This window comes from Cynoglossus semilaevis, chromosome 19 (assembly GCF_000523025.1).
Source record: "Cynoglossus semilaevis isolate Cse_v1.0 chromosome 19, Cse_v1.0, whole genome shotgun sequence".
NCBI classification, from domain to species: Eukaryota; Metazoa; Chordata; class Actinopteri; order Pleuronectiformes; family Cynoglossidae; genus Cynoglossus; species Cynoglossus semilaevis.
Genome location: NC_024325.1, coordinates 15,602,944 through 15,672,850, shown reverse-complemented (window position 1 = coordinate 15,672,850; position 69,907 = coordinate 15,602,944). Strand labels below are relative to the sequence as shown.

General features: G+C 41.3%; 5 protein-coding genes and 1 long non-coding RNA gene across 11 annotated transcripts in view; 2 read left to right on the top strand and 4 right to left on the bottom strand.

The window, feature by feature from the left end:
* Positions 1 to 8,080, top strand: part of LOC103395571 (transmembrane protein 47-like) — a 10,274-nt gene extending 2,194 nt beyond the window's left edge. The window contains exons 2-3 of the mRNA XM_025065867.1: positions 3,400 to 3,574; positions 6,775 to 8,080. Of these exons, the coding sequence (XP_024921635.1) occupies positions 3,400 to 3,574; positions 6,775 to 6,956 (357 nt within the window). The 3' untranslated portion in view covers positions 6,957 to 8,080. The remainder of the gene's footprint in view (positions 1 to 3,399; positions 3,575 to 6,774) is intronic.
* A 2,702-nt stretch (positions 8,081 to 10,782) lies between these two features.
* Positions 10,783 to 11,811, bottom strand: LOC112488643 (uncharacterized). 3 transcript variants are annotated; one of them, XR_003052951.1, is made up of 2 exons: positions 11,522 to 11,811; positions 10,783 to 11,383 (listed from the first exon to the last, which is right to left on the bottom strand). It is a non-coding gene; the product is annotated as an uncharacterized LOC112488643 (long non-coding RNA). The 3 variants fall into 3 exon arrangements; XR_003052952.1 differs by having other exon boundaries at positions 10,783 to 11,440; positions 11,529 to 11,811; XR_003052950.1 differs by having other exon boundaries at positions 11,529 to 11,811.
* A 2,182-nt stretch (positions 11,812 to 13,993) lies between these two features.
* On the bottom strand, positions 13,994 to 18,610 carry il13ra2 (interleukin 13 receptor, alpha 2). 2 transcript variants are annotated; one of them, XR_523278.3, is made up of 9 exons: positions 18,238 to 18,610; positions 17,627 to 17,778; positions 16,281 to 16,437; positions 16,064 to 16,184; positions 15,598 to 15,782; positions 15,235 to 15,389; positions 15,019 to 15,163; positions 14,230 to 14,316; positions 13,994 to 14,199 (listed from the first exon to the last, which is right to left on the bottom strand). XR_523278.3 is itself a non-coding variant. In XM_008333306.3 (8 exons), exons 1-8 carry the CDS (start codon positions 18,494 to 18,496, stop codon positions 14,285 to 14,287), a joined length of 1,206 nt encoding a protein of 401 aa, XP_008331528.2. In that variant the 5' UTR covers positions 18,497 to 18,610; the 3' UTR covers positions 13,994 to 14,284. The 2 variants fall into 2 exon arrangements, 1 of the variants encoding a protein (XP_008331528.2); XM_008333306.3 differs by having other exon boundaries at positions 13,994 to 14,316.
* A 3,002-nt stretch (positions 18,611 to 21,612) lies between these two features.
* lrch2 (leucine-rich repeats and calponin homology (CH) domain containing 2) lies at positions 21,613 to 42,927 on the bottom strand. 2 transcript variants are annotated; one of them, XM_017041682.2, is made up of 21 exons: positions 42,037 to 42,927; positions 34,381 to 34,525; positions 33,775 to 33,901; positions 33,590 to 33,695; positions 33,038 to 33,174; positions 32,779 to 32,909; positions 32,522 to 32,609; positions 32,169 to 32,265; positions 31,939 to 32,036; positions 31,778 to 31,845; positions 30,889 to 30,993; positions 30,446 to 30,514; positions 30,050 to 30,112; positions 28,934 to 28,982; positions 28,708 to 28,848; positions 28,353 to 28,403; positions 28,196 to 28,259; positions 26,973 to 27,085; positions 26,012 to 26,149; positions 25,835 to 25,912; positions 21,613 to 24,818 (listed from the first exon to the last, which is right to left on the bottom strand). In XM_017041682.2, the coding sequence occupies exons 2-21, from the start codon at positions 34,401 to 34,403 to the stop codon at positions 24,699 to 24,701; spliced, it is 1,866 nt and encodes a 621-aa protein (XP_016897171.1). In that variant the 5' UTR covers positions 34,404 to 34,525; positions 42,037 to 42,927; the 3' UTR covers positions 21,613 to 24,698. The 2 variants fall into 2 exon arrangements, with proteins under 2 accessions (XP_016897171.1, XP_016897173.1); XM_017041684.2 differs by lacking the exon at positions 30,446 to 30,514.
* Positions 33,780 to 54,499, top strand: LOC103395556 (U2 snRNP-associated SURP motif-containing protein). 2 transcript variants are annotated; one of them, XM_008333305.3, is made up of 25 exons: positions 33,780 to 33,870; positions 37,333 to 37,524; positions 44,512 to 44,596; positions 44,867 to 44,978; positions 45,920 to 46,029; positions 46,138 to 46,205; positions 46,295 to 46,422; positions 46,504 to 46,568; positions 46,651 to 46,816; positions 46,926 to 47,125; positions 47,326 to 47,369; positions 48,704 to 48,808; positions 48,908 to 48,974; positions 49,252 to 49,424; positions 49,814 to 49,976; positions 50,067 to 50,146; positions 50,235 to 50,322; positions 50,456 to 50,584; positions 51,355 to 51,544; positions 52,216 to 52,284; positions 52,474 to 52,534; positions 52,720 to 52,861; positions 52,955 to 53,065; positions 53,265 to 53,443; positions 53,532 to 54,499. In XM_008333305.3, the coding sequence occupies exons 3-25, from the start codon at positions 44,519 to 44,521 to the stop codon at positions 53,650 to 53,652; spliced, it is 2,649 nt and encodes an 882-aa protein (XP_008331527.1). In that variant the 5' UTR covers positions 33,780 to 33,870; positions 37,333 to 37,524; positions 44,512 to 44,518; the 3' UTR covers positions 53,653 to 54,499. The 2 variants fall into 2 exon arrangements, with proteins under 2 accessions (XP_008331527.1, XP_024921268.1); XM_025065500.1 differs by lacking the exons at positions 33,780 to 33,870; positions 37,333 to 37,524 and adding an exon at positions 43,278 to 43,519.
* On the bottom strand, positions 53,988 to 62,521 carry wdr44 (WD repeat domain 44). Its single transcript, XM_008333300.3, is given in 21 exon segments — positions 53,988 to 54,790; positions 54,874 to 55,008; positions 55,471 to 55,598; positions 55,796 to 55,911; positions 56,016 to 56,117; positions 56,209 to 56,400; positions 56,925 to 57,047; positions 57,149 to 57,265; positions 57,361 to 57,425; positions 57,592 to 57,730; positions 57,815 to 57,966; positions 58,197 to 58,303; positions 58,389 to 58,472; positions 58,638 to 58,774; positions 58,861 to 58,956; positions 59,045 to 59,193; positions 59,380 to 59,498; positions 59,500 to 59,969; positions 60,140 to 60,214; positions 60,836 to 60,869; positions 61,999 to 62,521. Coding segments are annotated over 21 exon segments (2,706 nt in total). The 5' UTR covers positions 62,076 to 62,521; the 3' UTR covers positions 53,988 to 54,701.
* Between the last annotated feature and the right edge of the window lie 7,386 nt (positions 62,522 to 69,907).

Genomic DNA, 69,907 nt, shown 5'->3' with positions numbered 1-69,907 from the left:
CATTGTAGAAGGAAAAACAAAGAGGGGTGTTTGTGGACGGGCAGCTCCGTCCATCGTTTGCTTTGGTCTGAGTCCAGCAGCTGGGTTGTCCACGGTTTCTTCTGCCGCAGAAACATTTCCCTCTCGCTCATACCAGAGCGGTGACGTGGTGTCACAGCACGACCAGAACACTGTTGCTCTGCTCGGCTTACAACACACACACACACACACACACACACACAGTTATTATTTCTCAACCCTCGGTGAACAGTACCAGTGAACAGTACCAGTGAACAGTACCAGGGAACAGTACAAACACTGACTCTTCTTCTCCCTCCGTCAGCGTCTCTCTTTCTAAATACAATGTCAGAGACGGGGAGGTGAGGAGGTAACAGCAGAAGGCTTTTGGATCTCCCCTTCTCCCCTCCTCCCCCTTCTCTCCCCCCATCCCTCATCCAAATCCCCAGCTTTGGACCCACCAGGTTGTCTATTGTCAAGCTGAGAAACCACATGACAGGAGTGTGTCCACACCCCACGCCATCCCACACCCACCGCAGCAACAAAGTCTGAATTAAAGAAAGCAGAATGTGACTGGTGACTGGTGCAGTACGTGGGATCTCCCTCAGCAGTACAAAAAAAAAAACAAAAAAAAACTAAAAAACTTTAAAGCTGAAAAACTGCAGAGAAATTCAAGCACTTGAAAAAAAAAAATATATAGTCAATTCTAACTCAAGCACTTGAAAAAAAAAAATATATATATATAGTCAATTCTAATGCTACAAGAAAAAACGATGCATAATATGCGATTCCCAAAACAAGACAGGAGTAGATTTGGTTTTTAATGCATTCATTTGGAGTATTTAAATTAGACACAAAATAAAGTGTTGAAAAAATAACATCAGTATTGAAGTAAATAAATAACAAAGCCCATAATGATAATGATGAGGATGTTTTTTTAAATATATCCCAACGCTAGTTTTAAGTTCAACATTTATGGGGAAAACATTAAAGATGAATCATTTTATGAACAAGAACAAACTCTTCTGACAACAACAACAACAACAAAAAAAAAACAATTTCAAATTATCAGCCGGTGAGATTTATGTTCGACATAAAATTCAAGCTTAAGAAAAAACCTTAAGAAACAAACGACGATAAAGTGCAGGTTTGTAGCTCACTGTTAGCTAACCTGCTAACTTCTAACAACGTTTTGGAGGGAAATCAAAGTTCACACAAAACAGGGGTTTAGTTCTGTGTGTTACGTGAGTTTCTCGAACCCCCCAACACACACACAAAGACACACACACACACGCACAGACACAAAGAGGTGAACAGGATTATACTGTGACTGAGTGCACTCTGATACTGTGGAATGTGTTGGGCTGAATAGGAGGCGGGTTTGAAGCTTTGACTGTCAGTGGAGCTCATTAAAAACAGCAGCAGCAGCAGCATCTATAGACGGCTGTGTTGGTGTACAAGGGTTAAAGGTGCAGTTCACCGAAAAGGCAGAAGGGGTTTATATTTAAATAGGGTTTAAGCCTGTACTTAGACGTTACAGTAATAATGGATTGTAAGGTCGGACTTTTGTTACAGCCATGATTGTTTTTCTTATTCATGGACGTCACGTACAATGACATTAGAACTTCTACTTCTACTTCTTTTTTTGGCTATGTGCTAAAATTAACCAGCACTCTGGTGGAGCTGTGAACCAGCCTCAGGAAAGGATGCGAACGTTCGATGGAAACACTGTTGTACAAGAAGTGACACGAGAAAATAATGTATATTATATATATATATATATTTTTTTTTTGTAGGGTTGTCACAGTTCAAAATCTATATTCTCTGCTGTCAGATTTCCTGCTGCTGGGCAGAATTTTTCTGAATAATAATAATAGAGTCAGAGTAAAATTTTGAGTTTTACAAAAGCAATTTTTTCTTCTTTAAGCCAGTAATCACCCAGACAACAGTGGGTGGTTACTGGTCTGTGAAATTGGTGAAGCTCTTTTTAATCCCATCTGTTTAAATATGAATTCTGCGCCAAAAAAGTCAAAACAACTGGGGAAAAGAGGATAATTGTATTTAAAGTGGACATAAAAACTGGAAGTTATTTGGTGTTTTTTGTTATTTTAACGTATTAACAACACTTTGTTCAATCATCATCACAAAACACTGGATCCCATCTGATCACAGCTTCTTTGAATTTGATGTATCTTTTATTAACGTTAGCATTTAGCCCTGCAGTGAAAAAAACCCCATTGAAGCTGAGCATCAACAGGGTTTAATACGCTCTGCCGATATAGGAACATGTGAGAATGTGGAGATCTCACCTGAAGATCTGAACGGTCATTTAGTTTATTGTGATTAAACTAAAAAATAAAAGTAAATAAAAGTTAAAAATGCTAACCTGGAACGATGGTCATAAATCCCTGTAGAACCCTATATTGGACCAAAGATGGAGGCAGTAAAACGCCTCACCCCTCCAACCTCACCCCACTTCCCTCAGATTCTTCACTGACCTTGTTTTGCTTCATCAAATGCAAATGTTCTTTTCGCGTCGAGTCTTTTGAGGTTTCACTCACACGGCGACAAGTGGGGGACATCAAAGAGGAATATTCACTGCAGGGAGAGAAAAAAAAAAAAGAAAGCATTTTATCCTGAATACATTTCTGTCTGGAAGGAGACTTTTCTGAATAAAACATTAAGCTGAGTTTTTTTTTTTTTTGAAGGATTTAAAAAACACGACATTCTAACAACACACTTCTGTGCAGGAGGTCTTCGTTTCCTGGGAACAGTTCTGTGACGCACTGGAAGAGATGAGTTTGACTTTTCCAGTGGCGACGACTGTTTGTAATAAATAGAATAAAAGTGTTCTGTTAAAATCCACCAACTGAATCCACATGAGAGACGTTGGCAGCAGCGGCAGAAGTCGCTAACGTCACACTCTCCGGCTCTAAGAAAAACACCTTTTACGGCCTAACCGTCGACGGCAATTATTGGCAATTAGCTGAACTAACCAGCAGTTTGTTCAATAAGGAATGGAGTGATGGAAAAGGCTGAGCAGGACAAAGGGGGAGAGTTTGATTTGGACTGTTGTTAAATTTCTTTGGCTAGAAATGGATAAATGAATGGATGGATGGATTTTATTCATCAGTCAAATAGTTTTCTTCGCTCATGTCTAAGGAGTGAAAAAATAATTTATAATTAATGAAGGCTTTGTGCCAGTTTGGGGCTGCATTCCTGTTGATAATTGTGGTTCTATCAACATTCCCGTTGTCCTCAGTTCAGGCAGATGTTCACGTTATCACCTTATTCACTGTTCCACAGTTCTGTCTGAGTCGACCTCGCGTGTCAACGCTGACCTTCTGCTTCACTCACTTCATTCTTTAGGATCAGCTCTTGTTTTGATATTTTTCAGCACAGTGGTTCAACGGCTCACTCTCCCCCCTCCTCCCTCCTGTGAATGGAGGTTCTGTTGCCCGCGTAGTGCCCGGCGCCGTGGCCACTCTGGCGGCCTTCATGGCGGCCCTGGTCTCCCTGTGCCAGGGGACGCAGAGACAGCACTACCGCACGGTGGCTGTGTTTCTCTTCACTGCAGGTGAGCTGGCATCGAACTCTACGACCTCATGTCAGAGTCCTAATGTGAAATGATCTAAAATTATCTGTCATGTCATTCTAAATACAGTTCTTTTATTTACAAACGTAGCTGACTTCCTTTTAGCTACTTCTGCCATGTAGTTGTTTAATTGAACTTTCATTTAACCATCAAAAATGTACATTACTTACTTAGCTTTTTCTGAGCTAATTTAGCTAATTAGCTTTTGGTTGGCATATTTGTAGCTAACTTTATCTAACTTTAAAGGAAGTACCCTAAACTTTTGGTCCACTTTTCCTGTTTCACTTCCAGTAAACCACAGTGTACTCTCTGTTCTTTCGAGGCATTTTAAAACACCCATCGATAGAATTCCAAGGCCGCCATGCGCTAGGCCTTGGCTAGCTTGATATGAATATTTATCCAAGGACGTAGCACATGGTACTCGCACAGACTGGGAAGAAGAAATAAACAGCACATACTGCATAAACGTTCAGCGCGGCCTCAACGATTTCCATATCGACAGTGGTTTCTTATGTTTAATAAAAGAGCCGCTGAATAACGTTTGCTGGTTGAGCTCATATTTTCTGCGGCGTGTGGAGTCTGGGGAGCTGAAGACTCACGTGCCAAGAAAAAAAAAAAAAACACACACACAGCCACAGAGTTTAGCAGAACTACGAGCTCACTGAAGTCAGCAAAGTTAGGAGTGGGGGGAAAAAAAAAACCATGGAAGCAAAGAGTTCTTACTCTCCACACGGCTCCCAGTCGGATCAGGACTCTCCTGCAGCCTCTGTGAGACCAGCCCAGGGCTGAACCCACACTCTGACACCCGGCTGATGGAGCACCTACGTGTGAAACATGCAATTAAAACGTAAAAGGATTCACAGTCAAGTCAGGAGACGGGGACGCTGCGTTCACTGTGGAGACGGATCTATCTGAGTCCAACAATGGAGCGGGAAAAACGAACCGCTCACAACTCTGTCAACTTCCAAAATAAAACATCACGTCAGTGTAAAAAAAAACAAAAAAAAAAACGACAGGGGTGTGGTAGTAGTACTGCAGTAATTACAGCGTTCCTTTTTCAAAAACACTTTAATTTGTCCAGTTGAAACTATTTGATGTCTTGTTAAACTGTCTTTTTTTAACAGCCAATAGAAAGTTATCACTCGGTTGTGGTTGCAGAACATCGGACACTAAGAAAAGAAAATCCCATAAAGAACGAGTGAGGTTTCATTCGTTCTTTGTTGAAGACTGAGAGAACTTTTCCCTGAAGCATTTATCTATGATTAATATTCAGGAGTGAAAACTGTTTTTGGCTCCACTTTTCTTCTCGCTGCTGTTATATGTACCGGACGAAGACGGCAGATATTAAAACATACTTTATTGCTAAGCTGTGCGTCGTAGCTCTGAAGAACATTTGAGGCCGACATAAAGGAGATTTTGTTCTGGCCTGTTCCCGGAAACGTAATTCATTGAGGACCAGTTGGTTCTGTCAGTGGAATGGTTATTGCTTTGACTGTTGGCCCCTTTTACCCAGGAGCGTGGGCAGGCGGTGTTATCCTTTCCTGTGCGTAATTGCTTTAAGAGCCTTGCAGTGAACAAGGTCTCCATACAGGAACACGCCACGCTCCTCGGAGCAGCAGCAGCAGAAGGAGCAGCAGCAGGAGGTGGAGCGGCAGAAGGAGCCGCTTGTTAAATGCCTGTTGGCCAGGAGTCAGTGGTTGTGTGCCGTTTCCTTTCTGTTCTGTTCAGAAATATGACCTCAGTGCGGCTCAACCGTCAGTCTGGGCTCAGTCAACGCCGACACATTCCTCGACCGCCTCGAGTGTCACCGACAGTCGAGGGTTAGGGACGAGGCGGTGCCACGGACGCTGTAACAGTCGTGTCATTACTGAGAGCCGACTGAAAACTCGGAAACTGTCCACTGATCCGTGGAAAACTGTCCCGCATTTTCAAGGACTCAACGTGTCTGCGCGGCCTTCGCTTCTGAATGTGGTTAACGTGCAGTTCGAGTCAGTCAAAAATGAGGGGGGAAAGACTGGCCACATTAAAGGCTCCTAACTTCCCTCCGAACATGAAATCCACGGGGAGACGTGCGTGTCGTGGAAAGATTTGTTTTCTCAAAGCCCCGTCTTTTTATGGAAGCCTCGCATTTGAAGGATGTCTTCAAACTGAAAAAGAAAACTTTGGGTCGAGCACATTATGTTCCTCAGGAAAGAATGTTTTTAAAAATGTTGAGACTTCCAGTCCACACACACTCGTGTCTACACCGAGTGTTTTATGTCACATTGTTCAAAATAAACTTTGTTAGAAATGATTACATTTGGATGAGGACATAATAAAAATGGTCGTGTTAGAAGTATTTTACCCAGTTGTTATTGCTGGAAACATTACGGTGTCGTCTGCAAACATGATGACCACTTCTTTAAGATGTGGATGGATGGATGTCTTATTTATTGCAGATTATTTTCTGCTACCTAAAACATATTGCTACCTGGGGATAATGAGGTTGAACATTCTAACTACCTCAAACTGATTTGCACCACCCTCACGTACTTCTCTGCCACTTCTTCTGATCATCTTTTTGCTTTTTATCAAAACATCTCACAAAACTCACCGACAGAAACTTCCTTCACGAATCTTCTTTCCCTGGCTGCAGATTTTTTTTTTCCTTTTCAAAATGTGCAGCACATCCTCCACACCTTCTCAGCGATAGCTTCAGAGCTTCAGAGGATATCAACGTTCTCCGTGCTTAATCTTCATGGAGACGGCCTTTCCTTTTCCCTCACTCTCCACTTCTTGATTCACTCTCTTTTTTTATTTCCCTCCACTCGTCCTTCCCTCGCTGCATATTTTACGTGTTTGTTATTAAACAATTCTGCATTAAATATTTATTTAAGTAATTTATTTTCAATCCTTTCATCCAGAGGTGCAGCAGACTCATAAATCCACCAGAGAGAAGTCGTCGTATAAATAGCACCTGTCTGGTCAGAGCAGTTACTTTAAACACACTGTTTGACACCCGTTCCGTTTTTACTACGCCCTCACTGATGGTGTTTTATCTTTGCTGGGTTTGTGGGAAGATTTGTTCTGACACCTCGTCTCAGGTCCTATTTTTAATGCACTAAAAACCACTTTGTTCCTGCAGAGTCATTTGCATCAGGAAATTTGATTTCATTTATTTGTTTTTGTTTGTTCTGTTCCAGTGGTTCTTCAGGCCTGCGCTCTGGTCCTCTTCCCCATCAAGTTCATCGATGGAACGGTTCTCCAGACGTACCACGAGTTCAACTGGGGCTACGGTCTGGGCTGGGGGGCCACCATCTTCATGCTGGGAGCAGGAATCCTCTTCTGCCTACGGACGGACATATACGAGGACGCCATGTACTGAGTCCTCTGCCACCACGCCCTCTACTGGAAGTACACACATCACAGACGCAGATGCACACACAGGAGGTGTGCTCCACCCCCCCCGTCCGCCCCCCCCGTCCACTCTGTTTTCCCCTCTCTCTCGGCCGCTCTGTTATTTTTAGTCAACATTCGTGGGTCTGATTTATGCCAGGGTTGTTTGAAAGGGACCTCCACCCCCACCACACACACACACACACACACACACACACACACACCTCGGCCTCGCTGCTTATCAACAGCGAGGTGACGAAGCGCAGAGTGTCGTGGACCAGACGGAGTCTCCAGTGCCGGACATTTTCATTGGACGTTCGCCTGCATTTCTCTCGTGCCAGAGAAACCAGACAGCGGGATTGTGATCGCACGATGGAGGGACGTTTGAAATGAATTCAGTATCTCGACATTTCCTTTTTTAATTTTTTTTTTTTCGCTTTTGAGGCATTACATGATGACGAGCTTTTTTGTGTATTTATAGTATTATTACACTTTCAGGTAAAAAACTCTGAAATCCTGAAATCCTGCGTTATGCTACATACATGCAGTCTAAATATATAATATATACTCATTGGGAGTATAGTCAGTAACAAAGTAAAGCCAGTATTAGAGTAATAACATTTTGGGGTTTTTTTTACCTCCGTAATTCCGTCATAGTTCGGGGCTGCATTTTATCCTGAACTTGAAAAGTATTCCTGAGGATTACCACAGAATTAATAAACAAATGACACCTCTTAATCTAAACATATTTATGTTCTAAAAGTTTAATAGACATCAGATTCAACGTAATTTTTTTTCTTTTTTTTTAGAAATACGAGTACGTAACGACTTGTGCACACTAGTGTATGTATGAATCGAAGCCTTCTGTTCTTAGAAGTGTAAAGTAGACGGCTGTAAAATACGCTGGCGCTACAGTAGCAGCGATTGGTAGTTTGCTTGGAAACCTGTGTTGTAAATGTGTATAAAGAGGAATAATACTACTAATAATAATCCAGATTAAATGACGCGGCTGTAGATTTGGGAGTTTGATGAGTGTAAGTTATTGTAGATGAAGATGTTAGTGTCACATGTTATTTAAAATAAAAAAATAAAAAATAAAAACACAGGACTAAAGTGAACAGCGGGTCGTCTAATGTTTCATTGTGATTTCTGGATTCGTGAATTACATTTGACATATTATGTAGGGATGTACGATAATATCGGCCGACCGATACTATTGGCCCAATATTAGCATTATTATGTAATATATGGAAGAATCGGGTTTTCATTATCGGAGGGAAAAAAATGATAATGAAAACCCGAAAACACCTCGCCTGAGTTTGTCCAAATGATGTTTGCTCTAAAAATAGGTTTGGGGGAAAACTGCTGTATATGAAGGTGAAGGCCACTAGATGGCAGCATTGCAACTCATTTTATTAATTTATTTTTACAACCAGGGGATTGTATGCAGAATGCTGGTGCCAGTGACTGTTACAGTGGTTTGTACAGATAAACAAATAAATATTACCAGGCCCTTAATAGTATTTTGCGGGTGAAGTGTTTGGACCATATCGGCAAAAAGTTAATATCGGACATCCCTAATATTGTATTGTTGTTATATTTTTTTCAATTTTTTAATGAGTCATTTCATCGTTTGGTGAAAGGAAATTAAACTTTACAGCAGTAGAACAAAATTCAATGTCATATTTTCGGTCGTTTTTTTTATAATTACTTTCACCCGTTATTTATTGCAAAAACAACATTAATTTTGACAGCCCTAATTAAAATGACATTTTCTTATTGCAGCTGTTGACAGTGTGAAATATCCTGTGTCCTCCCAGAGATAGACGTTAGTAACAAACTCACCTTCATTACGACTGATCCAGAACAACACGTCAGGTGTGAAATGTTCCTGATTAATCCACAGATGATGAGAACTCAGCCTCATCAGCCTCAGCCGTTAAACACCAGCGTCATGGACACAGAACTAGTGTTGTCACAGTGATCAGCATCTATTCAGCTCAGCTGTGCTGATCCACATCAGCTCCATCAGCTCCACCTGTGTGTCCGCCCACAGCTGAGGGTCGTCAGCTGCTGCAGGTGATACAAGAGGCTGGACTGCAGCTCAGTTTGGTGTTGATGTTGTAGCCTGATGATGTTGTGTTTGTTTGTGCTGGGGTTTTGGGGTTTGGTGGTGTTTTTTATTTTTATTGGATTTTTTTATAGGAAAGGTTAGGATTTATGTCTGATATCTAGAGAAATAACTACTTGTCATTGTGTTGCTGAGAGCGACTTGGCAGCTGGTGGACTCGAACCTGAAACATTCTGGACCCAAGTCCACTTCCTAAACCACCACTGCCCACTTTTTTTTTTTTTTTTTAAATAGTGATCTCAATAGTAAATAACAGTAGCACTACACGCCCTGGAAGCAGGAGTTGATCATTTGAAATAACTTTAAACCCAATCCTGAAAAAACACTTTCTAAACTGAAAGTGAAGGCAAAGTGAAAATGTTTGGACATCGATGCCAATAAATGATGATAATAATAAAACAAAGATGTTGAAACGACCAGGAAGAAAAGATGAAGATCGTGGAGACTGTTCCTGGATGTCGGCAGTGGGTGGGAGTGGAGGCAGACGATCCACTGTGGAGACTTCATTTGACTCCAGGCTGTTTATTTATGCATGTTTTATAGATGACTGTGGTTTATTTTATTTTTTTATTTTTTTTCTTTACCTCCGGTCCCGGGGTGTTTTGTGTGGCACAGAAGGCTCTTCCACACTTGAGCAGCCTGCTGTGAAATCTCCCACCACACATTTTTCTTTTCACTCCACACAGACCTGAAGCTGCAACAGCTGGTTTGAGAATGTTTTTGGGGGTAAATAGTTTCTGCTGCAGCAGCAGCAGCAGCAGTGGCAGCAGCAGCAGCAGCGGTGTGACAACTCCCTGCTGTGGTAAAGAGACAAATTCTCCACCACGTGAATTCCATGCTTGGCTTTTGTGGACAGCGTGATGGCGGTGAAAGAGCGAGGTGCCAGGTCAGCGCTTGTCCTAGAATAGCCCCGACCTCCCAGGAATTTTTTGGGGACAGTTTTTCGGAGGTGACCTGGTTTTGTAGCAGAGTGGGTGGACACAAAAACGAAAGCATTATTTCAGTTTGTCCCAGGAGTGAAGTAAATTAAACAGAGTAGAAGATTAAATGTGTTGAACAGAGGGGGAGTAATTCTAGTTCCACCTCGGTGTGTCCCTGCACTGACTTCGCTTTCTGTTCTTTAATATCACGGTTTCAAATGAAACATGTTCTAACTTTGGTGTGTGTTAAAGGTCAGAGGTCAAAAGTCACGAGGGTCTTTGGAGCTGCCTCTACTGCAGGGGTCAATGTTTTTTTGAACCTGAGGTAGAGACAGAGCTCAGACCTCAGACCTCCTGCCCAGTGAACACATACCTCATTGTTGGGCACTTAACACCAAACTGTTCAATTATACACAGGTTCACATATTTATATTTGTGGGGGGGAAATGTAATTTTTTTTTTAAAGAAAAAAGAAAGACCTCCTGCATCCTGCAGTACCTCTAAAATCCTCTAGAAGTCGCAGCTTCACCGTTGAAGACCTCAGTATTACGCAATGGCAGTGTTGTCATACATACATACATGGACCTACGTTGAAAACACTTGTACACACAGTATTACAGTACCTCTAAAGTACTGCATCTGTTTCCTAACGTGAACTTTTGACAGGTGAAAACCACATGTGAATAGTTTTATCAGAGAAAAATGTACCTTTAAGTAGAAAATATAAAGTAAAAAATGAAAAAAAAAACAAGTTTTTTAAACAATCTGTCATCATTGTGTTTTATTTATTTATTCTATAGAATCAATGACAAACTGTGGTGTGGGTACACTGGGTGGTACTTGAGCTCCCTCTAGTGGTACTCAGCTGAATCTGAAACTTCGTCTGCAGGCTATGTTGCTTTCCGTGTGTGTGTGTGTGTTCCTGGTATATGGAGTAATAGTACTGTACTGTACATGTACTGGTACTTGGGGAGACAAGTGTTCTGCAGGTGGATCCAGCGTTCTGTGGAAACAACAACATGGAACTCTATTATAATGTGACGGAACCACGTTCCCAGGTCACTGAATCAGCTGACGCTGCAGCTGCTGCGTTTATACTCTCTCTCTCTCTCTCTCTCTCTCTCTCTCTATCTCTGATCCAAGAATTCTCAGGAAATTACAACATCTTCCACGAATCCACATCCAGCTCACTGTGCCCGCGGGGGGAAAGAGAAGAAGACAATTCGGTCCAGATGACGTGACTCAGAGCTCGTCCTGATCAGAGTGAGGCGGCGGTGCTCGGTGCAGACGCTGCAGGGTGGCTGTTTTTGGGAGGTCAGCTGACCCCTGGGTGCAGTAACCAGTCAGGCCCTGCACACTTTGACTCTGCAGGGACAGATTCCAGTTACTGAGACCAGAGGACAGACGTAAACGTCCTGGTGTCTGGAAAGACAACTTGAGTTTGGTTAAATATTGTTATTGACTAATGCTATAATACATTTAAAAAAATACAACATTACATACACATTACATGTTAAATATCCTGATCCTGGTTGAGATGGATGCTCCACAGTTTTGGTTGGTCGATTTGAAGGATCGTTGGATCCCAGTCTCGCCGACGAAGACGAAGACGAAGACGAAGAAGCTCATTAACTTTTCCAACAAAGTTGGAGTTTTTGTTGCCTTGACAACAAACCTCAGCACATCTGGTCGTGACGTTTGAACCTGTAATGCTCACACTGTCAAATTTTTAATTTACTTTTTTTTTTATCTTTTCCTAATTTTTTTAAGTTGACCTTTTTAATTTAATTTTTTTTTACTGTCAAATTTTTAATTTACTTTTTTTTTATCTTTTCCTGATTTTTCTAAGTTTAATCCTTTTCAAACCCTTGTATTTGCTGCTTTTATCAGTTCGTTTTTTTTATACTGCAGTAATTTTAGCTATAGCCATAAAAAGAGTAACTTTTTTACGGTATATTTAAGCATATTTAAGCAAAGGTTGAGCTTGTTTCAAATTTCAAAGTTTACATCCTGACTCATTTTAAATAATCATAAATTCTGATGATTAGTTTTCTTTAGAAAAGTCGAGTTGAGGAAACAACACCGAGACTAAATCTAGAATCTAAAAAGTGTGAACGCTGACCTGAGGCCGTGCAGCAGCTCCTGGTCTGGTCCTGAGATAAATGGAGTGAGAAGTGACACCTGGGCTATACATTACCCTGCTCCCAGTCCTGCGTGGAGCTAAGCTCCACCAAAATTACATATTAACCCTAAAAGGGTTTCTTTCTTCAGCACAATCAGCACAATCAGCTCCTGCCGTGGCTGTGGCCCAGATAAAAACCCACGACGAGAGAAAAACCTGAGCTGAAAAATACAGAAAACGTCTTGCGCTTCGTTTTGTTGACCAAATTGATGCTGAATTAATCCCGTGTTTGTCAGAATTGCGTTGTCTAAACCTGCAGACCATATTAGTACGAGTTCTGCCCAGAGACCAGGGGTGTGCAACCTGCGGCTCCTGGGCCACATGTGGCTCTTTAGCCTCTTTGCTTCAGCTCCCTGTAAGATCACAGTTGATGTCCGTGAAAGGATGGAACAGTCATGACTGATTAAATCCACCAGTTTAGGGCAGAATTGTAAACATGTCAATAATCAGCTTGCTTGCTAACAGCAAAAAAAAAACATAAATCACTGACCCATGTTACTGTATACCAGGTGTGTCATGTGATTGTAGTGGGTGTGTCATAAGAAATACTGAATATTATTGATGGAATGGATCATTGAAGAGGAACAGGAAGTTATCAACTCTGCCAATGGAATTGGTGTCGCCTTCAACCCTGACTCTAAAAAAATGCATTAGTTTTAATCCAGTAGTGAAGTCGTGTCTGTGGGTCTAATGAGGACCTGTTGACCCACATGGAAGGGTCCACAGACGTGGGAGTCCAGGCCTGGAGCTGCAGTGGGAAGCCGTCAGCTGCTCACTGACCTTGCCGGTCCTTGAATGTCCGATAAAGTGTAAACACCAGCGGGGTTGGAGTCAGGTGGTTGGTTTCCCAACATGTAACAAAGACCGGGACGTAAACATGAAATCCCAGATCCAGTTTGATGTCTCACAGTCAACGGTGATCAAAAGTTCGAAAAGTCACATTTGTCGAAGGTTTCTACTAAAAAAAAACACCTGCGATGATTTTTAAACTTTCTACAATTATAATTTCCCTTCTTTATTTTTCTTTGTACTTTCTATCTGACCAACAGATTTGAGTTCATTTGAGTTAAAATGTCACAGCCAGTTGTTTGTTTTTATTTTTTTGAATTTCTTTATTCACATGTAGCTGAATATGTGGTCTTCTTATAGTTATTCTTTTGCTATTTTTCCAGTATTTTCTTATCTAAATATGACTGACGTTTTATAAAAGACAAACATTTATTATCTTAATTTGTTTGTGATGAAACTTTTTCTAAATAACATAAAAAAAATCCGTGTGTCATGTGACTTGAAATGCAAATTTAAACCGGAAGTGTTTGATAGTAATATGTTCTGTAGAACTGCACAAAGGCACCAATTAAACATGGACAGTAAAGCCCTAACATTAAGGTTAGGAGTTGTAGTAACAAAAGAAACCGCAAGGTGATGCTGTTGCCTCTTAGGTTCTCTTTCCAGTTTCCGCATTTCAAGACAAAATGAACGTATTGAAGTTCGTTACTTTGGTACTTTATAAATTTATTTTCTGCCTCGGTGTAAACACGTTAACATACCAGACAAATGATTTACAATAACTTTAATTATAGTTTTCAAAGGAAATTAGTGACATTGCCCAATGTCCCAGGCTGCATCTGATAACCACTTTTGGCATCGTAATGTTGGAAATTATTGGCTTGGCAGATAGCTATCTCCTGGGTAGCCGCAAGCTAGCTTTAAAATTAAGAGTTTATTGTTGTTTGTTTGCGAAATTGTTGTACGTTTTGGCGTGTACTTTGAAACACAGACACTTGAAACAATTTGGAGAGAGGATACTGTTTATTATTATTATTATTATTTATTTAACATACACATACGCAGTAATATTACAAATACACGAGTTTTGCCTGCTTTAAAAATGTTTGAGACAGAGGATTCGTTTTTGAGGTAACTCGCTACATGTACACCTACACAAAACATACTTTTGATTCATTTGTTGGCCACCGGGTGGCGCTAAGAGAGGTTACTCCAAACTGTGCTGTGCTGCATATAGGACCTGTAAAGTTGATAACAAAACTGTGAGAACTGCGTGGAGAGATCGGTGGAGTCGTTCAGTTATGGTTCCCCTCCGGTTCTTCCATTACTGTGAGGAGACACACACACACAAATGATCAATTAAACGACCCAAAATGATTTAATGACAAATCTATTTTGTTTGAAAATTGTTGGTTCTTTTATAAAAATCCCGTAAGGTTAACAACAAGATTTTAGAGATAAATGTTGGAAAATACCTGCACAGTTTTAGCTTTAATATTTTCCATATCTCTCCACTGACATCTTTTAGCTAACTAGCTAGTCGGCTAACCAATTCCACCTATTTCCTGGTAATGTTCTGATCGTTCTGCTTATCTGTTGTTACCATCTTGGCCGGTATACAGGTCTGTAATTAATAGTAGTTTCTGAACTATTAACGATTAATTTTCTGAAGTTCACCCGAGCTTGTTTTTTTCTTTGTTGCTCTGTAACCGTTAAACATTTAATCTCTAGCCTTATGTGAGGTTTAGCTTCTTTCTTTTTTTTTTAAAGCAAATCTAGCCAAAAATAATCTTTTTTTTATTTTACTTCTTGCTAATTCTGAGCTATTTTCAGGCTAACCCTTATACAGTTTTCTTTTTGCTACCGTGAAGAAGTATCGTCGCGGTCTTTTTTGGACAGACTTCAATATTGAAATCTAAAAATATCTAATATAGATATTAGTGGAATTAATTTATTCTTTATGAAGGAGCAAACATTCCTGTGCTGCTTCCAGCTACAAAGTTGTACTTGAAAATAGTCGAAGATTTACCCAGGTGACATTTGAGATCACTCCATTCACTCCAAATGCTCTTATCTACACAGTACTTGTGCAGCCTGGATCGAACTTTGGCGCAGGTGCTCCTGGAGCCATGACTGACTTCCAAAGTCAGACTTGTTTGTTCCGTTATAAGGCTCTGTGGAAGAAGGACGTGAACATGAAGTGTTTTATAAATGAAGATATAAAGACAATAAAACTGAGCGATACCTTTTTTTCTTTCCCGTAAGGTCCCTGTGGTCCGGCCTCCACCTGCCATTCGAGGCAGTGTACTGGAACATTTCCAGGTGGAGGAACCCATTTAAACAATAGCTGTGCGTCATGGATTTCTCTTAGATCGAGAGTCTTTGTTTTCGCAGGCTTGACTGCAGCGTGTGAAAAACAATATGCAAGGAAAGCAATAACAAAAGGTCTGAGCTAGTCATTATCAGAACTGGTCTATGGTACATTAGTGCGATGTGACAGATCATTAGAGTTACCATGGTAAAACATCCAAAACATTATGTTTCACTGAATATAACACGGATCACGGTTTTATCAGAAGCTTTTACCAGCTGGTAGAAGTGCATGTACCATGGTTTTGGATTTGCAGCGAGAAAAATGTAGGTCTGATCTTCCCAGGAATAGAACCATTTATGCAGAAGTTAATGTCTGTGAAATCCGGCAATTGCTTCTCGGTGAGGTTGCAACCTCTCCTCAGTCCTCCTGTTGTATTAAAGTATTTTGGACATTCCTCCGCTCTCTCCATTTTCGCATGCCTGTCAAACAGAAGCAACAATATTTAGGGCAGTGATTCACCGCCACTGAGTCGTGAGAGCCAGTCTGCCAGGTGTGAAAACAATGATTTATTATTTCCTATTAATTTTGTTTGGAATTGGGCATTGACACACAGAGTTATTCAATCGTGAGTAAATTGAAACACCCACATCATTTCACTTCATCACGAATACTCTTTGCGACATTTTGTCTGGTGCTTTTCCATGGGATTTTTTTTGTGCATAAACTATTTTTAGTTTTCTGTAGCATTTTCTGGACGTACCAAAAATACAGATGCTGCTTTGAGATGGCCTTCTTGGCCTTTTGACTTCGCCAACTGCACTCCATGTTCTCCATGTTGTAGAAGACACAATTAAAATCCTTCACTCTTGTATTTTTAAGACCTGCAGGACAAAAAAAAAACACCTGATTTTTTTTTTTTTTTTCAAAATGTGTGAAGATCGTGGCCACGTCCTGGTTTTTCCACCTGACAGTCTGACCTGTGTTTGACGGTTTCTGCACCACCTCAGCGTAGTGTGAGCTCATCAGCGTGGTGCCGTTGGTACAGAGCCCCCTCAGTACGGTGTACACTCTGACTTCGACGTCTTTCATCAGGTCAAACTGAGCGCTGTAGGATCTTCCTGGTGTCCTGATGACCTGTCGGTGCAGAAACACCAGGATTGATCAGAACTAAAAGACGTGTGAAGTTTTAAGCTTTTTTAAGATTTTTCATCTTTTTTTTTTTTTTTTAATTGTTCCTAAAGGGCCTGATAACTTGAAGAATGAAACTGTTCACTTTGTTTTCTCTGTTGTAAAAACACCAGCAATTCAATGGAAGTCTTTTGCCCTTGTTATTATCTTTGTTTACTGTATGAGGTTTTCCTTGAGGCAACCACAACTTCAGTCACTATTATGATACACATGGTAAAACATCTGTTTGGGTTTCCTGCCTGAATGCAACTCAGACCTCTATCATCAGTCAGACACCCGATACCAAATGAATCGTGAAGGGCGTGAAAGAATCTGTCTTTTATTATAAAAATAATCATGCCCATTTGATTTTGTTTCTCTGAAGATTAACCCATGTTTTACTATGAAAGCAACTCAGTCAGGGGAGAAAAAAAAATGAAGACACTCTAACTAAGACCTTGTCAACATGCTAAATGTCACAAAGAGCAAGCATCAAGACGAGTCAAGACGGGTGAAAATTGTCAAATACAGCCGATGAGTAGACACGGTGCTAACTGGAAGTACAAATATAGATAAAGGTTAGTCTAACGAATACATGCAATTATGTAGCAAAAAGCTATTTAGGAAAATTGGCACATTTTATAAAAAAAGAGAAAGCTTAAAAATGAACAAAGTGGCTAAGGATTAGCCAAGGAGCTAGCTGAATGTCATTTTAGAACATAGAACAGGAAAAATTCAAAAGTAAACAGTGAATACTGCTAAATGATAGCGAAGAACGAGTCAGGAAATAGGCGGATGCTAATGTATAGCTCAAACCTTGCCCAGGCGGTAGCTGAAAAGAAATAAGCCAGAAGCTAGCTTAGCCATGGCTAACGATTTGAAAGCCCAAAGTGGAGGCAGAATCACTTCACACTGAGGGAGTAAAATGTTCTGAACTGCTTTTATAACATTTTTGGCAGTAATTATTTATTAATTATTGGTATTTTTTTGTTTTTCCTCCACTGATGAGAGCCAAAGGCCCGGAGGAAATCATTTCGTGACTATAGAGATTCTTGTAAAAGTACTGTTATTATCTAATCCCACAGCAAGTCTCAGCATGTAAATATTTAAAGAAGCTAAGTTCTAGTTCCTCGCTAATTACATGGTTGATACCTACTGTCCAACTGTTTGTGTATGAGTTGAAATATTCCAGCTGGTAGAGTTTCAGACAATGTGTCACGTTGGTCAGACTGGCGGGGGGGCTCCATGTCATCTCCAAATGTCCAAGATGTCCAGGGTCAAAGAGCCTGAGGTTTTCAGGAGGATCCACTGCAGGTGAAAAGAAAACTGTTCCCACCAAACCTGACCATGAACAGACCCTAGTGCTACTAAAGTACATTTACTACAATATTTGACATTTTTTCAGCTAAAAATACGTTATGGTTTTTTTTCTGGGAAATAAAATAATAGCTCTTGAAGTTTTTTTTTTTTTGCAAAGCTAAAACACTTAAAAGGTACACAGAGGTATGTTTGTCTGACAAATGGCAAGTGACAGACAAAATTACACTGAAGCCTTAAGTTAGTGTTACCATAATTCTGAATTTTAAGGTAAACTTGGTAAAAAAATTTTTTTTTTTTTTTTAAGATTAAGTGATTGAGAATTTGGAGTTGGGTTTGATGACTACTCCTTGTATCATCCGACCCTGAAGTGTGCCACAAATGCAGAAAATCTGAATAAGGATCCGTTCTATTCTTTTAACAGACTGTTTTAAAAGAAAAGTGTCTAACCGTTCAGTGTGATGCAGCGCTGGATGTTCCTGCAGGTGATGAAGAGCAGCATCAGTGCAGCCGGATGAGAAAACATAGCCATTCCTGTAGAGAGAGAAAAAAAAAACAAAAGAAAAGAAAAAACCTCCACAGTAAACTGAGAGATACGGTCCAGATTTGATGAAGGTGCCTGAATAAAAGAGCGTCTATCGTCTGCAACAGGTTCAGGCAAGTGGAGACTGAGATCTGCTGTGGGCTGAGTCAACCATTTAAATGCCATTCAAAAAAAATAGGGGGAGTTGTGAGGCACATAAAACCCTGACTAATAAATATATTACAAAGCTGATAAATCTGAGCTTTTTCATCTCTCTTGGTTGATTTAGAGCCATTTAAAAGTTAATGCTAATGATATGATATATAATGATATGATATATAATGATATGATATATAATGATAAGTTCAACACTGTAATTGTTAAAAAAAATTCATGGTTAAAGGCAATTGTGAATCTCTAGGTGTCAATTTACTCTAAGTACAAAAAAAAAAAATTTTATTCCTGAATTTAATCTGAATCATTAAGAACTTAAAAACTATCAACATAATTTATTCTTGATTTTTTTATTTATTTTTTTAAGAAAATTCTTACATTACGTCAGATATTGACAGTAATAATTTTGCAAAATAAAAGGAGAATCCCAGGTGGAAGTGATTCATTTTTACAATTACTGGATGTCGCAACATCACTGGTGCTGTGTGTAACTGGTTTGTGCTGGTGCCCAGTATAATGGGATCCTTTCACTTGGAATCACATCACAGCTGTGGCATGGTCATTGAGATTCAAGACGAATTATTTTACAGATAATCAGAAAATCAGAGCAGACAATCAAGAAAAAAAAAAAACTGTGACAGACATCTGACTCCAGGTCATATCTTCACCATCACTTCAGGGATAATAAGAGGTTTTCAAGTTCTTCAGAAATGAGGGCAGGAAATGCACATACCACAGATTGGCAATTCTGGGAAAATGGGAGAAAAGAGCTGCATTTTCAGGGAAGAAAATAACTAGAATTCAAAACAATAAACTTGACGTCTGACTGAAACGAATCATCTGGAACATCTTAGCTTCTCAATCATTATAACATAATCACATATAAACTAGACTTCTGGCGATGAGAGCCATACCTCCCCCGGGGGGAGGTAACTGTTGACTCGCAGACTGATGGAACAAGAATGATGAACTAAGAAGTCTGAACTAAGATAAATGACATGTGAAAGTCGTGCTTTAAGGCTAACATGCTGAACGCTTTTAGCCTTTTCTGCGCCATCTATTGGGGAAAATGTGGGTCTTTCAGGGAAAAGGCTGAATAGTATAGTGATAATCTATATCTTTTACAATTATAATTTGGACAAGTTTGACGGGCCACATTGAAAAACCAAACGGGCCACATCTGGCCCCCAGGCCATAGTTTGGCCGTGTATGACTTAGACGGTCTACACATCCACGGGGGTTAAAACCTGGGGAGAATAAAAACATGACACATGGACCTGCAAAGAATTTGACTTTATTGTTTTTTATATTATCCACATATTTGTTTGATAAGAAAAGCCTGGAGTTTATACACAGGAAATGTACAGTCAGTTCAGCAGTTCAGTCTCTCTGCATGCACTCAGACTTGGATCCAAAAATACAAAAAGCTTGTTCATGAGTTTTTCTTTTTCGGCAGTGTTGACTTTGAACGTGCGGTGCCTCATTATTCCACCGTGTTCTGCAGAAGTGAGGACAAACTACAGATAGTCACAGAACAGGTCGGATTCATGTTGTGATTGTTTCAAGATAAAACCACATCGTTGGTACACTTTCCAAAAAATGAAATAAGCACTAGAATCTGTGTACTTCAATAACAGAAAAACATCTGTGTATTTACCGAGCACCTATAATGATTCCCTTCCTGCCCTTTGTTCAATCGGACTCTTGTTGAGCCCCGCCCCACAGGTTTTGCTTTAAATCTGCACAATACTTTATTTAAAACAACTTACAAAACTGCTATTGTTTTTAAAAAATGAATAAAAATGACAAAATTGGCCCTGCTGCCCCTCCTGCAATAGCTTCACATCCCCTTAGGGGGGCAGACCCCCACTTTGGGAACCAACGTGTAAGGATGTCCGATAGAATTGTTTATGTAATGTCATTAGGAATCGTTATCGGCCAACCGATATTACCGGCCAATGTTAGCATAATTATGTAATATCGTTAATAATCGTTAAATGTTTGTCTTACAATTATGAAAACCCGATAACACAAAGCAATAGCTTCCCAGTCCCTTAGGAGGGCAGCCCCCCACTTTGGGAACCACCGTGTAGGGATGTCCGATAATATTGGCAAAAACCGATATTATCGGACGATATTAGCATAATTATGTGATATCAGTAAGAATCGGTTTCGTTATCGAAAACCGGACAAGGCAAGGGTTGGGTTTCCCACAAATGACCTGACCTATTATAATAGTTTAAAGTGAATAATGACACTGGTATGTCACAGATGTTTGTATGCATCACGGTTTTGCATTTTGATACATGTTGAAACTCAACAAATGACTTGTTATTATGAACAACCCTTCGCAACGATTCCAGTGAAACGTGTCAAACGGTTACAAAACAGTCTCACAGTGTCAGTGTCATGACAGTGGAGTTTCCCCACAGTGTGTCGTCGACGTCACACATTCAGTTTGTAGTTGGACAAACACTAGGTGTCGTTTCACAGTGCACTGCTGTTTTAACATGTTCTGACATCTGACCCAACACTAATACCACTGCTGATGCGATGCATATTTTACACCAGAGGTCCCAAACCTATGGCCCGGGGTCCACTTTTGGCCCGCATACCCCTGCAAATCTGGCCTGCAGCTAGATGTCACTAAGGATTTAATTTTGCTATCGAGGATTTTGTATTTGTTTTATTTTCAATTGTTTTTTGTATTGGATACAGATGACTGATGTGACCCATCCACTACTGCACCCCCTAGTGGCCCCTAGTGAGCCTCAGCTCATTTGAGGGTTTTTTTGTTTTTGTTTTTTTACAACTTTGACATAATTAAGTATCAGATCTTTGCAACACGATCATTCAAAACAGCTGAGGTTCTCACGATGCGGTAGAGCACACGAGTTGGCCCGAACCTCAAACAGGTTCTTACAATGCTCTTTCTTCTTGAAACATAAACCATTATAGGCCTGCAGGACACCCAGTATTAAATACGTTTGGTGCACGCAAAGTTCCTTGTTTATTTATTCGCTTTCTGTTCGTTTTTGGAACATTAAAATATTTATATTTACACATTGTTGGCTGCAATCTTAAAATTTATATTTACACATTGTTGGCTGCAATAAAAAAACAAATAAAACAAATAAAAAAACATCTGACTTGAATTTTTTGGCTTGCCTGGATTTTGTCGTAGCTTTTTGACTAAAAAATGTGCAGCATTGCAGCATTGCGGCCAATGTAAGTGTAACCTAATTATGTAATTTAATTGATTAAAGTCAGGTTCATAAGTTCTGGATTCCTTCAAAACATGTTGGCCCGAAAACTCGGTAGAGGCAAAGAATCGCTTTGCCTCTCACTGCTAATCATAGCTAATAAAGACGGGTGTTGAACCAATGTCTAGGTGAAATTTAATTTAAAAAGAACTTACGTTAAGGTGGAATTTCGTCCCCAGCGTAGTAGCCAGACGACGAGTCAGACCTCTGACTACTGCAGTAATGACTCATCATTTGATTAGACTCTAGAGTTTTGGTGTCGTGCATCACATCCACGTGTTTATAAATATGGAAGTCATTTGTTTTTGCTGGCAGTTATTTTAACTAAATGTCCAGGAAAGTGTGAGTCAGCCTGTGTTCTTCCAGTTTATTATCTCATTCCTCATTTTAAAGAAACAAAGCCAAAGTCGCAGAGCTGCGGGTAGATTTCTTGAGCTCTCTGTTGACGATCCCTAATGAGTTTCCACAAGCTCCGTGGATGGGGAAAAAGATCGGGAACTTGTTGGACTAGTTAGCCTGTTATTATATGTTAATATACTTCGATCGCATCTTTTCAGATCAAGAGTTGTAAAACCAAATACAGACTTTTGCCCTATCCTTGAACCCCTTTCTTGTGTTGTTGCCGACTGATAAATGACAAGTCTTGGCCTGTGACAAAGAGCTCTAGTTCTAAAAAAAAATAATGAGTTGTTCAAAAAGTTCTTGAAGCATGAACATATTCTCTGTTTTTGTTTCCTGGGTCTGAGAATAAAACTCTCAGATTCTGTCTGAAGTCGGTTTTGTTTGACAACTGGAGATGTACTAGGCACGCAGCCATTGGCAGAGGGGATGTTTTGGACAAACTGTTCCAAATGTTACTACAGCCCTTATAATTTATCCATATTAAAAAAGGTTTTCCTGTGGTTTCACAGCTGGACCGGGACGGCACAGTCAATGTACACCAAGTGTTCTGGAAAAAAACACACGTTGCATCCAACGATAAAAGATAACTAAAACAGACCGGATCATTTAAATACAAAAGAAGAAGAAAAAAATAAAATAAAACAAATTTCCCTGACATGAAGAATATTCATCCTACAGCAGAAGGGACGTGGCGTTCTCCGCTCCACCAGGTGGTGGGTTTGGACCATGGAGCAGCATCAAGAGTCCGCCCAACGCATACATTACTACATTATACTTTACATCTGAGAGTGTGATCACAGGGTGGTGGGACTAAAGCCTGCCGTCTACACAACGTTGGTGCGGTTCTTCAGTCGGTTCTACGTCATCAACCACCAGAATACGGAGGAAAATCATCGTCTTCTCCTTCTCCTGAGACTGAGACACATTAGAGGTGTTGACGTCTTGGAGACACTGTCTCTAACAGCGGTGCTTCTTCAGGAGCCATTCGTTCTTGTCTGATTGCAACACAGCCAATAACAGCACTGACTCCGCCAAACAAACATGTCGGAGCGTGAGATCTCATCCCTGATGGAGAAAACAGTGTTGGCGTGCACACTAGTGACGGTGACAGTGACGGTTGTGACCACTAGGGTGCACAGTGTCACCAGAACTCACCAAGGATCACAGAGAGACTAACAACGGTTCTGACGTTCAAATATGAGGCTAATGGGGTTTAGGCCGCAATTGAGACAAAATGGCCGATACCTTGCTGGGCCATGTGGGGGCAGTGTTAATCACAGTCAGGTCAATTCTCTTAGTGACAAACAAATTCCTGTAGAACAGTTGTCCAGCTGACTTGAGCTGTTGTAGGTGGGGGCCACTGACGCCCCCGGCCCCTCATGTTGACAAAGTTTTATGAGTGAGTCAACAAGTTATACTCGTAGAACAAAGTTAATGGACTACAAGTCAGTGCATTTTTCAGAATGGGAGAAAAACAAGGAAAATACTGAAATTGGAAACAACTTGCCCTGCAGTACCCCTTTAGGGGGGCCCGCCCCCCACTTTTGGAACCACTGCCCTAGGAGATGCCCAAGGTCCATTTGATGGGCGTTTCAAAGAAGAAGAAAAACAAAAACAGACTTTATCTGAGACACATTCTCTCCAGATTTGTTGAGCAAACAGAAAGTTTGGACCCAGAACACACGAAACCAGAACCGATTTGAGTTGAACTTCCTGACGATGCTACTGTCACTGTTGGGTGTTTGTTGGTCATCGGTGCTCAGGCCCTAATACCTTAGTGTATTTTTTTCACTCTCACGACTCCAGCAAACAATTGGCAACAAGTGGGAAGAGCGAAAATTCAAAAAACAGTAGAAAAGTCATAAACACTGCAAAAAAATGCTACAAAATAGGATTTTCTTGCATTTGGCAACAGCCCAGCTGCCTTCACAGTTGTTTTAAACGTCACTCCCCTGGTGCATGCTGGGTGTTTGTGCATGTGTAGTTGATGTGTTGGAAAAGGTGCGTTAACAGATTGTCTGCCGTGGTGTGACTGCCCCCTGGAGGGGACAATCTTGCATACTCCTTTAATAAGCAAAGGAAGTGCAGTTACTGAAACTGTCCACTTGGCAAATTAGGGTTGGCTACTTAAACTCAGGCGCAGTGCAAAAAATGTCCAGGAAAACAAGCTCGGAAAAAGTTTTTTGTTTTTTTTTTTGGGCACCAAATCGATTGCAATTAAAAATGCGAACTTTGAATTCATGGACACACCGTTCTGCAGATGTTTGATCTGCAAATTCTGGCCTGAAAGATTTGGATCCATGTTCATCATCTCCTCGCTGCTTTCTGATGAAGGTGAGATGGACAGGGAGTGGATCTGACATCATGTCAGAAGACAGAGACCTTTTTTTTTCTTGGTTCTCGTCTCCTGGTTCAGTCAGGCGCTAACTCCACTGGGTCCTCGCCCAAACAAGGCTCCCTGGTCCCTGGGGTCCCTGGTGAAGTCGGTGGTGGTGGAGATATGGTGGTGAAGGGCAGAACTTGGCAGGATGAGTGCATTCAGTCCGGTGTCACACGGCCGACAGCGGCGTGGACTTCATCGAGGGCAAATCCAGCAGAGCCTGGACGGTCTCTCCGACCTTCACCAGGCCGCGCTCCTCCAGGATGTGATGAGGAAGACACAGCTTGTCCTGGGGTTAGAAAAGGCACCCCATGTGGTGACAGGGGAGTAGTACAGCACAAATTAAACAAAATATGCTCTATAATTAATTTGTGAAAATAATCATTGATTATTTTACTTCATAAATGAGCTGCTCTTATTTACCTCTGGTTGCTCTAATACATGATGTCATTTACACACACTGTGGGAAAACGTTTTCATTTCACTGAACCAACTCAAGCATCAAATCCCATCATCAACTCCCAGCATGTGTTTGGTGAGGCTTCAACCTTAGGTCCGTGGCCCGGCTAGGGACAGTGAGTCGGTCTACCACTGACAGTCTGACTGACGCCAGAGTCAAATTGAAAATCCAATCCAAAATCCAATCTCACTTAATTGGTCCCAAAACTATTATGTTCATCAATGCGTGACAGGTAGAGCAATTAAACCCTCTTCAGCTAGGTGGCAGCAGGAGGTTAGTATAACTGAAAAAAGATCATCAGAGCTGTTGAAGAAGACCTATGTGTCTTTCTTCAATTCCTGCCAGTATATCAACATTGTATTCGACTGAACAGGAGTATAATTTAAGTCAATTTAAACTAGAATATTATTATATTTCGTTACATATACATTTTGTGTGATTTTTTTTTTTTTTTTTTGGTGGTGTGCTGTGGCTCAAAGAATATTGGGAAACACTGTTTTAGCATCCCTTGTTCAAACACATGTAATTACATGCACTGCCTGGCACCTCCTTATAAAGTACAATAGTGAATGTCACAGCCAAATCCACTGTAAGCTTCTCTCTTCTTGGAATTGTAAGTGTCAACAGCAAAAAAACAAAAAAACTGTAAGCTTCTCTCTTCTTGGAATTGTCAACAGCAAAAAAACAAAAACTTTTTTTTTTTCAATTTTGTTCTTTGTTCTTTGTTCTTTTTTCGTCTTTTTTCACAGCAGCGTTGTGTGTGTCTCCATCAGTCGGCTACAGTTAGCAGATAGATAACTGTTAGCTGGCGTTGTTGATGACAACAACACGGTGGTTTTCATTACCTGTGTGACACCGAGCTTCTTACAGGCGTCCAGGAAGTTTTCAACGTTCCTGCGGCATTTAGCCATGCTGAGTTTTGGCTGTGGAACAGAAGTGAGTCACATTAGGAAGTAGAAAGAGAGACAAAAACATGTTTACCCCATGACATCTTTATTTGTTGTGTTGTTCAAATGGCTTACCACTGCTGGTGACGGAACATGGATGCTGGAAACAGACCGAGGACAGATGTGATTGGCTAAATGGCAAAGGACGACACCGTCCATGAGAGCGGCTCCAACATCTTCTGGAAGCAGCACCTTCAGTCTGGACTCGATGTTCTGCAAACACATCATGAATTTGTTTGACCTGTGCCGTCACTTTAAGATGCAAAAAAGAATTATCTGCACATTACATAAGACTAAAACACAGCAGTGTTTTTCAACCTTGGGGTTGTGGCCCTACGTAAGGTCTCCTGGAATTCAAACGGGGGTCGCACGAAATTTCTAGTAATTGATATTAAAAAAAAAAACTGACAGAAATATTATGATAAATATTCTGTCTAAAGACAGATTCTTAAACAACTGTATTATTTCACAAACATAAATGGAGTTCATATAAAATGCAGCGTAAATGGCGCATCTTGGATAAAGGCTGCAATGGCTACAAAAATGTCAGTGGGGTCGCCGAGAATTTCTGATGTTAAAATGGGGGTCACAATCCAAAAAAAAGGGTTGGGAACCACTGTCTTACAGCGAGCCTTGCTTTGTTTCTCTGGGATCTCCAGTTTTCTCCCACTGTCCTAGAACTTGCCGAAAGTTAGCGTGAATTGATGACTACATCTGCCCCAGCAGATAAGTAAACTTATTCCATCTCTACCTGAATTAAAACAAGATGTACATCAATGAATCATTGTCTAAACAGGATTTAGTCAAACTGCTCCACCTAGCTGTTCCCACTGGAATCCCCGCCTCCAGTTTGGCAGGCAACACATGATCCATTAAACACACCGCATTTATTTACATTTTTGTTTGAAATTTCAAAATTCATATGGCCAGCAGACCCTCCCAGATCACCACTAGGGGAATGGTGTTTCACTCCTCATTCAACAGAACAGGAAACACTATTGTGATTTCCTGGAATGAGCTGCAGGTGATTCCCGACCTGTCGTAGGAGTCCAATCTGCTCCATCTCCTCCCTCAAGTGCTCCATCTTCCTCCTCATGGTGAAGCTGGGGTCAGTGGAGCTGTACTCCTGACGGCTTCCTCTGGTGAAGGCTGCGAGAAGACGTGAAGGTCAGAGGTCACACCCACACAGAAAACGTATGTCATGCATGAATATTCTGACACACACGTTTAAATCCCTAAAGATTTTTGAACATATTTTTATTCAAAAAATGACTTGGTGTGGAATCTTTGACCCCGCGTTAGTTCAAAACAACATCTGTAAACATTCAGGTCTGGGTAACTGTCAATATGTTAAACAGCGAAAGAATATAAACATGATAATATGAAACAGAACGAGTTCCTTTCTTGGAAAACACTGGAAAACACTGTTTGTGTCTGTTCGAACCACCTACCGTTTTTAGGCACATATCGCCACCTACTGTGCAAAAGTGTGTTTTCTTATTTTACCCGATTCACGTTGTCACGCTTTTGTGACTTACGATGGATCGCCACATCCCTAGTGGTGACATTTATATAAGAGATCAAGATCAGCAGCTTCCAAATTCCTTCCTCAGCCACATTCAGTGTTCAACCTGAACAAGGCATCTTAAAGAATCTTATAAACACTTCCTCAGGCCTGCTAAAGCTTGTCCTTCACCTGCAGTAACCTTCGCACAAAGGTTACTGAGACTCCACTTCTCAATGTTTGGTTTCCTCTGACCAGGCTGAGGACAATGTTCATTATCTCAGAAGGAGTTCCCAGGAACACAAACATGTTTTTACACCAGTTCATCGGCACACACCTCAACCAGGCTTCATGCCAGGTTTCCACTGTCGATCGATGATGATGGCTTTTCTTAAGCTCGTTTCTAAAACTAAAAAACAAATGTTTGTCTTGAAGTCATTTTAACACTTTTTCAGGAAAACATTTGGTTGCTTTTCTATTATTGCTGTGCAGTGTTTGGTCATGTGGATAACGATTAAGGTCTGAATGTGTTGAATATGTTTTGATCTGGTTCACGGCTCACTTCAACCATATGGCTCTTCTCTTTGAATGGTTGCGGATATGAAATCAGAATCGAAACCAGAATCAAAACCAAATGTACCAAACCACTGAAATCTACTGAGGAAGACAAACAACAGGTACAGTGCAGCGGCTAATAAAACCACACCCTGTGAACAGAGCGTTTGTGTGAGGATAATAAAGAGAAGGATAATTACCTGAGCGAGGCTTCAGTCCAAACACAGTCAACGTGGAGCTGAACTCGTTATTTCGTAAGCCGTCCTGTCAGATACATTTGAATGGCAATCAGTATTTGTTGTTACAGGATTTTAATAATTCCACGTTCTCATCTCACAGCTGTTTTTCCACACTAACCTCACAGTCGTCATTCCCGTTGGAATTTTTACGAGAGCTCTGACACTTGTACTGTTAGGAAAAAGGAAGAAAAAAAGATATATGTGTGTTAGCTAAGGACAGTGATGCCTCCAGTGTCCTAGAGAAAACATTACATACGCTCATTGCTATCCAGTGTGCTAATAGTTAGCGGGACACAGCCTGGAGTGCATTGCAGCAATGTTTGTTTTTTATAGCTATAACATTTGACGGTACGTGGTTTGTACCGTGCTCTCGGACGAGGACGGCGGCCCAGTTGAGCAGCCAAACCTAGTTTAGCTAAAGGCAAATCAAGGAAGTCGTGTTGATGAAATCAGTCACGGGTCAGTGTCGTTACCTTCAGATAGTCTTTCCTCAGGTACTTGGTCCTCCTTCGATCTTCGTTCTGGTTGAGCACAGGTGGAACCTCAGGCCAGTTTGGCTCTGAGTCCGACTGATCCGTCCTCAGACCACCATCGAAGGAGCAGGAAGAGGAGGGCTGTGAAGAGAGACGCCCGAAAGTTCACAGAAGTTCACAGAATCTTCCAGAAACAACAGTGTTGGTGAAGGTGTTGTTTTTGTACCTGTCCACTGAGCACCGGTGATCCACTGCTTCCCTCATCCAAGGAGGCACTGAAAGAAAAACCCACTAAAGTTTCACTTTATCTTGATCTGAAACACAAGTCCAAAAACAACAAAACAGCAGCACCTGTCTGACTGATCCTGAAAGAACTCGTTGTGGGCCATAAGATTTAGTTTTTAATGTGGACCACATGGACCGTGAAAGGCTGTGGGATTGGATTATACATGTGAACTAAACGCATCGGCTCGGGTAACTTCCTGACGCAGAGCTCATCACCTCATACCTGCCACTGCTGCCACCTACAGGGTCTGAATCAACCATTTGCTTGTATTTGAGAAAATACAGGCGGAGGGCAGCATCACTGCAGAGGATACAACGAATGAATCACATTTAATTCCTTTACCCTCAGGTTTTTGGTTCACATTCTGAACTCTAAAACAAACCCGTTTGTGATTGATGAGGGTTTTTTTCCTACAGTCAGATTCAGCAGCTGTGTTTGTTTGCTTGTTCGTTTTGGGTTTTCATTCAGACGGCCTCACAAACTACCCGCAGGTGTTTGAATTGCCCACCGGAGGAGATTAATGTCTATTATTACAGTAGAAAACCACAGCCACCATACCATCATCCTGTTCTTCACTGCCAAGAACCCTTATGTGAGGAAGAAGTCCACACCCAGAGTTCCCCAGAATTTTCTGTTTTTACTCCTACTGAGCGGAGTATGAAGGGGTAAAAAAAGGCTAAATCTTTCTAAAGGTTAGCCAAAGTGCTCACCACAGCCCTGGTCTACATGTCGACCCTTGCCAAAAATATTCACAAACAGCGAACTAAAATAAAGCTAAAAATAATAACAATTAAAAAAAATAAAAATCTAATAAGAGTTAGCTGAAATCATAAAATAGTAGAGAAGTGACTTCTAAAATGCTGTAAAGTTTCCACATGAATCACACACAGCTGGTCATTAAGGATCAAAGATCTCTGTCCTCTGGGACATTTTTTTTAGCATGGTCATACTGTCGGGGCCACGTGGATCTGGTTGGTTTCACCACTGCTGTCGCACACATTTGTTTGCTCTAACGTCAACACAGGTTTCAGTTTCATCAGCACATTTGTTCCGTACCTTCGAGCGGCCTGAGGTGGAGGCCTGGGTTTGTTGCTGGAGCATCCTGAGTGACTGAGGAACCTGCAGGAGGACGGAGAGTCAGGTCGAAAGGCGGAGCAACTGAACTCCAGCCATGTGACCAAAAGGAAGGCAATATATAATGAAATCTTTTGAAATGTTAAAGGAAGGCAATATATAATGAAATCTTAAATTATATTAAAAGAAATATATAGCAAAAAAATCTTTTTTTGATTGCTAAAAGTTAAAAAAGTAAATCAATATTTATTAGCAATAAATAATAAATATTTAAAAAAGAAATTAATATTCATTGTTCATGTTTCATTATTTGGCCCCCGAGCCTGATCTTGGTTTTTAACACATTTTTGAAATCCCATCTTTCCAGTCGTCACTGACCTGTGGGCGCGGCCCGTCACCCTGCGTCGGTGAATAAGACTCTCTGCTCTGCAAATTAACGATCGCCGTCTAGAAGCCGTACATCAAATGTGCAGTGGCCAAGTCGAAAGGGATAAGAAGCAGGGAAGAGGAGATGATCAGGGAGGGACGGGAGTGAGGAGACAGAGAGAGACCGTGAAGTAAGACTGAAGTTTGATTTGCAGAAAGGAAACAAAAGAGGCAACGTGGCGCTGATGGAACATCGATGGGAAAAAAACAAAAACAAAAAACAAAACAAAAACACATCTATCTGGACGAGGGGAAACGTGGAGAATGAAGCCACAGACAGGGGGCGTGATGAGGTCAGCGTGTCACATGATGGAGAGGAAGGTAGAAAGCATCAAGGAAAATGTGGCAGAGCAGTGGGAGTGTGTCCTGACGCTGTTCTGCTGTGGGACAGGCACCTGTTCTGCTGCTCCTGCTGCAGCAGCTGCACCGCGATCTTCCTCAGGTCCAGCACCTCCTTCAGCTCGTCGTCCTCCTCCTCCACCAGCTGCTCCTTGTCGGAGCTGAAACAATTCAAAATGTCACGATTCAAAAACCCCAAAGAATCTTCAGAAACACTTTCCTCCAATATTCTGACTCAACGATACTGTAAATACTCTTTGATTTAGTATTTACGTATTTACATATATATATGTATATATTTATAATACATAAATATAACATTTGGATTCACAAGATGAACAAAGGAAGTTGGAAAAACTTCCATACAAATTATATTACAATATATATTATATTACAATACATTTTTGTGTTTACTAATGCATATCACAGTTATATATTTACGTTTATATATGTATAAATACAGAGGAATATGTGTACGGCATATGTTTTACATAATATTATATTATATATATTATTATTGTTGTTGTTGTTGTTTGATTGATTCACATCTTTTGTCTTGCTTTTTTTAGTGTTTCTGTGTGGAATGTCCTCAAGTGGTAAACTAAGGCCAGTAGGTGGCAGTAATGCTACTGCTCATCTACTGTACATGTGGTCCAAACCTTGACTTCTTGTTCTACTGTATTTTGGCCAACTTTGAGGTGAACTTTCGTTTCAACAGTTCACTCCAGTCATTCCTGGCACACTGTTATCTTCAGTTCATTTGCGTGACAAATATTAAATTCATATTTTGTTTATTTTCACTTTTGAAGCGCTCTTTTCTGCCAACTTTTATCTGGTATCACGGCAAGTTGGGTTTGTTTTCATTCATTACTGGCTACAGAGAAATAGGAAACAATAAACATGGTGATTTCAAAACTTGAAGACCACATGAACACACCGACTCACCCCGACTCCTCCTTCCAACCATCTTTGTCTCGGCTGGACTGAGACATATTCAGAACTTTTTCCAATTCCTGCAACAAACACAAACACACGCACAGTGTTAGCATGAACTGATCTGAGGTCAGATTAACGCCCGGGTCCATGAGTCACCGATGGACAGATACCTTTATACAGGACACGTGGTTGTTCTGCGTCCCGTCACACTCTGACAGAGCAGGATCCTCGTCGGGGTTCGGATCTATGAAGTCGTACAGATCCTGATCTGATAGAAGGAGGAAGCATCGACGTTCATCACGTCAACTCTCACATACGTGTCAGGCACTTCATTCCAACAACCCTCTGAGTCTCTGTTATGGCTTTGAAAGCAAATATGTGATATTTATTTGAGTGTAACCTTTGCAAGAGTCCATTTTAGAGAGCAGCGACAGGGCGTCGGCGCGGGCCGTCTCCGACACCTGGGAGTGCAGGCTGACCGTGTCGTCGTCCGACGGCTGTGGGAGAGCAGAGGAATCACAAGTTGATTTTACATTTCAACTCCCGATGACATGAGATAAGATGAGACTTGGCCAAGATATTTGTGCTGGAAATCCGGCCGATTTACGAAACTGGCAAAGAACCTGGGGTGTATGTGTGGTCTATGCAGTTTTCTTTAAAACACAGCCGAGCTGAGCTTCAACATCCGGACCAGAAGTTTTAAACGAGTGTATACTTTGTGTTGAGTGTTTGGTAAAGGCTGAACTCTCTGACCTCTGTTGTTGACAGCCTCTTGTCACCGTTGTCGCTGCCGATCCCAGAGTCCGGTCCGTGGTTCTTAGTGGGGTAGAAGTCTTCTATGCTGCAGACAAACCAAACCACAGCGCCCCCACAGGTTTCTTTAGTTATCTTAGTAATTTAAGAATTAAACGACACACTTCAGTGATGCACCAAAATTAGGGTTAGCATTTCAAGGACACATTTTTTTTGTGGAATGAATTCGAAGTCCTTCTTGGTACGACTCTCGGTACCTGTCTGTCAGAGGTTGTGGAAGACAGCGTTTGCTGAGAGAAGGAAGATCCAGTGTGTCTGGTTTCTTGTCCGTCCTGCAGGCCTGGATGTTTAGGTACTTGAATATGTGCACTTTACCCTTCAGACAAATCTGAGAAATAACGAAGTTTGAAATAAAATAATTACATGGTGTTAGACTCTTCGCGTGAAGACAAAAGAACCACAAACTGGAAAAACCAACGTACAAGAACACACACACACGCACACACACACACACACCTGTGCAGGTGGAGACTGCATAGGATTGTTATCGAGGACGATTTGCTGCAGCTGCCGGAGTTTCCTGTAAGCTGCAGGAATCTCTGTGATCTTATTGCAGGAGAAATCCAGTCGAATGAGAGGCAGGTCAGCCAACTCTGCAGGCAGAGACAAGACAGAGCTGTATGACATGATTACATTAGATATGACACCAATGTGTCATATCTATTGAGTAGCCCGTAGAAACCCTGAAATGATGCTAGTTTTGGACTGAGGCTGTGAAAATGATGCCCGTAATCAATTCAATTAGATGTCATCAAACCCTGACATTTATAAGGCTTTAATAAGTAATTTTTAAAAAAGTTGGGGTTTTATTTGGTACATTAATAGTGATTTTATTTATCTGATTGTTCATTTTTATATGCGTTTCAATTTAGTTTATTTTCTTTTTCCCTCCCTTTTAACAACAGTGTACAGAATATAGGGTAATAATAAAGTTATTTTAAAATAATTTTATTGTATTCGATAATTGAGTTAGAACACGCAATAAAACATAACTGCTGACAGACTGACCCTCAGGCAACATGTGGAGGCAGTTCTTCCTGATGTTCAGTTCTCGTAAGCCCTGCAGCCTCCCCACCTGAGATGGCAGCACCTGGATCTCGTTACAGCTCACGTCCTGCAGAGGGAGGTAGAGGGAAACAGATGGTAACAGATGGGCTCGTCTTCGTGCAGTACGTTTAAACAACACTCCTCACCAGCTCCATCAGTTCTTTGGCTTTGCCGATCTCCTCCGGGATGGACACCAGCTTGTTGTTGCTCACGAGGAGAACTTTGAGCGGCAGGTTGAACAGGTATTTTGGCAAAACTGACAGAAGATTTCGACTGATAAGAAAAGAGAAATGGCGGTTAGCTGCTGCTAACGGTCACAGTGTCCGGTAATTCCGTTGTACCGCCCCGGTATAATGACGAACGAAGACTATTTTACTCTATTTTAATGTGTTGTTAATATTTTTATTCTGTATTCCTAAACACTGACTATCGCTGAACATGTAGCTTTACCCCCTTAACCAGTAGGTGGCGCCAAACGCATGTAGTACGAACCGGCTGCGATGAAGCGGCGGAATATCTATGAATTATTTATATTTAAAGGCGCCAGAATAAAAGGGTAAAAACGAAAACAGACAGGGCGCCATCGTGACTGATAAGCTCTTCCATTTTCCTCTCTTTTACATCGTGACTGATAAGCTCTTCCATTTTTCTCTCTTTTATTTATTTTATTTAATTTAATTTTTTTTTGGTAAATTATCCATAGAAACAGAACGAGGAGCAAACATCATGTCAAGTCCTGGGTGAAGACCCACCTGATGTCCAGATAGGTCAACATCTGCAGGTTGATGATGGCTTCTGGGACGCACTTGATGCAGTTGTGGTAGAGATTGAGTGACTCCAGCGGGGCGAACAGACACACCTCTGGGGGGATTTCTGTGAGCCGGTTCTTTGACAGATCTGGAGAGTGGAAGAAGGGAAAATGGAAGGAGTGGATTCAGGTTGAATATCAAGCACGTGACCTGTTCAGACCGTGGTACTGGGGGCTGAAATCAGACCCGTGTCCCTGTGGCAAATACTGACATACAAGTACACCAGGCCTAATATTTTAATGTGGTACTATTATTATTATTATTATTATTATTATTATTATTATTAGATGAAAAGTGTATTTGTATCTAAGGAGAGGATTCCTGTGTGAGTAGGCGAGGGTTGAACAGGAACATCGTCTGGTTTTGTAATAAATGTTAAACGGCCAAGTCAACAACTGCACTAATTAAATCTGTATTCCCAGAGATTATAATGCTAGCAGGTCAACACAACGCAACATGTAATTACAGACAGTGTTACCACGATAATGCTTGTCTGACACTATCTTGGTGACGATTTTTAGCGTGTTAAAATGCTACATGCTACTGATATACCTTATGAATGTTGAGTCTGTTCTTTAGTCATCAAAAATAAATATTTATATATGGGACATGAAAGTACCGCTCTGTGCTACCACGCCCTGGTACTGTCTGCAATTAAAACACCAAAACTGACATGGACAGCATTTATTCAAACAGTCAACAAGGACCAATGAAAACAGAACAGGCTCTGTCCTCAACGTCAGTGATTTCACCATGAGACATGTATTGATTTAACAGCCATTGTGTGCATATATGTGTGTAAGTGTGTGTGTGTGTCCAAATCCTCTCTGGGTTACACAGTAATTAGAGACCAGTGGGCTTCACAGCACAGACAAACACAGAGCTTTTAATTATTCTGTTCCACCTAAATGAAGGGCTGCAGCAGAAAGACACACTACTGCCACCTATAGCCACGTCATTATATTTATCCTCTGTAATCAACTACACAACTATAAATAGGTTCAAGTTAAGTATGGGCCTGTAGTCAAAAACTAAAACAAACAAACACGAGTGTCTGCTCTGTAAACGTGCTCAAAAGGATATTACAAGTAGAACGCAACATGAACTGCTTGCTGCAGATGTACTACTGTATGTGTACACCTCAGGTTTTGTACTTTGTTACGTGGTACATACAGTACCTACCCTTTAGGTTTTCCTGTCCTATGAAGTCAATACTGGTCAACTGGGCCTCATTCAGTGGGATCCAGCCCACTGTGTGTTTCGGCTCAGTGGTCATGTATTCATCACCTACCGCCTAATCCTTTGTCAGGGGTCACAAGGGTGTTCGACCCAGTCCTAGCTGTCAGTGGGCGAAGGCGGGGTTACACCCTTGACAATTTGCCAGTCGATTTATACGCCAGTATATAGACATCATGGGAAAAAAACACAAAAACAAATGGACATATGGTCAATTTAGAGGAAATAATTAATCTAGTGAAACCTAATCAAACCAAAAGGCTTGTTTTATATATATATATATATATATATATATATATATACACTGTCTCATAATGAAGCAGCTCATATTGCATTGTACTTGTAATTATATTTTATGCAAATGTGTGGGTGGTGACAACAACCAGTACATCTGTCTGTTTCTGTACTTAGTCCTTGATGGTGACACATTTCACAGGCCTCTAACAGCCACAGCCACAGCTACAGTATCTGTTGACATCGACCACAGTTCTCCTTTTTTTTTCTTTTTTTTTTTTTAGCTCTGCTCCCTCTTCAGAGATGCAGGGTGTAAAAGTGCAGACGTGCATGTATTGTAGAAAGACTGATTTGAGACCAGCTCTGAATGACCTACTATGGACTTGGCAGGCCGCGCTCTGAGGCTGTGGTTCGAGCGCTGACAGCAGCCAATAAGCAGAAGTGAGAAGCAGACTGTGAACGCAGTCATCATCACAAAGGAAAAGCAGCCCAGGGCTTTAGGGAAATAGACTGAACCACACGGGCAAAGACCAAAGCTGAGGTCATGATGAGTGGTTGTCCTCCATTAAAAGAAAATTTGCCCCCCCCCCCAGCCCCCGGGGGCCCAGACTGCGATGCTGTAACCCAGCTGTGCAGGGATGACTCCCCCTCCTCCCCCTCCTTGTCTCCAGCCAACAGCTCCGTCTGTAAGAGTGGAATCATGTGGGTCGATCAGAGATGGGGGGGGGCAGTCATTGTGAGCTTGTCCATCTTCACCCATGACTCCCTCCTCCAGCCCAGGCTATGCACCATCTGCAGCCTATGTTTTTTTTTTTTTTGTCCACCTGCAGGCAATCCCGCAGGATGAGGCCCACCAGGGGCCGCTCTGCTACACTGCACCCTCAGCCAACTCCTCATTGTTTTGGCCACCGATGATGATATCAGGAAATGTGTTTGCCTGACACAGCGGAGCAGCACTACGGCTGTAACAACTAATCAATGATCACTCTAACTGATCAGGAAAATAATTCGATTACAATCGTCCTGATCCGAAGCTGACGCTTAAAAAATGAGTTCCGCTGTTGTTTTTTTCATTGTGACGCATGTGACGCCGGGATCATCGCAAATAAGCTCAGAAGAGATGATTGTTGTTGTTATTGTGTGCTACATTTTGTGGTTGGCATTGGTGGATTAATCAATGAACATAATAATCAATAGCTGCACTTTTTATACAAATTGTATAGAATATACAAAATGATCCTAAATCCAGGAGATCCCAGAGTCGAGGGCAGGAAACGAGGCAAACATCCAAAAACCCAATCTAATCTCTGCAGCTCCTCCACAGTAAACAGACCTCATTTGTGTTTGAGATGTTCAATTTACTGAAAACAAAGACGAAAGTGAAAGGAAACATGATTAATTGGGGTTAATTGTTATGTCTTGCAGCAGATGAGGCCAGGTTTAAGGCGTGGTCTGCGGCTCTGCTGGCTGTTGACGAACACACCAGGTACCATCTGTGGGGAAGAGGCCCGTACAGATGCTCCAACCATCAATCTCCTCCCTCCACCCAGCTGGGATTCATCGTCAGGTTTGGAGGAGAAATGATACTATTTTCTCCCTGTGACAGTTCTACACTGGGTGAGTCAGCATGCAAAGGACCAGCTGATTAGCACAGTGTTTCTTAACCTTTTTTTGAGCCACAGCACATATTTATCATCAGGAAAAATCTCACAAAAAGTATATGTAATGAAATGTAATAATTTTCTAGTTTATATTTACTAAAAATGTACTCCTGTTGAGTTGAAGACAATGTTTATAAACCGGCAGGAATTGAAGAAAGATCTTCAACAACTCTGATTATGTTTATTTAGTTTTAATCTAAATAATCATCTGCTGCCACCTAGTGAAAAGGATTTCATTGATCTGCCTGTCACACATTGACCGACAAAGAAAAATGATCAATTAAATTAAAGTGAAATTAGATCATTTTCCACTGCACAGCTAATGATCTCTTACGGTACACTAGTGGGCCACGGTGCAGTGTTTGGGAATCACTTGATTCCCAAACACTTCCTGTAGTAAAGTACGATGAGAGTATTTTAAAATAGAATTGAATTCACAGAACACAGATTATTGTTCAGTTTTAATAACCATGGAGGGGTTTCCAATGAATAACACCGGGGGCAGCACTGTACACCCCCACACTGGGGCCCCATTGGAAGGTTTTTATCACTGGTTGACAGATTGGTTGCCCATCATTGGTTGACTGACCAATCAGCAGGCCCCACTGATGACTCATCGTCCCATTGGTTCATTCCTTTGTCATTGAGTCACGGTCCGTCTGTCACTAAGTACCAGGACTGTCCCGGTGAGCACCAGGCTGGTGACAAATATGTCGGCAAAGCTAATCGTGGAGCCAAGTGTCAGTGACAGACAACAGCTGATGAAACCCTACAGTGGTGCCAATAACGACCCGGGGCCCCACCTTCTGGTTGGGCACTGTACACGCAAAAAAATATAAGTCATAATATAAGTGAAAAATCACAATTGAAATGTAGTTATTCATATGACCTACATTCGCTCAAACCATTTTATCTCAATTAAAATTAATACATTTTTGTGAATGTCTGATGTCATGTGATGGCAGATATTCCAAGTCCTCTTATTAAAAAAAAAACATATTTCCAAAAAATATCCTTTTAATATGGAGAGGGATAAACTATTTAATATCCTTTAAACCGAGGGTTGATCATTAAAAACTTGATTACATTCTCGTCATGACACGACGGCGTTTGATTGGTTCTTTTTATAGACAACATTTGTAGCATTACAAGCTCAGGGGGAAACAACGACGATGACCCCCCAAGTCATCCAGGTTTCACTTCACTTTTACGATCAATAGTGTTAGCGGCGGCACAGCTCCGTGTTTGTGCTGACAGGTAAAAGAATACCTCCTGTCCTGACAGGCAGCGGCACATCACAGAAGCAGCCCTGCAGCTAAGGAACAGCAGTGAGAAATCTGAATTTTCTTTTCATCCTGCACTTCTATTACTGTGATCAGTCAGATAATATCACTGACGGAAAAACAAGCAATTTGCTTAAATTACTCTTAGCTGCTCTCTCTCTCTGTCTCTCTCTCTCTCTCTCCCTTTCTACTGTTTTTGTTTTGAAGTGTTTTCGTCGGGGATTGGTCTCTTGTATCACGGTTACATTTTCAGATCTTTACAAATTCAATGCGATTTGAGTGCGGCGCTGAAACACAGACATTAGCAACATTAGTTCGATGTCTTGCTTTTCAACCAGCGGGCCTTTAGACTCGTGATTGTTTCTGGGAAGTAAGACGTACGTAACGCTGTTTGTTCTGGTTAATCATAAAGAACATGGAATGCTGTTCTCTGACCTTGTGTCCTTTAAGAAGACACGACGTCTTCACTCTAACCGTGACCACGTGAATGTGCTTGTTTGCCTGAGGACCACAGTGTTGTTGTTGTCGCCAATCTTTTTCACACACCTGCCCTTCGCTGAGGCAGACGGCTGCACCCTCTGAGTCTGGATCTGTCTGAGCTTTTTCTTCCTGTAAATACTGTATGTGACCTGGTTTGGTTTTCTATGCGATGTCTGTTAAACAAATTGTGCCAGACTGTCATTTTCTATCATTAAATATTAATACTAATCATATATTTTTAAAATTTTGTTTCCAAAACCGAATAGTACCCTTGGGCAAAATGTGTTCATCAGAGTGGGCTATAGTGGTTCTCAAGTCATGGTGCCCAAACAACTAGCTGCACAAATAAAACGGCCTTAATGTGTCTGGACAGTTTGGCCCTTCAGAGACAGAACAAACACTGTGTTGGTGTGTTCCCTACGGGGCAGATCGGTGGCAGCCAGGGGCATGCTGGGATACGAGCATATGAACATCTGTCCAGGTTGAGGTGATGGTCCCCAGACGCAGCAGCCTCTCAGAGCTGCAGCACATTCCCACGAGAAACCGAGCGGGTGAAGACAAACCGTCAGTGCGGTCAGTGTAAACAGACACCTCAGTGTGAGCAGGCTCCGTCCACTGACTGCTGCTCGTCACTAATAAGAGGACAGATTGGTTTGACTTCAACACTCTAGCCTCTAAAATCAGCACTGAAATCTAAATAAAACCCAATTATTATGGGATTGCAGGCCTGAATGTGCAGTTCAGCCTCGGATACTTCCTTTTTTACATTGTAAGAGAGGAAATATTAAAAAAAAAAGACACATGAAACCCAAAATACATTCATATGAATCAGAAACTTCCTTTTTTCCCCCTAGGATTCCAGCTGCCTGTGTTCAGTCAGATTTGTGCAGAAGAACTACAAGCAATTATAATCTGCAGATGTTTTTTCCACTTCTGAGATTACTTGTGCGAATGCTCCACTGTGGTGTTGATCGCTCTTGGCACATCGGAAAGTGAGAACTTCCTCTGAGCAAACCTGTCATTAGAGGCCTCCAAATGAAGACATGGGCAAAGACAGCAGCATTTAAAAATATCCAGACATCCAGTCAGTATATTGTATATTGTAGTAACATTATTTAATCCTTTCCGGTTTTCAGACGTGGTGTGTGAAGAGACATGCTACTGAGACATGTCAACATTTCAAACATATTCTCCAGAATAACCTCAGAGTTGTTGCTCACTGTATTACAGCATACACTCACAGTGACATTGTTAATGCGGTTGCATACACCTATATATATATATGCGATATACTGCAATCATTACTTTCATCCATAGCCTAAAAAAATTGTTTTTCACAAAAGTCAATTCTGCAGAATCTACAACAACCATTCCTAGAGAAGCTAAAAGATAGCTTTTTTTCCGAGGGTCGAACAAAAAGCTGCACAGATTTGAAGATGTTTGAGCAGTGGACTGAAATCCTCAGTGGGTCGTGCCTGCCAACAAACCAGTGACCTGCCAGAGCGGCACCATATGGACAGAAGGCAAGCCACTTTCCCCAGAGGAGGAGGAGAGGAGACGGATTCAGATTCACTTCCTTCTGTCTTTGAAGCGATTCTGAAAGTGACTGCTTCTCGTGTCAATTTGCAGGAGCTAAACTGTCAAAATATGTTAGTGGTAGTTACTGTACGCTGGTCCACACTCTGCCAGAAAGAAGAGTAAAAGTTTGTCGAGCTAATTAGCACCAGGACAACACTTGACACTCAGTTCTTCTTTAATGAAAAAAAAAGGAGAGATGTTTAAATCCTGATCCTATTTAGAGGAAAACACAACGAGACATGATACACACTGGTAGCTCCTTCTGGACAGTCATGCTCCATCCCACTGCCAAACCTTTGCCCTCCTTACTGTGTGGCGAACATGTTAGCCACCATGACCACCATGTGGTCTCTCAAATGTTGATCCCTAAATATTTCCATTCTACAGCAATGTGGGCACGGCCTCGGAGATGCACTGGCATTTCGCTATCATTTCCGAGCAAGAGCTCAGTGAAATGCAATATTACAGATCAGACCGACGACCGTCGGCTAAAGTACCCAGGCTTTAGGGCAAAAGCACCCACCAATAAGGAAGGCTGGCAGGCACAGGGGGTGAGGCTGCAACCATGCTGCATCTTTTGTCTCTTCCTCTTGCCAGGGAAGATTTTTTTTTTTCTAAACATGGCCTACATTCTGAGCACAGATGATAATTCAAAGAGACTACAGGATTTTACACTGACTTCATTCATATTCTGCTGCTGCTGCTGCTCCTCGGGGCCTGATGAAACTGCAGCCCACTGTGCAAAAACCACTGCACAACGCGTGACTTGGGTGCGCCTGCAGGCGTCTCATTCATGTGTCTAATACGAGCGCGTGCGCGTGCGCGCGTGCGACCACTAAAAGACCCAAGCGTCGGCCAAAACAACCACACACAGGAGCAGCCAAAGCCCCTGGTGCAGAGATGTACACTGTACAATCTTTAATGAATTACAACCTGTGTGTGAGTGTGTGTGAGTGGTAATGTCCCTTTAAATGTGGTTACCTTACACACACACACACACACGCCTCTTGCGCCCATAAAACTACCCATAAAACCTAGATAGACATCAACGCACAAAGCATCGGAAACGATGAAGCCCACATTGTGACCATCATCTCACGCAGCCCACTCCTGTAACAGCGACCCACCTGCGTGTGTCGTATCCGTCAGATCGTAGCTCACACCCGGGTACTCCCTCAGCTTCCTCCCGCTCAGGTTCAGTATCCCGGAGCACACCGCATCATCCAGAGCCCGGTCCAGGCTGCGTTACGTGTGGTGCTGCTGCTGCTGCTGCTGCTGCTGTTGCTGCTGCTGCTGCTGAGGCTGCTGGAAGTGACCGATGGCCGGGCTCCACTGAGGTCCCCCGGAGAACTGATAGCTGTGCGGAGCCGTGGCAGCGGCGCCCACACCTCCCTGACTAGACGCCATTTTCGTAAAAAAGAAATTACTCTCCTACAATAATAACAGCGCACAGCGGCAGCCTCCCCCTATCTCTCTCTCTACTCTCTCTCTCTCTTACTCTCTCTCCCCCTCTCCGCCCATGCGTACACACACACACAGAGCTCCTACCCGGGATGACCGCTAGGGGCTTGGTTCGTGTGTATAGTGGAAGTGGTGCTGATGCTGATGCTGCTGCTGCTGCTGATGGTGGGGGTGATAATGATGGGAATCAGGGGTTTGGAGGCCATTTTAGACTTTTATTCGTTTTTGTTTTTTTTTTTTTTTTACACTTTACTGCCAGTGTAAGACAGAATACATGTGTACACGGTAGAGAGGCAGCTGCAACGGTTGGAGGTAATTAAGGTGTAATTAAGTTCAAGTATCTATAGGGTCAGCCATCCACAATAATGGACTGTGCAACAACATGGGGCAATAGAGGGGGCAAAAGAAAAACAGAACAGAAACCTGAAGGAAGCAGCAGAAAAAGAATAAGTAAAAATTGAAAATAATCTTAATAAAATATCTTTTTTTTACAGGGCCTTGATAAACACAGAGAACTTCTCTGTCAACTAGTGACAATGACTAGTCACTATTAATAACCAGGTGATGTCTGTATTAAGTTCAACTAGTGACAATGACTAGTCACTATAAATAACCAGGTGATGTAAAACCCTGTGGTTCTATCATTTAATTCGTCTTTATTAAACAATGCAAAATAAAAAAAAATATATAATTTTAATGTTATTTGTGCCAAAGACACTATGAATAAATTTCAGATATCTTTTTAAGCTTGCTTTATATTATTTTATACACAATATCCTAGCTTTTTTTTCTCATTTCTAAATAGCTCGTGGTGACTTGGTTGTCATGCTAATTTTCGGGTTATGTTTTGGCTAACTTCTACCAATTTCGGTCATTAGGACAGATAATTCTTTGTCAAATACTGGTTTAAATCTTAATTATCTGTAACATTTTGGCTTGGCTTTGTACTAATTTTTGCAAATTGCTCCTAATTTCTTTATATCGACCCTTTCTCTTTTAATAAAGTCTCTGCTCCTCATTTATTATGAAGTAGGCGTCTTCAGTGTGAAGCGTCCACAGTTCCAGTCGGACGTCACACCTCCTCAGAACACAACTAAAAACCCGCACCACCACCACTGTTATTACAGCACTAACATGATGAAACGCACTGTAAGTAAACGTTTTAGTGACTAATCTGTGGTTATAGCTAAAATGCAAGTTCTGTGTTTTTAAGAATAACGTCTCGTGTAGTGTCTGAGGTCCAGTGTTGTTGTTAGCTTTCCGCGTTAGCACACGTTAGCCACAGTAAATGAAATAATTGTTCGTAAAATGCGTGCATTGGTGTGTGACATAATTCATTTAGAATTAAGCAGTCCGACTCCCACTTTTAAAGACAAACGAGGTGTTATCCACTGATATTTGTGCTAAAGGCTAAGGCTAGTTCGCAGCTACAGGGCAGTGGGCTGGAGCTAACGTTAGCAGTAGCCCAGTGAAAAGTCAAGTCCAGGCTCTCAATACAACATGCAAGATGTACAGAATAAGGTTGGTTTGTTTTGTTTGTTTGTATCGTGTTGGCGGTTTTATTTTTCGGCTATGAACAGTGAGTAAGGTGAAAAAACAAACGGTAAAAAAATATGCAAAGTTGTGAGTTTTGTTTACATCCTCCTGCTGGACCAAACATTGAAATAAAGATAAGTCACAGACACTGTGTGTCGACAGCCTGTAATATTCACTATATGTAATGTTATACTAAATGTTATAAACTAAACCACAATGCAATTACATTTGTACTAAACATGTACTCTAAAGAAGGGATGAAACTAACAGTTATTTATCACAACACATTTGACAACCTGTCAACCTGTTTTTTAAACACTGCGAGTGTTAAAAGTTGCAATTAGTAGCACAAAGTTTAATAAAAAAAACAGTGCAGGAAAAAATAGGAATAATTATTTGTTTAGTAGATTGATTGACGATTCTGGAGATGCAACTGTCACTTCAGATTGACAAGGAAGACAAAGGAAATTGATTTGGAATTGTGCAGGAAGAAATTAAGATGGTTGGTGAAACTGTAGTGAAGGCTGATGAATTGCGCTTGCGGATTAAGCAGCCAAAAGAAAAGAAAAGAAAAGGCGCTAATCAGAATATTCTTTGTTCTGCAGTTTGACAATGGCAGATAGAAAAGGAAAACCTGCCACTTCCATTAAATCCCTCTCAAAGAAGGAACAAATCCAGCTGAAGAAAAAGGTAAGAGCGTTTGGGACAGTTTCCACTCTCTCTCTCTCTCTCTCTCTGTGTTATGACATAATTATATTCTGTGCTATTATCCACCTGTGCCCCAGAGGTTCATTAAAGCTTCGATAACAACTTTCAATTAAACTCTCCATTAAAACTCGTAGAAGTGAACAATGTTGTTCATTTTCTGTTTGATTCTTTATTCCAAGGTGACTGTGGAAGAAATTGCCAAAAACATAGTGACATAAATGTGTACGAATAACGACTGGTAATTTTTCTCAGGAGGAAGAGAAGGCGGCGGAGGTTTTTGAAGAATTTTTGGCGTCGTTTGAGAACAGCAAGAGGAGCGGAGTGAAAACCTTTGTCTGTGGAGGAATAGTGAATGCCACTAAAGGTCAGTCTGACGGATGTTAACATTACAATAGAATCACCGTTCAGTTCCTTTTTGAATCTATTCACTTTGTTTTGTTCAGGAGCTACGGAAAAGATTATTAGCCCCGGAGATTAAACCAACCTGACTGTGTTTCAGCTCCTGGTAGTCATATTTAGCAGTGCATTGTCAGAGCAGAGGGAATGAGGTCATTTTAATACAGAGCAGCAGCAGCACAGAGACTTCATTCTTATCAGACTCAGAGAAAGCTGAAGGCAACGAAATAAGACTCTTTCAAATTACTTTTTACTTTTTAAGCATGTATTTTACAAGTTTTTTAATGCTCTTACAAACAGCCCAAAGTGTTGATAAATGTTTTATTGTACGGTCCAGAATATTCTCCAGAAAAACCTCAGAGTTATTGCTTACTTAAAGATATTGTAGCAGGTTAGGGTACGGTGGCAGAATTTCCCATGATGCTTTGGGGTTTGTTAGTAATGCAGTATCACGAGTGAGGACATTAACCCTGTTTATTTGCTTTTTATATATATGTAAGATCGACCAGCTTTTCTCAGCTAGTTAACGTATGAAAGTAACTAACGTCACATCTACAGTTAATATTTGGAGTATCATCTGTGGTTGGTTGAATTTCCTTCACTCTCTTTAGTTTCCGCCTTTTTTAATCGATGACTTTCTGCTCACACACATTCAAAAACCACTTAATGACGATTCATGGTGTGTCTTTCTTTTTCTTGTGTGTTGGCTGTGGAGAAACTTATATTTCACTGACGTGACACATTCAAAATGATCATGTGACGTAAACTATTTAGATCTTGAATTGTGCATCAAAACATAGTGTCATCAAAACCAGTGAGTGTGTGTGTTATATTAGATCAATAAATATTCCGAACAGAGAGGAAAAGTTTGATCTTTTTATCCTTGTGTAATCGTGTCTTCTTCTGCAGAAGAGGAAGCGGCAGATGAAAGGAAGAGTAAGTTGTATCGACCCACTTCAAAGTTTGCCTCGGTGTCACAACCCGTCTCTCCAGCACCAAGCGCAGAGAGCAAAAAGTCTGTAAGTTCCTCCTCTCGTCTACATGCCATGGAATAACTCCTGAAATTGACCTGTCGTTTGGTGAAAGTGTAACTCTACGATACGACTGACCGACTGTCTGGTTTACAGACCTTCAAAAGAAAGACAGACGAGAAGAAGAAGAGCAACCTCGAACTCTTCAAAGAAGAACTTAAACTGTAGGTGTTTTATTTTTATATCCTTGGTTGAGAGAACTTTAGTGTGATTTGGTGAATATAACCCTGTGTTTTTATGTGGAATCTGTAAGAATACAGGAAGAGCGCGAGGAAAGATATAAAAGGAAGAGAAATGACCTGGGAGGAGGAAGTGGAGGAGGAGGAGGAGGAGGAGGAGAGGGATATGGAGATCTTGACATACCGCTGTCAGGACGATCAAGTACGGCTCTGCTGTCAGAACTCAAGGTCAGAAGTTTCCTAGTCCTCAGATCCGTCCTAAGTTTCTTTGTTTCTCTAACAGCTTTATACGACGACCTGAACCTGCCAGTCAGCACCAACCTCTACATCAGCTGCATCAGCCCCAAGGTGAAGATCTGTTCTGACTTTGTTTGGCTCGTGACCAGGATGTACTGTAGGTCTCCTGTCTAAACTCTGTTTTTATTTCCAGATGAATGAGGAGATACTGTGTAAAGAGTTTGGTAAGTACGGTCCACTGGCCAGTGTGAAGATCATGTGGCCCAGAACAGACGAGGAGCGCTGCAGGACGTCCAACAGAGCGTTTGTGGCCTTCATGACGCGCAAAGATGCAGAGAGAGCGCTGGCTGCACTGGACGGTACGGTCGTAGAAAATGATTAGAACTGTGAATCTGATTGGTCATAGGACAGCTTTATATTTGTAGTGTTCCTCCTGCCTGACCGTAAATGTTGGCTTTTTAATTCCAGGTAAAACAATAATGGGTTTTGAGATGAAGCTGGGATGGGGAAAACCAGCCCGTATCCCCCCGCAGCCTCTCTTCATACCGTCAGGGGTGAGGGTCACACCACCGCCCCCATCTGGTCTACCTTTCAACGCCCAGCCGAGAGGTCGCTTCCGTAATGACTTCACTAAACCACTAGGGGTTTCTAAAGGAGAGCTGGACAAGGTAAAGTTTGTCTGCGTTTTTGAAGTTTTAGTCGCGGTGCTTCGACAAGACAAATATTTTTGGATCACCTGCTGTTCCCTTGGTGTAACTAACCGTGGATGCTGTTGTTGTTTTCTATGCTGTATGTATCCTGCAGTGTTTCCTCTGTGCCAGTGCTCACTGTTTAATCACTTCACTGTTTGGTTTGACTTCACAAACAGACTCTGCCCGAAGCCGTAGTCAAAGTGGTTATCCCCACAGAAAGGTACACACACACACACACTGTACTTACTAGGGATGCAATGACACACACACACACACACTGTACTTATTAGGGATGCAATACAATATCAATACACAAAAATATCGCAATATTTTATTTCACAATACCGTGGTGATATTCTACAGCCCTATATTGATTTATTTTTAATGATATTGTTTAGTATATTGTTATGTCACTGAAACCCCAAGCGGGCTGGTTTTGGCCCACGGGCCGTATGTTTGACACCCGTGCTCTAAGAGGACAGTAGGACGACATCTGTGGTCTGGGAAGTACCTCTGTATCAGATGTCACGTGTCCCTCTGACTGTAGAGCTCCAGATCAGGGATACTTCTTAGTATTTCTGTTCCACTTTTGTGTGTTTTCTGCTTGAGTTTGCGCCTCAGCAAGATGTGGTCCTTGTTGTTTTTCGACTTGTTATCAAGGCCGGGCGTCGTTATGGTGAAATAAATAGCAGCAGACTTGATAAATGAAGAGCCATTAGGTCCATTGATCCATTCATCAGTCGACCGTGTGTTTTCCTGTGGGCTGAGACGCTGCTGCAGACTGATGCAGCTGGAAGGCAGATTGACTTTAATGTCGCCCTGAGTCTGTTCCTGTCTGATGTTGTTACAATCAGGATCAAACTTTATGCTGCTTTTCTCCACCCACACAATTGGAATAACACATTATTAAGACGTGTTGAAACTGATATTGCAGTACATATATTTTGTAAGAAAATTCAGTGTACAAAATACTGTATTTTCTGGACATATTTTGTAGAAATCAAAAAGAAAATTTAAAAAAAAAATGTATTCACACTAGTGTTTTTTTGCACCAAAAAACATATTTTACATTGGAAAAATTGCACCACCAAACACATGGGGTCACCAAAAAAAAAGTGTTTTTCAGTATCCTGTCTAGGCTGAAGCCACAACAACAATGTTGTGTTTTATTCCGTTGATTACAGAATTTTTATTTGTTTTTTTTTTCTTTATCAGTAAAAATCTTTTGGTTCTAAAGTGAGAAACCAGATACTTGTCACTCGTGGTCAGTGGCTGTAAATGGAGGAGGTGATTGATTTTCTTCAGCTCGTACTGTGCACACAGTGACTCAGGAATATTTAAAGTCCTGATGCAGCATTTGTCCCACGTATCCAGAGCTCACGAGTCCAACATTCTAACGCAAACTCTCACCTTATAATATGATCTTTTTATTATTGTAATTCATTAAATGTTATGACATGAAGTTGGGTTCAGTCGGCCAGAACGTTTCATGGATCATCGCTGGAGTGAAGGAGAGATCTCCGCTCTGATACTCACCCATGTGTGTTCCCACAGGAACCTATTGTTCCTCATTCACAGGATGATTGAGTTTGTGGTGCGTGAAGGTCCCGTGTTTGAAGCCATGATAATGAACAAGGAGAAAAACAACCCAGACTACAGGTGAGACTCCCCGTCACCGATCCTGGTTCTCTTCACCAGCCACCTTCACACTGTCACGTTTGTGGAGACATTTCATTTGTTACGACGCTGTGTTCGCAGGTTCCTTTTTGACAACAAGAGCCAGGACCATGTGTACTATCGCTGGAAACTCTTCTCCATCCTGCAGGTACAGGGGAAAAAAGACTGGGCTAAGATATTAAAAAACACACAAATATTCTGTTTATACTAAAATGTATTAACAGTTCTTTTAAAGTAACAATCAATAGGGTCTTAACATTGATCAAATGTAAGAACAGTGTAAGTGCTGCCTGTGTCATTGACAAAAACAAAAAAGTTCTTCACATGGTTTTAGAATCAAGATATCACTATAATATATTAATAATGTTTTAAATAATGAGTATAATTTATAAAATATGGTCCTGGTCCTGATTCCTGCCACACAGGGAGAAACTCCAACCGACTGGAGAACCACCGACTTCCGATTGTTCCGAGGAGGCTCCTTGTGGAGGCCGCCTGTCCTGAATAGTTACTTCCACAAGGGAGAGGAGTCGGAAGAGGAGGCAGAGGAGAATTCGTCTCCGGAGGAGGAGGTGAAGAAAGGGCAGCTTAAAAATGAGTAAGTGGCTCAGGCTGAAACGACAGCTTTATGATAAAGATCACATGTTGGACTGAGAAAGACTTAGTCGACGACCTGTTTGACTCTGATGAAATATTAACTAAGTCAAAACAGGAAGTTGTTTGAGCCAATCGAATATTAACTAAGTCAAAACAGGAAGTTAATGTGGATCTGGATGAAGATGAGCCAATCAGAGCTGTGTTTGTTTGCTAGAAGGCGGGGCATAAACATGAAAATACAGTATAACATGTTTCATTTATATATGTGGCCGACTGAAACAAAACTAAATAAAAACAGTTCTGTTGTCTAGATTAGGATTGAGTCTCTCGGCTGTTGAACTGACATGACCTATTGTTGCTGTTGTTGTCGTTGTCCCCGACGACATCCAGGCACAAACACAGACTGGAGACGCTGCTTCAGGAGCTCACTCCCAGCAGAGAAGCCATCGCCGACACCATGTTGTTCTGTCTGGACCGAGCAGACGCAGCGGAGGAAGTGGTGACGCTCATCGTCAAGTCCTTTTCCTCCATTCAGACGCCGCTGCTGAAAAAGGCAAACGCTTCACCCTGAAGGTCTTATCCCTTTAATCCTCCACCAGGATATATGGTGAAGTGTGTTTTTTTTTTTCCCCTCCACCTCCAGGTCGCCAGATTGTATCTAGTCTCCGACGTCCTGCATAACTCGTGCGCCAAAGTCGCCGGTGCATCATATTATAGGAAATAGTAAGAGATTTGAAAAAAAAAAATCATTCTCAAACACATTCACGGAGTTCTGTCTTCATCCTAACGACCATTTTGTCTCCGTCTCCAGTTTTGAAACGAGCCTGGCCAAGGTTTTTAAAGACCTGAATGCGGCCCATAAAAACATACAAGGCAGACTGCAGGCCGAGCAGTTTAAGGTGATCACGTCTCCTCATTTGCTCCACACAAGGACAGTTATACTCCCCCACCTCCTCACCCTCCTCCCCCCTGCTTCCTAAAAAACAAGAACCATGAATAAATCATGTTTATGTCCACATGTCATCTCTGCAGCAAAAGGTCATGAGTTGTTTCAGAGCGTGGGAAGACTGGGCCATATACCCCCAGCCTTATCTCATCCACCTGCAGAACATCTTTCTGGGCTTCGTTGCAGCAGAGGAGGAGCCGACGGAGACGGCAGAGGTCAGATCTCACCCTTTACTTTATTACTTTATATCAGTGGAAGGAGACGGTGATCAACGTGTTGTGTTATAGTCATCATTGACCCACGAGACGTGGTTACTGTGACCAAGGTTAGAAGAAAAAAATTAAAAGTTTTAGTGGTCAACATTTCAGGCAGAAATCGTGGTGAAATAATTTGAAGTTTGATTAAATAAAATAAAGGGACACACTATAATATACAACTGTAACCCATTTGACATTTGGCCAATAGAAATGAAGACATTATTGCCCAGTAATCTGTTGGATTATCACTAATTAAGTTGCTAACACTGAGTCAGTGTTTAATTTTTTACTGCACCTGTAAAACCTGTTAATCTGTTAATCTGTTAAGACATTATTGCCCAGTAATCTGTTGGATAAGGTTAGAAGAAAAAGCTAACAAGACATTATTGCCCAGTAATCTGTTGGATCTGTAAAACCTGTTAATCTGTTAATCTGTTAATCTCCTGAACTAAAGGCTTGAAAATTACCTGAAATTACCTTTAATAAACAAGAAGTCCATGTTTTTCTGATGAAATATTCATACATAATGAAATCAAGTGGGCCAGATTCAGCCGCCCCAGCAAGCCAGGTTTGACCCATGGGCCGTATGTTTGACACCCCTGGTCTGGTCTGTCTGATCGACTGCTGCTTCATTCCGTGAATCTGTGTCGTTTAGAGTTAGTCTAAAGAACACTTTAACGAGGGGGTGTGTTGTGATTTAGAAGTTCTCTTCCGGTTCCTCTGTGCAGGTGGAGTCCTTCGACCTGGACGGAGCGCCGATGGACGGCTCACGCATCCATGGCGTTCCTCTGGACAGAGCCGTGGCGGAGGACCTGGACGGCTGCCCTCTGGGCTGGGACCCTCTGGACGGAGTCCCTGTTGATGACATCGACGGTCTCCCTCTAGGGGTCGCCAATGATGACATTGATGGAATGCCCTGTGAGTAATGAGCACCACCTTCTGTCTGTATCTGGTATCAGCCGTCTGTCCAGGACAGATGTCGTGGATCAATACTGAACGGAACAAAATGGTTCTTAAAAACACGCTGGGTTTTTAGTTGAATTACCAGGAATCTCTTTTGAGTTTATGAGATTTTGCAGTGTTTGTTGTGTAAATAGAAAAACAACAGATACCAGCATCACATACTGGTATTTTATTTTGACACAGTGTGAAAATACTGGCAAAACACACACAACGTAGTGATCATTTTCAGGGTCAAAGTGTCAGTGCATCATGTGAATCATCTAAAGAGTTCATTTCATCACCAGGTGCAATCTTTAAATTCTTTGCATAACTCCATCTTTGACTTTTATTTTTTTTTAAATTCTTTGCATAACTCCATCTTTAACTTTTATTTAATTTGGTCCTCTGTACAGCAGAGCAGAGCCGTACACTTTTTTTTTTTTTTTTACATCATTATTCTAATAACCAGATGTTAAAACAGTGTTTAGACCAGTGGTACACAAACCACTGGTGGCACTTTAACTCCCTCTAGTGGTACTTGGGGGAAGTTTATTCCTTATAGGATTATTATTTGAATCAGATATTTGAGGTCCACTGATTAAGAGGACCTGACCTTGGCCTAATCAACTCGTCTTTTTTGTCCACAGTGGACGACAGCAGCGTCCCTCTCTCCAGGATGCCTCTGTCCAAGTGGGAGAAGATCGGTGATAGTAAAGGTATGGGTCAGAAAATATCAGGGATGAACTGAGTCCACATTAGTCACGTCTGTTGTCTGTAAGTTTTTTAAGGTCAAACACCTGATAGCATACTGTATCATTACAGCGCCATCTACAGTCAGTCCTGGCTCATTCTAATTCTGTATTTTCTCCTGACCTCCTGCTCATCTGTGTCCACCGTCTTTTCAGTCAAGACCGACTCTAAGTGGGACTCGGTGTTAGAAGAGAATGAAGATGATGCAAATGAAAGGTACGCCCCCTTGTGGCTGTTTTAAGATTTAGTTAATAATGTTGAAAAAGGATGTGTTTAGAGTTTAAGTTTTTTTTTTTACCACATATTTCTACCATGTAATGAAGCAGTAACTGATGGTAATTTGATATTCACTCACAGACGTTATGTAAACATATTTCTCCTCTTCTTTGTTGTGGAAACAGCACCAACTCACAGGACAGTGACGAGGACTCGGAGAGCGATGGCGCCGATGAGCCGTCCAAATATCACAGCGCTGATTTCCAAAGCTCCTTAAGAAGTTTCCAGATGTCTGAGAGCAAGAGGAAGAGGCTGAGAGAACTGGAGGTCAGTACGTCACAGCTGACGTCTCCAACACGTCCAACTTAGAAAAAACTAGTTCTGCTGGAATAAAATGTGTTCTGGATGTTTCTGACACAGGTTAAAGTTATGAAGTTCCAGGACGAGCTAGAATCTGGGAAAAAGTCCAGGAAGTCTGGAATGACTATTCAGCAACAGGTGGAGCTCTTCAGGAACAAGCTGCTGGAGTCGGTAGGTTCCTGCATCTGTCTAACTGTTGCTTAAGAGTTTATTTAAAAAAAAAAAAAAAGTTTTTATTATGACAAGTCACAGAAGCTGCCGGTTTGAGTGTTAGCGCGAGTTACAAAAACCAGATTCCGTTCCTTCCTTCTTTCCTTCATCTGTTCTACTTTACTGACCAACACCTGTGTTTTTACCTCACCTGCCAAAGGAGTTCAAAAAAGATGAAGACCTGAACCAGGAAACGCCGTCCAAGTCCAAAAGCAGGTCAAAGGAGGACAGACGGGAAAGAGAGAAAGGCAGAAGAAGTGAGGACGGAGACAGGAAAACAGGACGGAGCAGAGAGTCCGACGACAAGACTCCGAAGTCCGGGAGCATTTCACCCTCAAGGCAAGTGTCAGAAACTACATTTCCACATGACACACTGTACAGAGGCGTTGATTTGTAGTCACTTCATCACTTCCTCCTGACGTGACAGGAAAAGGTCTCCCAAGTGGTCCAAACGTTCCCGATCTCCGTCTCCAGACCGGAAGACGGCGAAGTCTAAATCCCGTTCCCCGCACCGGTCTCACAAGAAGACGAAGAAAAGCAAACACTGACTTTCACACATTTTTCTTTCAACCCCCCAAAAAAAAACAAAACAAAAAAAAAAACCTTCTCACCCACTTCATGTCTCTTTTGTATCATGAAGCTTGAAGAAAACTGTAACTAATTAAATCTATTTTTGTTTTAATATTTGTTTTTAAAAGAACAAACCAGAGACGTTGACGTAAAAACTAATAACAGCTCGTGGTGTGTTTGTTTGTGTGTGTGTGTGAGAGAGAGAGAGAGAGAGTGAGTGACGTTGACAATGTTTAACAAGCTTCAAGGTGAAACACTTTAGGGTGGAGTTACTACAAAGTGAGACAGTAAAAAGTATGCGAAGTGAGGGTGAATTTATTATACTATTTTATTGAAGGAAATGTGCTTCTTTTTTTCTCTTTTTTTTTAAAGAAATGTATCAAAAGTTGTGTGAAAACTGAAGACGCTCAGCCCAGTTCTTTGTTCTGTGAGCAGATTTCTCTGTATAATATTTTGTGTTTGCTGCTGAAATGTTGGACAATTTAAGGTTAAAGAGTTTGAGTGACGTGACAGGAGCTGGATTAAGAAAAGCAGTGGAGGATTAAGAGGCACAGACGTTTGGTGAACGACGTTTTTCCAAAACTGTACGGGTCACGTTTGTGACGTGGGACTGAAAGTGTCTCACACCTGTGAGGAGTTAATTTTCTTAAATCTAGTGAGGTGCTCAAACCGTTAACTGAACAGCGCCATCGTCAGGGCAGATTTAGTTTCTGTTCAAACCGCACCAAAAGTTTGGCATTTCTCTGGATATTTTGTCTCCTCCTGATGCCAAACCATTCACAGTTGCTTGGTAATAAAAAATAAACTCAGAAATGTTACAGTGAACCAAGTCGTGGTCAGTTTTAGAAAGTCTTTTTTTTCTCTTTTTTTTTTCGGTCCCCTGTTGTCCTGAAAGTGAGCGCCAGACAGTTTGTTTGTAGTCCCGGAGCAATAACCATTAGGTAGTTAGGAGACGATTAGTGACACCTGGTGTACAGTTCAGGATCTGCAGGACAAAATGTCCTCTTGATGAGGAGACAGGAAAACCTCAGTACTTCTTGACGTTGATGAAAACCTTGATGGCTCCAGTGAAATCTGCAGAGAGGAGAACCTCGGTGTGATCCGTCTTCAGGGCTCCTGTGGGAGAACAGAAAGGTCTTAGAGCACTGAGAGGACGAGATGCTGGGAGTCACGTCACCTCATCTCAGAGGAACACTGACCTGAGGGGAAGGTCTGAGAGTCCGTGGAGTCCAGGCTCTGACACTCGGCCTCCGGCATCTCTGCTCCGCACTCCTGTGGCACGATGAGTCCTGGGTGTGGTGCGAAAATGGCCGAGGTGACCACCGCGTTGTGTGCTGAAAAAGGTGAGTGCAGCTTTAACACCTCAAACCACAGATATAACGCCAACACTACGGTTGTTTGTTTGTTTACAACCCATTTTTTTCTACAGCATTAAATTTGACATTTGCTCTGCTCGGTCTGAGCCGACGTCTGCAGACCTAAAAACTCTGGAATATTGCCTTAACCTTTCCCATCAATATCAGGCAGAGCTGGTTGGTCGACTATGAGCAGTGACACAGCTAAAAAAAAAAGTGATCAACAGAACAGAACAGAGGCTGGGACTGGAACCAGCAACCCATCCACACTAAAGCCTGACCCTGTAACCAATAGACAAACTTGACTATTTAGTAAAAAGTAGTTTAAGTAAAGCCTAGTTTCTGAGCTAGTCCCCCCCCATCACTTTACTCTGCTGATGTTTACTGAAAAGTTAATAATTCCTAACTTTCTGCTTGTTTAGTAATTGGCGGTGAGGTTACCTTTAATTCTTTCCCAGAAGTCATTGCGGTCCCGTCGTACAGAAGTGAACTTGCTCAGGTCGTGGTAAGTACTCCAGATGTACACGTACCTATCCTCTGACCCGCTGACGATGAAGGAATAGTCGTGGCTAAAGGGGAAAAAAAGAAATTTCAGTTAACGGCCCATGGAGATTTAAAGCAAAACGATGAAGGAATAGTCGTGGCTAAAGGAAAAAAAAATTATAATTTTTTCAGATAACAGCCCGTGGAGACATAAAGCAACATCTCTGTAGGTGGCGCTGCGGATCATTTAACATCCATCAACTGAAGTACAAGTCGGAGTTACCTGAAGCTGGCTTTGATCTGGCTGCTGCTGTTGACGTAACCTTTGTACTTCATGGACAGAGACAAGTCCCTCAGGTCGTAGAGGCGGACGCGGGAGTCGTTTGACGTCACCAATATCTGTGTGGACAAACCCGGTTACAGCGACCTGCATCGCCGTCTGTGACGGTGGTGTGCATCGCCGTCTGTTGACGGTGTGTGCGGAGTGGAAACGTCAGTGTTACCTTGTTCTCTCCGGGTAGAGGTTCGATGCCGGTGATCTTACGTCCCACCTTGTTCCTGCCTCGGGTGGACCGCACGTGAATTTGTGTGTGGTATTTAAGGCGCTGAGTCACGCAGAAGCACAAGAACAAGAACGTGTTTCATAAACGCCGTGATGACAGAGAAGTCGCGATTAAAGACGTGTCGCGTTGTTACCTCCGTGTCGTAGAAAATACATCTCCCGTCGTAGGTGCCGATCACAGCGTATTTCCCATTTTGGCAGAAGTTGGCGGCGGTGATGAGACGCGTCTGACCGTCCACCTCGTTCCAGAGCGCCACCTTTTTGTCCGGAATGTTCCACAGCCGTAACTTTCCATCAAGAGAGCCGCTCAAAAAGTACCTGTCGTCCTGAGGAACCGGAATAAAGTGTTACTATAAATACAGAGCTGTGGGGGGTGAGAATGAATAGACGTCTGAGTTTTGCTGAGATCAGTAATAAAAGGCGAGCGCGTCGACTCACCCTGGGATGAAAAGCAATGGCTGTGACAAAATCAATGTGCTGAAAGCAGCAGAGACATTCTCTCCTGGAGATGTGCCACAATCGGACAGTTTTATCCATGGAGGAGGAGAGCAGGAAAAAGTTCTGGAGGAAGACGAGGAAACAATGGAAGATGACATAAGAGTGACACCAGGAGCCAGAAATAGTACAAAAAGTGACGAACAAAAGAGGAGGAGATGTCTCACCTTGGACCAGGACAGGTCCAACAGATCGGCAGTGTGACCCTTGTACTTGCAGAAAGGAACCTGACGGAACGGAGCGTTCCTGTCTTCTGTGTCGGGATCTTCTGGAACACAACTGGCCTGAAAAAAGAAGAACGGCAAAACTATTATAGTGATGAATGCAATAATAAAAGGCGAGCGCGTCGACTCACCCTGGGATGAAAAGCAATGGCTGTGACAAAATCAATGTGCTGAAAGCAGCAGAGACATTCTCTCCTGGAGATGTGCCACAATCGGACAGTTTTATCCATGGAGGAGGAGAGCAGGAAAAAGTTCTGGAGGAAGACGAGGAAACAATGGAAGATGACATAAGAGTGACACCAGGAGCCAGAAATAGTACAAAAAGTGACGAACAAAAGAGCAGGAGATGTCTCACCTTGGACCAGGACAGGTCCAACAGATCGGCAGTGTGACCCTTGTACTTGCAGAAAGGAACCTGACGGAACGGAGCGTTCCTGTCTTCTGTGTCGGGATCTTCTGGAACACAACTGGCCTGAAAAAAGAAAAACGGCAAAACTATTATAGTGATGATGCAAAAGGGAAACTCGTCATAAAAAAACAACAAATAGTTTTTATAATTTTACTCACTCCTGGATCGGTGTCAGATTTAGAGGAGCACAGACTTTCCTGAGATGGAGAAGGTGAAACACGCCCTGGAGGAACGAAGAATTCATTCATTAAACTCCAAAGGTCTAAATCATATCCTCTAAACCAGCGGTTTCAAACTCCTGGCCCACGGTCCAGATACCAGGCCGTCAGCTCGTTTGAGTTTGAGACCCCCCCCACCCCTCCCCTTCTCGTTATCAGTGATGGCTTTACCTTCAGTGTTGTACTTTATTCTCATGTTGTTGAAATAATCAAAGGCAGTTTTTAGGACCCAGATGCGAACCACGTTATCTTGTCCTGCGGTGGCCAGCAGCCTCCCACAGTGGGAGAACTTCATGGTCCAAACAGCTCCCTGAGGAGACAGGAGACGCACCTTCATTTAAACCACTGCTGCGTGCTAAAAATGAAATGAAAAGAAACGCAAAGGTGCTCTCACCGTGTGCTCCCCACTTAGATCCTGCACAACCTTAATTTGATCAAAGTCAAACGGACCCTTGAAGCTGTGTGCGGCCTTGAACTTGGCAGGTCTGGTGTAAGGCATCCCCTCGTCATCGCTGGACGACGGATCGTCCTGGTCGGTGTGAAACACTGAGACCAACCAAAGGGAGAGAAGACACGGGCCGTCAGAAAAACTCTTCACACAGGCGGCCAAACATCAATGAAACATCAATGGACGTGTGCCTCGGTCTGATCATCTCGACTGCTCTGTAAAGGTCACGACCACCGGTTCAAACCAGATGAAAAGCACTACTCTCTGATGTAAACCTCTGGGGAGCGGCTGCACGTTAAGGTGGACTTCTAGAGTCAGTTTCTTTCACCTTCGTCACGAACACTTTTCACTTTGTTCACGGCCTTCTCTCCGTACTCCTCTGCCAGATGCTTGGCTTTCTTCACCGACTTGCCCAGGAACTTCTTCAGCTGGGTCCTGAGATGAAGAAGATGGTGAGCAGAGAGGACGAGGACGAGGACGAGGACGTCCGCTTCGACAAAGAGCTTTGACTCATACTTACGTTCTCTGTTTCAGTTTTCCTCCGTCCGTGTCGGACAGAGGAGCCGCAGGTTTGTCATCGTCATCCGACTGTGCTGCGTCATTGCTGTGTTGGTGGGAAAAAAAAGGAACTTGTCAACTTCCTCCTCAAAATAAAGTACAGCCACGTATTTTTACATTTGTCACCCTTCTGGTCAGTGTGGAAATAGATTTTTTTTAATGGACTCCAGGTGATTCCAGTTACACAGTGAATACGTGTGTTTTCACGTACGTGATGTACTCTTTGGTTCTCCTCATGATGTGCAGAGTGAGGGGGTTGATCCCAGCAGGAAGTTTCTCCTCCGCCTGGATCAGAGGGATCTCTTCACCAGTGTCCAGATTCTTGATCATCACACTCGCCAAGATTTCCTGTTTCACAACAAATAATGTGTTTTTTTAAAAAAAGTAATTCGAAGGAACGTTCTAGTGAATGAGGATTATCCTGGGCCTCTCACTTCGTCTGTCAGTTCTCTACCAGAGTTTGACCGTGGACGCTGTGGACCTGGGGTTTGTCCTCCGCTCTGGGACGACGCCTGGTCGTCCTCATTCTCCTAAATTAAAAAACCAAGAGGACAACACAGGTTAAGGTCCAGGTGTGATTCTACTTTTCTAACGGAGCAGAACCCCAGCCTCACTCACCTGTGCTGTCACCACCTTGTCTCCACTGGTGGCACTGGCCAGATCTAAGGAATGCTGCAGCTCCTTGGTTAAACTCCTGACTGTGCTGCTGGGAGACACCAGGCCTGAGGGCTCCAGAGGATCTCCACTGACAGAACTGACCATGGACACTGGGCAGTCGTGCAGAACAGAACACAGCGAGGTCAGTTGACAAACGCGTCTGTCAGTTAAACCATTTTTCTTTCTGTCTTGTCATTGTTTTGGTCAACTGTGATAAAACGCAGTTCAAAAACATTCATGGATTCAAAGAAACCAAACAAATCCTGTGGAGATAAAGATTTTTTTTTTCCCCCTACCGTCCAGTCCACTGGGCCTCTGCCACGATGGAGGAGGTGGTCTGGGTGGAGGGCCTCCGCTTGGAGGAGGTGGACGTGACGGAGGAGGCTTTTTGGTGCTGGCTACGATGTCTGGCTNCAGTGAACGGGCGCGGGGGTTTTGCAGGAAGGCTGGAGTCTGAATCAGCCGCTCTGTCTGCGAGCGACGCCTCGTCCAGGAGGTCAGCGGGGCTCTGCTCCTGCTCCCCTTCTCCGACCACAACAACCTCATACACGATACTCTGCCTGATGGTGCTGGTGATGTCGGGCGGCTGTACAACTTCATTCGACACCAGCGGTGAATCGGGCAGAACTACATGTTCGGGGACATCAGCCCCGTACGCTCCGTTGGTGGAATCCCTTTCCTGTCGTTCCTCTTGTCCGTCGACAAGCTGAGGTTCAACGGCTGGATCTGCCGCCTCCGCAGGAACTTCCTGAGCGTTTATCTCTGGCTCTTCCTTTGGCTCCGCTCCAGCTTTTCCATCAACATGTAGCTGATCCAACCGCTGAGCCACTTCACCAACCTCCTCGTCACCTCCCTTCTGACTCTCCTCGATGATGCTGTCAATGATCTGAGGAAAAAGGTGAAAATATTTATTCAAAGATTTTTTAAGCCTCTGTACAGATGACCTCAAAATACAAAAAGGTCTTAAATAAAAGCATGTTACATAAAAAATGTTTTATTAAAATTCTATTGAAACTAATTAAAAAAAACCATAGACACAACATAGAAATTTCTCACCTGTAGGGAATCGTCTTGATGAGCCTCAGGTGCAGCAGCAGCGCCGTTCACATCTTGTGTAGCATCGACTGAAAGCTGATGAAAAAGAAAATAATTCCATCTTCAGAGGAAATGACTCCATGTCCATTAACGACACTCACAGGGTTGGGTTACACACTGGGTTGATGGTTGTTGTTTTTTATTGGAGATGCTTACTTTCAGCTTTCTCAAAAGTCTCTATTTAGATGAGGGGGGGGGGGGGCGTAGATAGATCTTATGGACAAATGCTGTTTACCACTTCAGGAAGTGTTCAGTCGGGGGCAATTGTACAAACATAGTGTCCAGGAAACTGTCAGTTTCCAGGCTGCTGATGCATTAACCCAACAATGAAATCAAATGACTGAGGTCACAGTGAAAAGACAAACACATGAGGAACTCAGAAGTCTGAGCAGTGTCTACATTAACATAGAGTTTATGGCAAAACGAAAGATGTTCTTTTTCACCTTTAACCTTGCTGTAACTTTTATATTTTGGATAAATGAATCCCCAAATCTGAGGATCTTTTAGTCATTCAAAAGAGAATAGAACTTCCTTTGCTTAACATAAACAAATACTGTATGTATCATGCGGAAAGAAAAAGAAACCAATAACATTTCCACTCAAAAAGCACAGTCATTACTGCCCTTATTTCAAGAACAGTATCTATAAAAAACATACCTTAGGCAACGGAACGACAAACTTTGCAGGAGACCTAGAAAAGAGAAGAACAGAAATCAGACCAAATAATTCAGGAAGAAATAACTGAAGTCTAAACAGAAAGTGTTTATCATTATGACTGTCCTCTGTCTGCCCCCTCACTTTTGTCGTTTTAATTTACCACACAATTTAATTTAACACTACTGTCCTCTGTCTGCCCCCTCACTTTTTTCGTTTTAATTTACCAAAAACATTGACGGAAGAGAAGTTTGGAAAAAGAAAAAAAAGGTTTTTCTTTTCAGTGTATATGAATCATAGCACAAGGAATGATTATTAGGATGTAGAATCAGGTTATTTTAGGATAAACAAATGCTAACCTTTGGCGATAGGGGACAGTATTTACACTGTGGATAGATGGAATGTGTGTCTCTCTCATCCCTTCTTTAGTTTGAAATGTTGAAAGAATTTTAGAAAAGGCTTTGCTTTTGGCTGCATTTTTGTTGTTGTTTGTGAGCAGGGAGCCACGTTAAGTGTACAAAGAACAATAAAACAATAAAACAAGCCCTGAAGTCTATAACAGAAGACTGAATGTGACCAGAACTGAGAGATCTTTTAATGCATGTCCTAGGAAACCTGGATCCTGGTAAGAGAGCTTAACATTTTCGTTCTCAACTGTTTACCTTAGGCTAATTATTGACACTGTGGGTAAAACAAGCTGCTCTGAACACGTATGCTTTTCCTATAGGTTAATCTGATCCAGAACCTTTGTGGCCTTCAGGAAAAAAAAGAAAAGAAAGATAATTTCCCACTCTGTTATATTAACGGTGGGAAACTATTTGGTGGAACATGTTCCAACATAATAATGACAAAATGCTGCTCTTCCACTGTATGAGGAATAACATCATGTGATAGGTTGGACGGGTCCCTCCCTGCCTGTTAAACCGAGCCTCTGTGTCACTGTATAACAAAGACCTTAAACATTTGATGTACACAATAAAATAACTATGTTTTTATTATAATTGAATGTAGAGATAGCTGAGGTAAGGTTAGCTTTACTGGTCAAATTTTGTTATTCTGGTTGTAAACCAATGCGAAGTTGTCCATGTACATGTAAGCGTAGTCATGCAGGTTCAAACGTATGAAACAATCTAAAATAACAATAAATATTTGAAATATTTTCTTACACTTTAGGAGACGGGGAGAAATTGACGTCCTCTGCAGCATCATAAAATTCATCTGTGTCACTTGTATCCGACGCCATGCTAATGCTAATTTAGCTCGGCAGCTAATCTAAGTTCAAGTTGCCAGACACCTGTTTTAGGGCCGAACCATCATCACATTATTATCTTATTGATAATAATGTTGGAACGTCAATACCAAAAATCAGAACGTTGTGAAACAAAAAAAAAACCAAACACTTTCTCGTCCAACGTCACTCCATAATGTTCAACTTAATGATTTAGCACGACGCAATGCTAACTTAAGTAATTTAACCGTTTTAAAGATCTGTAGCTGTTGCTAATCAGCTTTTAGCGGTGCCCTTTTACTTTAACGACTCATTCTAGGAACGGTCTCTGCCATGTCACCAGGCGTTTTCTCTTTCACAACAACACTCTAATGATCAGCTGTCAATGCTAGGATAGCCTACGTTCGGCGACATAAACAAACCAGTGACAGGAATATCCACTTCAGCCTCAGTACAGAGGGGGGAGAGGCACAGGGCGGGGCACAACCGCCGTTCTTTTTCGTTTCGTTTAGTAAAGGACTATCTTGATCAAATTCCTGTAGCGACATCTACCGTTTCGGATGTGTAACGGCAAGAGTTTACGTACAAAATTATTTTTATAGAGTGCATTTTGAGTGTCAGATATATCATACAAACACAGGCCAATGGTACTTGGTTGATCGGTTATGTCTTATAGACCTTTGATGCCTACTCCATTACAAACTCCATTACATTACAAGAATGAGGAACCTTTTTTAACTAGTAATTCCCGATACCTTGGATTCATTAAGAAATGTTTCACTTTAAATAGAGAAACAAAAATGCATCACAAAAAAACAAATGTCGCAAAAATTGCTTTGGCTGTATCGCAGATGACTGTAGTGAGTGTCTTATACTGTAGCCTGACTGTTGCAAAGTCTGTGGTACCAGTTGACATGGTACTGTATTTCTTACAAATATATGTTTCTTACAAATATATGTTTATATATATATATATATATATATATAGATGTTTTAATAAACATGAAAATGTCATAGAGACTGTTTCTGGTGAATGCTTATTTTTGTCTCAAAGTGAGGCTTAACACAAGGTAATAAAACATGCGCATAAATTAGCAGCTGCAGGTTGCTTTCACACATCATGAAGGCAGGCACTCTGAAGGAGAGCACAGCATTTCATCGGCATCAACGATGAATTCTGAGCCTGCTTAATATTCAGATAGAGCCCTCTTTGTTCCACATCAATGCATCAGTTGATTAATTGTGAATTTACACTTTAAATGACTTGAGTGGACAAAGCGTGTAGGTGGTTGGGGAGTGATTATTGGAAGAGTGTGTCTTCGTTTAATAAATGCATACATTAGGCTGCTCTATTGTAATTGAAGGCTGCAGAGGCGTCAATGTCAGTGAACAAGGCTTGAATTTTCATAGTGAAAGGTAATTAGTCACATTCTTTGAGCTATGAACGTTCATTATCACCTTTTAAATAATGGTTTCCAAATCTGAACTGAATGCTTGCTCTGATTAATGGGTACTGTTGGGAATCGTGTTTTCTTCCAGAAGAAAAAAAAACAACAATCCAAATTACAAGCCTGTTTGAATTAGGTCAATATGATGGACTTTCCATTGATGCACTAAAGTGAATCAAAGACTGTGAGAAACTCGTAAGGAGGAAGTAAAAGAAATCAGTAACACAGTTTATCCAGATGATTTATGTGTGAAAGTAAAGAAGTGGGACAGAGAACATTTTAATCAGTTTGGTTATGAATAATTAAAGGGTGGGAAAAAGATAAAGTTACAAACCTGCAGCAATTAGACAATTATTAAGTTGATCAGCCACATTACAGATAATGAGAACATTTAATGAAGCCGGGCACAGGGTGTTCTGATTTGATTTATTCTGTGTTCATGTTTAAACCGCAGGAAATGATGGAGCAGACGTAGTTTATTTATACAGCATCATTCGTACACAAACAATTCGTAAAAAAACGGGGTTTAAGGAAAGGAAAAAGTTATTTAACCACACTTAAAATCAACCAACAAACAACAACATCCTCCCCATGGAACATTAAACACATGTAATGCTTGGACTTTCTTTTTTTTTACATGTACCGCAGTACGTGCCGAAGTTATACCACCTTCACCTCATGTTCACGCTGACAATAGAAACCATTTATATTCCCCTAATACTGCAGTAGTAGATTACAGCTAATAACCACAGACAATGGTTTTATAAACAGCACAGCAACGCAGGCTATTTATTTCAGGCTACAAATGCTTTAAAGAAAGAGGACTCTTCTTCAGAGCCACTTTATTTAGTAACGGAAGTTTTGAGCCAATGAGAAGAGCGTGCCATACTCTTTCACCAATAAGAAGTACTGATGCTCAGCCCCTGTTACTAAGAGGTAACTTGATTGGATCAAACGTAGAAGGGAGGCTGTAGTGGTATAAGTGGATTTGAGGGCTTGTGGAAAGAAAACAAGGACGCTAGTTATCGTTGTTTCGGTGTTAAAGGTATGGAACCTTTTTTTCGAAGTTTATACATTGGGAATTATTTTTCACAGAGAGTGAAAGCTGTCATTTATAGTGTGTTAAGGTGAACAAATAGCGGACTGACAGTGTCATTTGTTGATGGTGGCACATCGACCAACCACTAACTATCAACTATCAACCAACTAAGTCATGTTAAGAGTTCGGTTCTTTGCACTGTCCGTAATTAAAATAGCACTGTAGACACTTGATCGTTAACCAAAACAAACTTGATGAGTTTATTATAACCGACTCTTCTCGTCTAACCTTATTTAAATCAATCTAATGTTGTGTTTGACTGTATTAGCTTAGCTGGTTAGCTTTAGCCTCCTGCCAGTGTGAATGTAATGGAAGTGTTGAAACAACATGGATAGAAAACACAGCAAAGGTAACGTGAGGCTAACGGCGCTGACCCCTCTGACAATACACATGTTGTTTTCCGCGTAAAAAGGACAGCATTAAGTTGTGTTCGTACGCCTAAAGGCTTTGGCTAACAAGTCAGCTTATTCACCGTGGACTCAAGTTTCTCCACTAACATGTCGCTTCATAAAAAAAAACCCTGGGAGTGTTGGGACGAACGTCAACAGTGTGGTGTTTTTAGCATATCGATCTGGGATTTAAAAGGAATCTTGGGACTTTTTCTGAGATTTCAAAGAAACCTCCAGGCTAGTCTGGTTGAACTGTGATACATTAAAAAAAAAAATACAAAAGCGCCCTGTATTACCACTGATATTAATGGCACAACGCATGCTTCTGTTCATTTTCACCACCAGGATTTCTACTAAACATATGACACAAGCAACAATAGAAAGTCCCAAGTTTTTCAACACTACAGCCTCTTATTATGATTATCCCATAATCGGATTTCATCCAGGATTTTGGGTTGATGATCCGATTCAGAAACAATTAATTCTCCATAATAAATGCAATTTCCCACTCAAGTTTCAAACACTTGATTTTATTATATATATTTGTTTTGACATTGCTTATAAGACTTTTGTTCCTTTAAACAGGTTATCCCAACAAAAATAGTTTAAAAAAAGACGTTTGTTTCTTTAAACAGGTTATCTGAGTCCCAACAAAAAAAGTTTAAAAAATAATTTTATTTATTTTTAAAAATTAATTTATCAAATTCTTTATATAATTCTTTATATTTATATAAGCTCATTCCTTTTCCGTTAGAGTTGTCTCAGTGTTTTTAATTCGTTCAGTTAAAGATCAAAAACGTAAATATCTTGAGGATTTTTTGCAACTCATTGACGGTGACAGAGCATCAGATACCAACTGAATATGTAGTCCACCAATTTAAATAAATGTGTAATAAATCTGCAACAAGACAAACTTGTACGTCCCAGTTATAACAGTGGACCATAAACTTTTCTTTTCTTTTCTTATAAGTTGCCGAACAGGTGCCATATTTCTCCTCTTCTTTGGTAGGACTTTGGACTAAACCTTTATTTAGTGGCAGTATTCCTGAGAAGGCAGTATACCTGACATTACTCTTATCAAAAAACAAATATGAACAACATTACTTTATCACATTGTCAGACACACAAGAAGGTTCCTTTTGTCAAGTGACACTCCAGTTTATATTTAGCTCCCATTAGCCCAGTTCTGAGTAAAGCAACTAATTATATGAATATGACGCAACTTTCACATTCAAGCTGGAAATAAGTTCTCAGGAATGACATGTGCAAACACCTAACCACTCGCAATCCACCTCTCTGGTCGCCTGGGCTACCAGAGAGTTGACACACTTTTTAGCATCATTTCTATTATAAAGAGACCCCCTCCCCTTCCCCTACCCCTCCTCCTCCACCAGGGGAAATCCTTCTAGTGTGGAGTTTAAATCTATTACAGTGTTCCTTGAAGTTATTAAGTTATATGTAAATAATTGCAAATCAGATTTAAAAGCAACTTATTTTGTCTTAAAAACACATCTATGTTATGGCCTAGGTCTTAACTTTTTTCCCTGTTTTTTTCTGTTTCCTACATCTCCTAATTCAAATCCCCAAATCCGTGCTTAACCTCCTGAGTTATGCTGTTAAGCACAGTCAGCATGGCAGTCGAGTGAATGACCCACAAACACACGTGTGCACACACACTTACACACATTTTTTTTTAAGTTAATATCATGGTAGAAACATTTTTGAACTATTTGTTTATCCATCTAATTTTATTGAAATAAACTAAATCTATGCAATGTCTCATAAAAATATATATGATATATTTGTATATATTTTTTTAAGGTAAGGGTATGGAGTACCCTGTACAGAGAGTAGAGACGATGCCCATCGGACTGCATGACAGGTAATACCTCATATTTTATTATTTTTATTATTATTATTTATTTTATTATTATATTTTTTTGCATGTCTTTTTGGCGCATGAACTCCCCCAAATACTGTTTTTATTTTCATTGTAACATACAGTAGTTGCAGTCTATTAAGAGATAATAAACTTTATTTAAAAAAAAAAGTCCTTTTAATTCTCAGAGGTTAAATTACTCTTTGATTCTCGAAAAAATCAGACAATTAAAAAATTCTGTTTTGTTGTAACTTTATATATATCTCTGATTCCAGCTTTCAGAAGAAATGTATTCTATATAGTGAATTTTTACTGATGTGTGACTTTTTCTAAAACTCGAATTAAATTCTTTCCCCGCACATTAACACTGAGGCCATAAAATCACTGTGCTGCTGGGCATGAAGAGGGAACACAACAGCTGACTCAGCACCTCGGCTCATTAGATGCACATTGTACAGAGTATTTAATAGTATACAATATTAAATGGTTTTTCATTATCTTTCTCCGACCTTGACTACAGTACAGTACAGCAGTACTGCTGTGTTTTGGCAAGAAATTGGCGATACAATACAGATCACGAATGTAAAAAAAAATAAATAAAAACAACTAACGCCGTGAAAATTTGCATGTTATAATAAAACAGTGCTATAGAATGTTGATATGGTATTGTGAAATGAAATATTGCAATACTTGGGAGTGTATCGATGTTTTCTTACACCCATAATAATTAGAAACAAACAACTTAAAAACATTGGAATGAACCAGACAGTCTTCTTTGACCACAGATTTAAACTGTGTTGTTACATGTGCGTTCTCTACAGTGAGGATTTTTTTTTAATACAGGAAACATTTAGGCAATAACAGGACAGTGTTTTCCCTGATCATTCTGGGGAATCAAACGGATAATCCCAAGTTATATTTACCTAAAAAAAAAAGCAGAAGTGCTGTGGCAGGGACTGGTAAGATAAGAGATGATCTCTTATCAGTCCCACAGTGGAGAACTTTATGTGCAGGATCGGGGACAAAAACAAATCTGACTGAGCTCTCCAAATCTTTTTGTAGAGATTATCCTGTCACCGTTATGTGAAGTCATTTGTGCCACTTGAATGCACCTGAATGCTCTGTGCAGTGTGGTGACATTTTTCTTTTCTTAGTAGATCTGACTCCCTGTCATCATTAATATAAGGACTGGGAATTTGTGAATTGAAATGTGTCAAATCAAATACTTTTGGCAGATGATGTAATTTTTGGTTTGATAAATCCCTTGTGTTTGTCTTTCTGCTTGGAACAACTCAAGTGTCTCTTAAACCAAATTTTGGCCCTGATTTGACTCAATAAATGGATGTTGGGGAGAAATACACGTTGAGTTTCAGTTGCATAATTCTGGAGCCCTCTGTGTTTTCCTCACAAGAATTGCCTAAATCTGGGACTGTCTGTTTGGTTGACAGATTTATGTGGTAATTACTTTGCAACAGCGATGTAAAGATGTTTTTAATGGCTTGAGTGAGAACACTCAGTTTCTGTTGGTGTTTTTGTCTGAAAGTGTTTTCTGAATGATGTCAAATTACATGTGAGAGAGAAAAGAAGATGAAAATCAGTTCAATTAAATTCAGAGAAAAGCAGAGGCCTCGTTACTTGTCTGTAATGTGTTTGTGTTGAAACACAGACCCGTTGAAGTGCCACTGACTGTTGTCGAGTCTCCTGAGCTCAACAGCATTCACTTATTTTCCATGCTTTTGTTTGTTTGTGTTCCTGCTCGAGCTTTGGAGCTGAAATGAACGTTAGTTCATAGTCAACACTGTGATGGAGAGTGTGGCTCAGGGGGAACGCTTGAGCTAAAAAAACGACACTCCTCTTTGCTTGCATCGTGTCTTGTACTCTTGTCTGCTAAAGTTTTAACTACATTTTTGCATCTATCAAGGGTTTAAGCTGTTGACAAGTGTGACAAGATTCTTTTTCCCCCAAAAGTCCAAAACAGAGTTGTTGAAGCTGATAGTTGTGCAGAGCAATTTTTTACAGAGCTGGAAAGTCATTGGCTACATTAGGGAAGTCCCTAAGCCAATGAAATCCATAGAAATTAGGAAAATGTAAAATGATAGCAAAATCAATGACTATCCATAGAAATTAGGAAAATGTAAAATTATAGCAAAATCTCTCAATGTCCAATGCTTCCCACTTCTAAATATTAACCAAATTATTATAGTTCAAAACAAGAAAATAGTAAAATATTAAAATATACATTTTTTTAATCTAACTTTTTAAAATAATTATTATAGTTCAAAACAAGAAAATAATAAAATAATAAAATATTAAAATATAAAATTTTTAATCTAACTTTTTAAAACAAAGTTGGAGGAAATTTGAAAAGTGATTATAGGAAGTGGTTGATCAAGGACCATGGCAATAAAAGGAAAATATCATTCTTCATCAAAAAATGACCACTGGATGATTTATTAGGGGGAAAAACATGTAATCTAATCTCTCAGAAATTTATTTTATAAAAGGAAAATATCATTCTTCATCAATAAATGACCACTGGGTGATTTATTAGGGGGAAAAAAACAAAAAAAAAACTCGTAATCTAATCTCTCAGAAAATGTATTTCTACTTACTCTTTAATTTTACTCGTCACATAAACTACATCTCTCAGAGTTTATCTGTTTTTCTGTGAACAAAAACCCTATTAGACTGTAATACCTCTTCAAGTTTTTGTTCTTACTTGACAGAACATTTCTATCCCTATTCCTAATATGGGAAGCAGAGTGTTGCAATCACTACTTCTCGAACAAGGTGGCACTGTTGCTTAGCTACCGGACTGTTCTCAAATACTGAGAATGTGATGGAAAGGCAGGGCTTCTTCTTCCCCCCTCCTACCACCAGGCAGCGGTGAATGCAGCAGGGCGAGCACTGGCGTTGGATGCGATCTATTGGCTTCTCAGTGCTGCCGCTGAAGTCGCAACCCTGAGTGTAGCCTGAACTGCCTCCAGCAGCATATTTCTGTAGCTGCTGCTGCTGTTACTGCTGCTGCTGGC

Bases quoted from the DNA above. Each gene is read 5' to 3' on its own strand.
- il13ra2 (XM_008333306.3), bottom strand. From the start codon at position 18,496: ATGGCATTTAAATGGTTGACTCAGCCCACAGCAGATCTCAGTCTCCAC. The intron at 17,779-18,237 runs GTTAGACACTTT...TTTCACCTGCAG, and splicing joins GCGCTGCATCACACTGAACG to TGGATCCTCCTGAAAACCTC. The intron at 16,438-17,626 runs GTAGGTATCAAC...CTGCACCGACAG, and splicing joins CATACACAAACAGTTGGACA to GTCATCAGGACACCAGGAAG.
- lrch2 (XM_017041682.2), bottom strand. From the start codon at position 34,403: ATGTTGACCTATCTGGACATCAG. The intron at 33,696-33,774 runs GTGAGGAGTGTT...CTCCCTCTGCAG, and splicing joins CCAAAGAACTGATGGAGCTG to GACGTGAGCTGTAACGAGAT. The intron at 32,910-33,037 runs GTGTGTGTGTGT...GTTATTTCTCAG, and splicing joins TGCAGTCTCCACCTGCACAG to ATTTGTCTGAAGGGTAAAGT.
- LOC103395556 (XM_008333305.3), top strand. From the start codon at position 44,519: ATGGCAGATAGAAAAGGAAAACCTGCCACTTCCATTAAATCCCTCTCA. The intron at 46,569-46,650 runs GTGAAGATCTGT...TTTTATTTCCAG, and splicing joins TCAGCTGCATCAGCCCCAAG to ATGAATGAGGAGATACTGTG. The intron at 50,323-50,455 runs GTGATCACGTCT...TCATCTCTGCAG, and splicing joins TGCAGGCCGAGCAGTTTAAG to CAAAAGGTCATGAGTTGTTT.